Source organism: Vanellus vanellus (assembly GCF_965231255.1).
Source record: "Vanellus vanellus genome assembly, chromosome: 18".
Taxonomy (NCBI): domain Eukaryota; kingdom Metazoa; phylum Chordata; class Aves; order Charadriiformes; family Charadriidae; genus Vanellus; species Vanellus vanellus.
Window position 1 is genome coordinate 7467042 of NC_138923.1, and position 64327 is coordinate 7531368.

The 64327-nt window shown below is 45.3% G+C and overlaps 1 protein-coding gene across 1 annotated transcript; it reads left to right on the forward strand.

The window, feature by feature from the left end:
• Positions 1-25773: 25773 nt before the first annotated feature.
• On the forward strand, positions 25774-59393 carry ABL1 (ABL proto-oncogene 1, non-receptor tyrosine kinase). Its single transcript, XM_082492601.1, has 11 exons — positions 25774-26316; positions 35400-35573; positions 36317-36612; positions 42964-43236; positions 47149-47233; positions 47595-47772; positions 49972-50156; positions 52235-52387; positions 52966-53055; positions 53371-53535; positions 55967-59393. The coding sequence occupies exons 1-11, from the start codon at positions 26232-26234 to the stop codon at positions 57664-57666; spliced, it is 3384 nt and encodes a 1127-aa protein (XP_082348727.1). The 5' UTR covers positions 25774-26231; the 3' UTR covers positions 57667-59393.
• Positions 59394-64327: the final 4934 nt, after the last annotated feature.

Sequence of the window (64327 nt, forward strand, 5' to 3'; positions counted from 1 at the left end):
GATGTACGTGCTAGATCCCTGCCTGGGAGCAGCGATGTGACTGAAAAATCGAATGCAGTTTGGGCACGCTGGCTGATGCGCACGAGTACTTGCGAGTACGTGGCATCATTAGTACTTTAGGGTCCATCTGCTCCCCACTAGCCGGTAGCATGTAACAAGCAACTGAGGTTTTTATCCTAACCCAGTAAAATATTTGTGTTGTGGGTATGGAATTAATGCCTAGATTTATTGATTATCTAACAGCACGGTCTTCGGCTCTTTAACCTGTTGAAGGTTAATTAAAAAAAGGAGTAGTGAACATAGCGACCTTAGTGTTAATCTGACTATGACTGGGCAGAAGTAAGAAGTGCTTTGTGTGCTGAAATTGGTTTATAAGCCTTTTCTAGATTGCGTTCCCTCCGCCCCCTGCTCTGTGCCTGGCATTTTTTTCCCAGCTTGACATAAATATTTGGCTAAGGCTAAAAGGATGAACAGAATTACATACTATCAGCAGAATTAGAGGGGGAAAAAAAGTTCTTCTGCCAATCACATCATGCGCTGGGTAGAGCAAAGACTTGACTTAATACATCTTATTGTATTTGGCATATGCTAAGCAGGATGAAGATACAGTGGGTGCAGGTCATCGCCCACTGCTCGTTTCCCAGGCTTTGGGAGAGCCCTCCGTCCAGGAGTTTCAGCAAGCCGCGGGCTGGAACGAGCGGCATGTTTCGGTACCCGCTCTGCAATGTGACCTCTGCTGCATTCCCCAGGCTCATTCCTGGCATAACTTGGCCTCTCCATCCCCACCCCCTGTCCTGGCTGGTTCATGGTCAGGCTGGAGAACCACGGTAACCCCAGCAGCATGACTGCTTCATGGTAGAGCCAGAGCTGAGGCACACTGAACCGTTTGCTTGAAGCCTAGAGGTCAGCTCTGGGTCTGAGCCCACCAAGGCACAGCAGAAAGGCTGCGACAGGAGGGGCTGGTACGTAGAAAAGGCTCTCGTCCTGTGACTAGTGTGTTCCAGGTGTGCTCAACCTGACAGCCAGCATTGCTGTCCCAGCGACGTAGAGCTCACGGAGCAGGAAAAGTGCAGAACACCTGAAAACTGCCCGGCTGAAGTGATGACTGACATTAAATTTTATTTATGTGGAAGACAACAGCTAACTGTACCTTTGTTGGCTTGCCAAGCTTTAGACCTGTGCAACCTCACCATGGGAGGATGCTTATCTTTGTTAAGGGTAGGGTAACCTCCTCTGAAGTAATTTAAACCAAAAAAGAAAACCGTAATGCTGGAGTTGGTGTCAGATAATGGGTTATGCGTCTTTATGTTTGACCTTTGCATTACAGCAAAATGTCTAACAGGCAAGACCTTTTGCCTTGGGTTTTCTTCTAGGGCATGCTCATCAGCCAAGAACAGCTGTTAGTATGAGACATAATTAAGGTTTAATTGGAGCTGTCCATTAGGAGGATAGAGTGAGTGACACTGGGAGAAAAAAGAGAATAAACTGTGAAGGTTTAAAAGAAGAAGAAAGTTTAAAGAAGAATAAACTGAGAAACGGCAATATTGGTGCAGCAGAGGAGCAAAAAAAGGGGCTGAGGAGCCACACTGGAGCCAAAGGGCATTAGAAGAGCTGAGCTGGCGGATCAGATCTCAGAAGTACAATTGCCTGAATTATTCTGGGACGGAAGAGAAGAGGAGCTGAGGAACATCAGGGCATGAATTTGAAGAGCTTGGAAGTGAAAAAGAGTGGGTTTTGGATGACAGAAGTATAAATGGAGAAGGGCAGGAGGCCTGTTGGGGTGAAGTGACAAGTGGGAAAGTGGTTTGCTGGAGTGCCCTGCAGTTCTTGGAGGATGTATGGTAATGCTCATGCCCCGATGAATGCGAGTGGGTGGTGAATTACTAGCAAAAATGCCTTTTCTCCAAAATACCATTTTTAATATCTCTTCATGTCAGTGCTGTGTTTAAACAAAAGTTTACAGCCCTTGCTTTTGTCATGTCAGAGTTTCAAGAGGTTTTGTTGTCAAGAATATTTGCAGTGGCACAAGGGAGGTAAATTGCTCTTCAAGTGGTACATGTCCCTGGTGCTGCTCTGTGAAAACAAAACAAAACCCCACAAATCAAAAGCCCCACAACCAACCCAAAAGATATGCTCCCGAGCCCTGCTTAGCACAGCAGTTTGTCTTGGTGGAATTGTAGGGGTGGGAAAACCTGAGTGAACAGTCCTTTATCTTCCTTGTAGCTCTGCAGAAACTGAGGCATTGAGAAGTGCGATGGCTTGTCCTTGGCTGTGCAGGTAGCCCAGATTGGGATTAATTGAATCTGGTGGCCGTTGTGGATTGCCTAGGATGCTTTGCCCTATAAATTTTAGCCAAAATGAAAATAGTTCCCTTAAAATATTTAGGCAGACTCTATTTAAACATCCCCTGGAGTTTCCTTTCTTTTAAATTGCGTGACAAAATACATTTGAAAATTCTGCCGTTGAAAGTGGAAAGCTTAATGTTAGCAGTTTCTATTGAATTTTCTAATTGTGAGCTTGTGCATTTACTGCCTTCAGATTTTCATCGTGCCCTTTAGCAGAGTTGCTTCAAACTCTTTATGGAGGGAAATGCCTTTTCCTAAGAATCTGCGAATGTTTGAAATGTTGAGAACAGATTTAGTATCTTTTGATGAGAAGGTTAGCCTGGTGCTTAGAGCAAAGTCCTGGGAGCTGTAAAAGTGCAGGGCTATTATGCTAGCAGAGCCAACTGACTTTCCTCTCTGTATGACCTCCAGCAAGTCCTCAGACCTCTTTGCATATCATTCAACCCAGCTGGAAAACCTAAGTAAACAGCAGGAACCTTGCTGGAAGCCAGAAGCCTCGACTGACTGAGTTATTCCGGGGAAATGAAATAAGTCATGACTTAGAATCAGGTAAACAACATGTACACTGGATTGTTTTAAAGAGAAAATAATTCTGTAAATATCCAAAACAGCTTTAATTTGGCTTAGTTTGAATGGGTGAAGTGATTGCTCTGTCCTACTTTATAGCAAAGGAAAAAATATACTTGCAGTTTCCCTTTTCATCAGACTGTTTACAGAGTCTGTAGAAATAGAGTTAATCAATATTTCTATTAGACACATGTTTGGGCCCCATGCCACGAGCACTCATTTTTAAACCCTTCAATCTTGTATCATTTATGGAGATTGTATTGTCAGAAATAGCGCTGTAAATAATTTATTTTGCTGCCAGTGCTTTTCTAAAGGTCTCTAGGCGTGATGCAAGATTTCCTCCAGGAGCTGTAAAGCTTCCAGATCAGTTTGCTATGGCAAAGGGATTTTTTTTTTGAGAGAGAGAGAGACGAGTAGGATGGTGGAAATGATTGGTTATTTCAGGGAGTGGCTGGCAGCTGTTTCTTTTGCATCATTATTGTAGTCTAGAGTAGAGCAATTAGTAAGTGAAATTATTGCCGTCTCGTTGTTTCATGGGTTGTGTGGAATGAAGGTTCTCAGTGCACACAACCTCCTGTACCCGCAGATGTCCCTGTCGGAGCCGGTGCCCCTGAGCGTGGGTTCGGTGTGTACATGCACGGCCAGGACAGTGCGTACCCTGCGGTGGCACCGGCTGACTCGGGTGCTGCAGGCAACCCAGGGGCAGCATCTGCGGGGAGCTACGTCAGCCTGCTCTCGGCCCCGCTGGGCTGGGATGAAGGTATGTTGGTGCTGTAAGAGCAGCAGATTGAGTTTTTCAAATTGTGTTGCGCAGCTACAGCAGAAGCGTGGAGTCTCCGGTTTACATGTCTGATGTTTTCCTCTCTCTCAAGTGATGCCATTTCTAACTAGATTGGCAGTTGCAGAAGACATGTGGCCCCACCGTCGCTTTGTATTGCTTGCTGCAAATCCTTTGTGGGCTGCCTGCGTCCCCTCTCCCCAGGCAGCCTGTGAATGCTTATCCTCAGCCATCCCGACCAACTGCGGCTGGGTCTGCCAGCCTGCAACAGAGGATTGAAATCTGTCAAATTTCCGTAACTTCTCAGAGACTAGAAACTTTGCTGATTGATGAGGAAACCCTATAGTGGGCCTAAATAAACATCAGCTGTGTACTGGGAGGCTTGCAAGAAAGTCACTATTTCCAATTTACTCTTGAAAATCTTCCCAGGTCTTTAACGCTGTTATGGATTTCTGGGTAATGAGTAGAGAGTGCAAAGAAAGTTCCACGTAAACTAACTTGGTTTACTCCCCAAGCAAATTAGAAGGCGAGTATCTAATAGGGAAGCAGGCACAGGTAGCCTAAATTATCTCCACAATCTTCATTTGCTGAAATTTTAGACCCAGAGAGCTGATTTTGCTTTAGCTACGGTATATCAAACTCTTCCTAAAGCATTGACAGCCTGTTCTCCAGAGATTACGTGGGTATCACGTGCTCCATCAGTGTGCTCCGCTAGTCTGTATCCAGCGATGACCCGCACAGACTGGCTGTTGCTGATGTAAATCTTAGCGATTCCTGGAAAGGCCTTTGTCTGTCCTTACCTTCAGTGATGTGTAGAGAAATCAACAGCTTCTAATGAATTAAGACGATAGGCAATTTCAGAGAGAAACTCTGGCTTTTTGCTTGGCAGGGATAACGAAGAGCACAGCCTGGCTGCTGTTGTATTGCAGGTTGCGATTTACAGGTATTGGATGAAACAAACGGATCCTGTACTTCCTGCCTGGATTGTGATGCGCCTGATGCAGCCGAGGAGCCTCTGTCCCCGTGGGCACGATGTTAGTGCGGTTTGCTAACAGCTTACCCAGCCAGGCTCTGGTTTGATTAATAGATGAATCCTCAAATGCCTGTTTTGCATAGATGTATGTATTCTTAAAAATTGCCTTTTTTAGTGCTTTGGGAAAACACAAAGTATAATAGTTAAAAATAACATATCGCTTCATGTCAGGTGTAAAACATTGCATTTTTGACTCAATTTGTAGATTAAAGTGGGAGGCTGTGTCTTTCCTTCTTTCTGTTTTAAACAAGCCGCATCCTTTATTGGCCTCTCCTGTGTGCCTCTCTTTAGCCCCCAAGGTTGCTTTTTCATATGAAACAGTATCGTTAGACTTTGTTCTTGGTGATTTTCATGCTTCAAAGGAAGGGATCGGAAACTGAATTTATCAGTTTTTGTACTGGAAGAACAAACCTTACAGTATTTGAAGTTTCCTTCTGAGATAACTTTTTTCATGGCTTATTTTTGTTTTGTTGCATGATCTATCCCGACATTCCCATCAGTGTGCTTAGATGCACAGGACGGTGGGTTTTTTGGTTGTGTCACTTCAGCTGATGGTGTATTTGTGGCTCTGCTTTTCCAAACACTGGCCGCTGACCCCAGCGCAGCGGTTCGTAGCTCTGCCACTTGGTGACAGTCTTTCAAAATAAAACCATCACCGGTGAAATGAGGGTTTGAACTTACTGACTGGTGCTAGTCACAGCAAATCTCGGTATAAATAAGTACTGATGTATAATAATTTATTTGTATGAGAAGTAGAGATACAGATACGTAGCTCTCCGATCCAATTTGCTCTAAATGCCACGTTACCAGTTCCCGTTTAAATCACTCCCTGGAACATCGTGTGCTGGTAGGACTTTTTTGTGGAGTAATCAAACGCAGTAAATGACAGTTCTCCATCGCTGGAGCGTTGCTCAGAGGGGTTGTGACCAGGGGTGACACATACCGACATGTTTGCACCTTGTGAGCCGCCTCTTAAAGGCTGTTCAGGCCACCTTGCTCTATTTCTCCATAGATACATACACAGGCACAATCCAGGTGCCAGTGAGGTTTTTGCTAATTTCTTCTAGGCAGTGAATGTGTTAGCTGGCCTTTTTTCATGTGAAGAAAATATGTTTTAGGCAGGTTTCCTGGGTGGCGTCTTTCTCTCTGTGCGGTAGCACGTTCATACCTAATAATTTGCAGCCAAATTTAGCCCAAAAATAGAGAAGCAGGGAAAACTCAGCTGTCAGCCTTTCTGCCCCATAAGAGCTAGTCAGTCCAGCATCTATGTCATGCTGGATTAACGGCAGCATGTCTTCCTGAAGCGGAAGGCCAGAAAGCCACAGGTGTTGGGGGAAGCTCTACGGCTTGTGCTGTGGAGCGAAGAGCCTGTCAGGTTGCAGAGGGATAGATGCAAGGAGAGACTGACAGCAGTAGCTCTCCAATTTCTCCTGTCTTTTGTACGGCATGTCGCACAGCCCCAGACCGCTGCTTCTTCCATGTGGCAGACAGAGCTGGAGCTTTTTCTTTGCGGGGGTGAGTACAGGTATGTCTCTGCAGGGCAGGAGCGGGGCAGTGCCTGCTCTCCACCACTGCAAGCTTTCCTTCTTTCCAGTCCCCTTCCCAGCCCTGCGTCTCCCTTTCTCCCCTCTTCCAGTGGGCACGCAGATCCTTAATTAAACTGTGAAATCTTCTTTTCACAGCTTGGTTTGAATTTCTCTGTAGTGCTCAGCAGTTATAATCTCTGTATTCTCTACCTAAGGTTAAAGAATAAAAAAAATGAGTTTTTTTTTTTTTTAAATAATATTTGGCCATTATCTAGACTTCAAATATAGTTCCTAATAAAGGACAGGAGGTACAATTGCTGTGATGGAGATTGATTGCTGTCTGACTTGTGGAAGTGCTGAGGTTCCACTTCATAGGTCTTTTTTGCATTTATCTTCTCTGATCAAGAAAAGCTGGTGCAAATGTTCGAATTAACCGCTGTAAGCTCACAAAAGATGTGTCTTGAAATGAATGTATCCTTGGCTTTGGGGAGCTCGCATTTTGAGAAGAAACTGATCAGCATTGTGTGTGTTTGTGCTGGGATTTATTTTGGACACCAAAATTGCAGATGTGTATTTTTCCATCTTCCTTCTTTTTATCACATGTTTAACCCTTTCATTACACTGTATTTTATTTTCTCTTTCAATTCAACTCTGGTAAAATTCTCCCAGAATGCCAAAGCAGTACAAGAAAATAAAAAATTAGCAGTTTTGCTCTTTTTGTGCTTCTATATGACAACACTTTGGCTGTTGAAACATTCATGAACCCACCTAGTATTGAGCTATTTTAGTGGATTTCGTGCTGCTGGTGCCAGGAGAACCTTTTTAGCAGATACAGTCTTGAAGCAAATCAGTAATCTCAAGAATTCAGGATCAATTTACTGGGCTTCTGAAGTCTGGTGTGCTACAAAGTGAGATAATTTGTGTTGTATTCAATTCAGTGCAGAACTGTGCAGCCACACAGTAAAGTCAAAGCACTAGTGCTTTTAGGATTTTTTTCGTTTGTTTTATTTTTTATTTGCAGCTATATCCCATGATTATAAGACAGGAAGAATACTTGGTAAAGACTAGAGCTTTCTCTATAAAAAAACCCAGCTTAACAGGGTTGCTGAAGGCAACAGAGAGATTCTGATGTACGAGCTGCTTCTCGCCTAGTGCAAGCCTTTGATTAAAACGTGAACATAGCAGTGGCAGTTCCCTTGTTTGATTTTGCTTGTTTTTTAAATTCCCAGGGCGGGAACCTTGGTGTTCTAGGAAATGATTCTCCGTTTTCATGCATCGTGAGACCTCCATTTCTGAGCTGTGTGACCGGGGAGCGCAGGTGCCCGCACACTGCTGGCAGTTGTGCAAGATTTCTCACTTAGCTGAAGGCTGGACGGCAGGTGAGCAGGAGAAATCCAGGCTTCTGCAAACCACGAGAGCCATCCCCTTATGTTTCCGTCTTGCTCAATTCCAGGCAAAAGGTCATTCCCCACACCAGCTCTAAGGGATTCTTGGTTTTGTGCAATCTGAGATGCATCAGCCTCTCCGTGTGGCGTGCATGTCACTGGTCTCTGACACTGGAGGACAACAGTCTGTCTAAGCCGCCTTTATGTCTCTAGCAGCAGTATATCCTCTGTCTGGGTGAAGGATACTGTCTGCAGTGCTGCTTCAGCTGCTTCTTTCAGACAGCATCAGCTCTTGGCTTCTGATTCTTAATGGTTTGGAGAGGACAGATGGGGGAGGAGAGGCAGAAATCCTTCAAGTCCTGATTTTGACATGGCACCGGCGACATAGGTTGGTTTTCATGCTGTATGTTTCAGGTGGGGCACAGTTTCCTACTGTAAATTTTCTGTTGCAGAGAGTAATACTCAGAAAATAAATCTTTATTATTGAAGGTGTAGGATGCTACAGGGTTATCTTGGTGAGCTCTGAGTTCCCAACACAATAAAGTGTATTTCTGAGAGCCGTGGATTAGCACCACCAAAAGCACAGTATGGCCCTTTTATGGTAGGCTGGTCTCTGACTTTGGGTTGTGTACATAATTAGTTTGGGACACTTGGCACATGAGCACAGTCAGAGGACGATATATTGGATTTTTTAGATGGCTTCATGTGCCAGAGACTTGAATTTTGATTCCATTCCCTTCGGTCTCGCCCATGCTGGTATTCTGGAGGAGCTGGGGAACAGCTTCTGCAGCTCAAAGCTGGTCTGCTCCAGCTGACCTGAAAGAGCACTCAGTCGTATCAACGCTACAGACTCAACCCACTTGGAACCCAGGTTGTGAAGAATAACACAATGCCATTTTTTTCTGTGTTCTTCCTCTTTTCTGCATTTCCTGAAATATTAATAAGCTGTTTTGAAGTAATCAACATCGGTTTCTAATCAGTGGTGTCCATGAAGCAGCGCTCCATCGCTAGCCGTGATGACGTTGTTTGGCACGAGCGGCTGCCAGGTGAGTGAAAGTCGATCTGGAGTTGTGGAGTGAGTGGAAATAATGTGGCCTGGGACATGTGTATGTAATTTGTTCAGATGATTCAAGTGAGAGCCATGGCAACTGAGATAAACAGAGGAAAAGATACTGGAAAACCAGCAGCGGCTTCATTTTAATAGCACAGCCTTATTCCAGACAGTTCAGATGTTTACTATGAGAGCTCCATCTTCCTGCGTGTCTCTTCCTCCCCACCACCCCCATCGCTTCGTATGCACTTAGTCATGAGATCGGATGGCTTCTTGGGTAAAGCACCGCAGGCCAAATTCCACAGTTTCTACTGGAGCAAAATGCCATCGGCTGTCTTCAAATATGGGCTGCAGAATTTCTCTCCCTGTTTGCGCATCCGTGATTCAAAGGACCCTAATAAAAATGCATCTTAATTGAGTTTCCTGTGGATCAAAATACATTTTCTGAAGACGTTACGGATTATTTGGCTAAATGTGATGTCTGAGCTTGGGATGTGCTTTTGCTAGAGATAAAACTATTGGGCAAGCATAATGTCTGTGCTGTATAAAAGTAATGTCTGAAATGGAAAGAGTGGAGTAAAGCGCACCACCGCTGCTCTTCCCGTGTGAAGTTAGAAGTAAAGCTGGCTAATCTGTGGCTGTTAAATAACAAACAGCTCTTGAGAAGATCGAGTACGACTTCCATGCCAGGGCTGTATCACGTGCTTGGCAGCAGGGCCGTGCTGGTGTGTGGGCTTCTGGGCAACTGAAACCTCAAGCTGCAAGTGGAAACAACCCAGCAAGAGCAGCAGACGCCTTGTGTTGTGCCGTGGAGTGAGGACTGGGAAGGAGGACTTGAATTTTGTCTCCATGTAAACGATCTCGATGGCTGTGCTTGCTGATGGGGTTGTGTAATCTTGCAGCAGGGCTACAGTTGGGTATGCTTATCCCAAATCCCACCCCCCAGGGGAGCTGGTGGTGATTCACCTCTCTGAATCATAATTCCTGACACTTTTCTAATCGCTGTCCTTAGTGCGTCCTTGCTTCATGGGCTGCGAGTCCAGCCTGATTGGAAGAAACAAGCTTTCAAGCAGTCTAAAAGCTGGCCAGTTTCCTACACCAATACACTAATCCTGCATCAGAGCCCGCGAGCCAGCAGTCAGGAACCCTCTGCTAGCAAAAGGTTTTGCCTGGGTGTTGCATGCTGTAGAGTGAAGCATGAACAGGTTTATCTTAAACGTTTACCGTACTTAACTTGGCTTGAGGGGAATAAGCAGGCTCTCTAGCAAGGATGTGTATTATCTATGTTAGTGTGGATGATGAAACAAGACACCCTCATCTTTCTCTCTGAATTTTTTTCTCCACTTCATTATTCAGTTTTACATTTTTATGTCGCTTCCAGTTCTCTTGTCACAGTGAAATCTTTCAGAGTGGATAAAAGCTGAAAGCTACAAGCAGAAACAAAAAATTTTCAGCTACCTTTGCTACCAAGCAGCAAACATGTCAGAAGCCCAGTGCTTGTTTTGCTTTTGTTACCATTCCTGTATGAAAAAATGTACATAAAAGGTCTGTCTGCTGACTCACAGTGATTGGGGGAGCACAAAGAGCTGAGTGAAGGGATTCAGAAGGAAGAGATACAGAGTTCAGTCTTGAGTCATGGAAGATGCTTTCCCTGATCTGGTATTTTTGCGTGCTTCTGTCCCTGTGGTGGCTTCAGGTCTCTTCATGGAGTCCACCCTCTGGCAGAAGTGCTCAGCCTGTTTGAGTTCCCCCCTGGACCAGATTTTCTCTTTTTTTACCTGCCTGCCCTTGCTGGCAGGTAGAATTGCAAAACCAGGAACCAGCGTGGAGAACCTGAGAGGGATTTTATATTTGTGAGTGCTTTGAAAGCGTGCAGCTTGGGAGCAGAAGTTTGCATGGACTGGAACCACAAACCAACGGGGAGAAGGGGCTGAGCTGGATGGGTCAGAGGAGGTGGTGGGCCAGCGCTCGTAGGTGTTTAGCCAGAAGCAGACTATTTTCCACAGGAAACTTAGGCTTTCCTAGAAGTATTCCCAAGGAGCAGAAGTGCCAGTGATTAATACATTTCCAATAAGGATAGGAACTGAAGCTTGCTCCTTGCTTCACAGGGTGATACCTTCTTAGGAAGAACACCTGATTTATACGGTTCTTTGGTGGCCAGTTTGTGACTGGAAATGTTTGGAGCCTGTTTTGAAGCTGTGCAGAAGAGCGTGCTTGCGTCATCCAGAAAATGCAGTGAGTCAGTGGAGTCCTGAGGGAGCTGTAACGGCTCAAACAGAAACTTGGAAAACGAAATGGGGATGGATTTAAAGATACAGCATTTGTGGCTGCTGCTGTGTTTAGAGATGGTCTGCGTTCATTGAAGGCGTTGGTGAGGAAGGGGTTCAGTAAGGACTTGGCTGCTGTAAATACAAGTGGAGCTTTATAAGAGTGATCCACCCGGGGCAGGGTGTGGAACTGGAAGAGGGTGTTAAGCTAGTTTTGCTTGCCATTATACTCAGTATTTTGGTATTCAGGGAATCTCCATGAATTCTTCATTGATATGTGTGTTTTGGTATGTTAATGAATAACTTATTGGGAGGGACAGGAAGGAAGGTGGGGGGCAGCCTCTTGGTTTGGCACCCGCTTATCCTTTTCTTCAACGTTTTCAACCGCCTTCAGGTTTGGGCTGGTTTCTACAGCGTGACAAGCTATGCTGTTGCTGCAGTGCAGCTCGTTGGGATGCTCTGGGGCCGTTTCATCTGCCCTGGGAAGACGAGGTCCTGTTAAGGAACCGCTGTGTGGTCTGTAAACACATGCCTAGATCCTACCTGGGTCGCAGGGAGTGTTGGAAGCACTTGCTGGTGCCACCACCGTGGGGAGGTTTGCTGTTAATGGACCCTGCTCTTTCTCTTCATGGACACCCACAGCAAGGCCAAATAGATATGGGATACCTCCTTCCTTCAAACCAAATGTTGATTCATAGGAGGCCGTTTCAGGGGTTAGGTGTGCTCTTCTTAAAATGCTTTCAGGTCCTATCACAGGTGAAATAGCCGAAGTCTGTTGTAATACTGTTGGTGCATTGGTTGTGTTATTTGAAAACTTTCTGTGACACTAACCACTGTAGTATTTGGGCACCTCAAACCCACAGATGAATTAATCTTTATGATATATTCCCGGAGGGAAAAAGTATCCATATAGCGGCATAACAGTGAAATCAAAGATAATGTCTCATGCTTCATAAATTCCGTATTGAATGGCTGTTGGTTTTGCTTCAGAATTGAGAGCCCGTTTTCCTCATTTACAAGGCCAGCAGACTGAGGCTGTTCCTCCCAGCAGAGGTAGTAGAACATAGCAAAAAAACCCTGACGAATCTCCCCTCCGGGCAGGCTTTTCCCCTGCTGGGACAGAGCGTTTGTAATGGAACTTAAAGTGCTGAACTTTGTTGATTTTTATCTGAGCAGAACAAAGTAAGATGCATCAAAGCTAGCTGTCCCTAACAGGTAAGTTGATCCTCCAAAGTGACTTTTCCAAAAATAAAAGAACCAGTTTCTGAAGAGCCAAGAATGAAGAAAAACTGATCTATGTATTCTTCTATGTGTACAGGCTATCCTGACACTTCATTATCGGGAATATAAAAATCTCTTGTGACTGCAATGCATATGCACGTCAATGTTATAGTTTAGCTTTAACTCTCTTGCTGTAGCTATTATATTCAGACCATGAAAGCTTCATTAGTTCATTTTGATTTGAGTGATATGGTCCCCAGCAATGCTTATGCAAATTGATGACTCATTTATATCTTTGGAGTTGAATTTAAATATCTATAAAATTTTAGACTTAGGCAAGTAATTGCATTACAGTTTTGCAAGTTCTGTGAAAGATTTTTTTGGTCTTTTTTTTATACCTAGGGCCATATTTCAAACCTGTGACTTCATTCCCATAAAGCAAAGCTATTTCATTACATCATAGCTGTGCAATTTGACTTTTGATAGCTGACATTTGCATTTATGTTGGATGCATTAAATATTTGTCTGCTTAAAAAGCTGCCAGGCATTTACATGTTAGCATGTAAATGTTAGCAAAAAAAATAAAATATTTTTTTTAATTGGTATTCTTTTTCGCCTTCTTGCTGGCAGTTGTGTTGAAAACAAATGAATTGTAGTTTTCCCTTCCATTGTCACCCTCTGCTTGGATTCCAGAAAAAATGATGAATGATTTTTATTTTTTTTTCTTTTTGCCTTTGCAGCTGCAGTATTTGATTGCAGTCTGACTTCACTAGTGATACATACGGAAATATTTCCTCAGTTAATTGGACATTATCAAATCCACAGATGGAGAGTAAGACCGTATTCAGATGTAGCTGTTCTCCCTCTGTTGCAGTGAGCAGTATCTCTGAGGGGAGGTTCCCCTCCATAGCACTTTGCCCCTTTGGATAGTGATATTAGTTCACAATTTACATTGTCTAAATAAATACTCGAAGAGCTTAGTGTCCCAGATCTGCTGCCATTCACTTTGTTTTGGGGCACTGTGGATTCCATGCTGCTCCAATTAAAGTTAGATTTCGGGTAAGTTGGATGAGACTTGTATGAATCCTTTGAGATGGGAAAGGCTCAACATATATTTGAAACACTACAACGTGTCAGTCTCTTACAAGGTGCCTGTCTGCAGTCTTCGTATAAGTGTTGAATATTTTAGCTTAATATTTATTATCCTTAGCAGTGGCCAACCGTCTTTGAATCCTACTGAATTCCAGCACTAGCTTCCCCTGCTGAAATGGGTTAAAACACGTCTTTGATCACTCTGTAACTTTAAATTGCCTTTTTTCCTTCCCTGAACCTCTTCCGTCACCTGTCTTTTGCCAGCAAGTCTTGTGAAAGCAGCATCCCTTGTGATTCAGATCAACTGACTGTCTGGCACCGGGGAGTGATGCAGTGCTGGGGAGGACCCCTCCCGCGGGGAGCGAGCCAGGGACGGTTGCCTAACTCCCTGTGCTGGACCGCACTTTCCTCAGGAGGAGGATGCTCGGTGAATGGGATTAAGAAACCCTTCCTCTGAGAACGCCGGAGAGGGTAGCACCGAGATTAATAGTAATGTTTTCTTGGCACCGTAGGCTTTGGAGCTGCAGAGTTAAATTCCTTGCTCAAGCTTACCCACTTTGTAACACCGCCATGCCACTGATTATTTGTATTAAAAACAAAACCAACATAGGCGTAATTGCCCAAATTTTGTAAAATGGCTATTTTTGCACATTCAGCCTCAGATGGCGTTTGACCCTTAATACAGATGGTTTCACTTAATGCCTTTTGTTTAAACAATCCCTGTTCCTGGAAGTGGTTTCAGAATAGGCTGTTCCTCACTGCTGTCCATGTTTGCTTTTTCTTAAGATATTACAAGAAGCTTGAAGAGAGCAGATTCAGAAAAGGACCGTAATCAGTGTTAACAAGCATTTGCGAAAGCCTTTGTATTTTCCAATTAAGGTACTGCAACTTTGTTGACTCCTCACAGCTTTGGAGACTGAAGTGGTTTGGAGCACTTTTGTCGCTAGGCTGTAGAGCTCACTACCTTTCCGTTATCCCTCCCTCTGTGTTGCAGACCTCGGGGAGTCCCAGCATGTCTACATGCAACAGCCTGTCTTCCGAGATACCTGCTTTCCCCTGGTTTTCCCCGGTGGAGTAGGCTTCTTGGTGCTCCGACACATGAAAACCTTCTCTTTCTCCTGGATATAAACGAAGCGTTTCTGTGTGAGGGGGGAGAAAAAAAAAATTGTCTGTTATCCTTGGATCTAGCTCCTTTTCATGTCTGTTATAATTTCGGCATGTGCAGGCTTTTCGCAGATTGTGCAGGATGTGTTGTTGATACTGAACACACCCTGGGCGAGCTGTGAAAAGCCTGCATCAAGTTCAACGTCAGGAGTCTTTATATCCTGCCCTCTGCTGTGGCCATGCTGCCGTGAGGCAGCTCCACTTAATGGAAAGAATGCGAGTGCCCTCAAAGTACATGAGAAATTTGTTTTATAAACTGGAAGATGGTGTATTGGGTGTTACCAAACATTTCATGTTCATATAGTACCTTTTAGCAGTGGATCTCAAGGCTGGGACGTTATTTGTAGTTTGCTTGTCCAGAAGCCAGGTGGCATGAATATCTTTTACGTTTGGAATAAATGGAGGCACAAGTCAGGTAGTTGGCTTATCTACAATTACAGGAGAAATCTAATGAAGAATTGGAAATAAAACTGTAGCATGTCTATTCCTAGGGCATATGATTAAGCTGAATGGTTAATTTTCCCTTATTTTTTTTTCCCCTAAAATTATTTTTATCTTAAAATCCAGACCCCGTTTGAGGGGTTGACAGTTTAAGCAAAAGTGAACCAAGCTATTATCAGCTCTTTCCAAAACAATAACCTGCTAATCTCCCCAGTGATGCTGTGACAGCCTTTATATAGCACTTCAGGTACAATTAAAAAATGAGAGATCACATAGTCAGTGCGGTTTTTCCTCTGTGCTTTTTCTTGATCTTATAAATGGGATGTTATATGGCTTAAAATCCTTTTGCGTGACCTCTTCTGTATCTTCTATTACCCATGCCCCATGAAGTGATGCATTGGCTTCATCCCCCCTTGACTGCAGAGCTGCTGGAGATTTCTCGTCCTGTTTCTTTCTCCAAACCTCCCTCTGCTTTGAGGTTAATTTTAAAATAGGTTCTCCTGGCACCCTAACTGCAGTGTGTGTTGGAGGGGAGGGATTAGGGGAACACAGCAGTTCTTTCTCCCTGTGAAAATCCTCTGGCCACGTTTCAGGCGTGAGACTTGCAAAGACTGAGCTGAACCAAGAGGAGAGAGGAAATTGGGACGTGTGGCCTAACAAAAACCAGTTGGCTTTTGCTTTGGGTTTTCCCACCTCTTGTTGGTTCAAGCCAGAGCCTTCCTTCTCCTTTAGTGGTACGTGTTCTAGGCTGCTTTTGTTTGTTCACTTATTTTGTAGGCTATATTCTTGTAATAACTTGATATAACATACCTAACTCAGTTGGGCAGGCAGAGGAGCTTGCACGAGGGAGTCTTGAATACACCATGGACTAGTGAAGTTAAGTCTGGGCTTTTTGTACTACATTTCAGGTATTATCCAGGTAAACCAAATTTTTTATAACAGATGCTATCTGGTAAAGTCAAGCGAAGGAGTGTCAAATGAAGAGAGTATTCTACCTGGGTAATATGTGGTATTTTTTCCATTCTTCTTGCAACATGTTGTGAGAGAGGGATGCAATTTCAGAAAGTGTTGGATCTTGTTTATTTTTACTGGGAGCGTTGCATGACTTTTCCTTTATGGAGAAAGCAAGAACAAGATAATACAGTAAGAGCTTGTGCTAGAGGCTCACAATCTGCAGAAATAACATGGAGTGCACCTGAATTACATATCGCTGACATGAGACCTCGATATGGACTGGGACTTGATGAGAAATAAGAAAAGCTGTGAATTTAATGACAGGGTGGTAGTATCTTCTGCCTGGGATTTTGTGGAACACGTCAGAATCAGGAGAGGCTTACAGAGGAGCTACAGAGGAACTTCCTTCTCCAGAAGGGGTTTCTCACCAAGCTGTATTTTCAGAGCGCGTGGTCTCTATTGCAGCACCGTTGCATATCTGGGTATCTGTCAGCTCTCTAGGAATTTGAGGCATTGCCTTCCCTACCTCCAGACTGGAGCGTGGCCAATTACTCAAGGCTGGCTGAAATACTTCCGTTTCAGGTGGAAGCAGGTCTCCCAGCGCTGAATAAATCTGTGATCTATTTGGTGGGCTCTGAATGATTCATGAAATGCATCTATATCTGGTCCACTTCTACATTCACATTTTTTTTTCTTTTGGATTTATTTGTAGATCTTTCAGTGGGAAAGGTCAGTGAGGTTAAGCTGTCCATACAACTCGGTACTTGCCAGTACAGATGATTTTCTCCATATTTTGTATTAAGAAACAGCTCTCCTGGCCCCTTTATGATGCCAACACTATTATTTGTATGAACATGTAGTGAGGAGAGTCTTCACGTCGTTGAACTGGGTCGCCACACGGTTGTGTGAGCATCGGTGCCAACAAAAGAGAGAAGATGGAGAAGGTGGGACTGAGGCACTCTGGATTTAGAAGGGGTTAACTGGCTAAGGACTCTCACTCTGTGTCAGCATGATCTCTTCCCAACTAATCTTGATGTTTGCCTGTAGCACTCCTGCTTCCTGCCCTCGTGCTCCGTTGTGCAAATTTTCAGAATAGTGGCTGATATTTTACTTCTTGTTTGTTTGTTTAATCATTTGTGCAGGTCTTCAAAATCTACTTCTCTCCCTGTGAATGGTGAGGTGACTCAGCTGTGCCTGAAACGAAAGATGTGGCAGCTATAGGGTCAGTGTGGAGCAGGGTCGGATGGCTTATAGGGTGCTGACTGTTGCTATTCATTTATATTTCCGCACTTTTCTTTATTTTCTGTCTGGTATGCGGGCAGACAGAATCTACAATCTTTATTCACGCCAACAGCTGTAAACCCCAGACCACATGTAATATATCTGCTCTGTGAATGGCTCTGATTAATGATGGGCAGGTAGGGTAAAGAGGGAATTTTGGGTTTCTCAAAATACGTGGAGAAGCAGACTTTGGGGCTACTGGAAATCAGTAGCACTAATTTCTTTTTTTATACTTTCCTCCTTTCCCTTGCCTCTTTTGCATGGAAAGGCAGAAAACGTGGAGGTATTTCACAGTCTCATGCCATTTTCTAAATCTAAATGCAAATATGACAAGCATTAGAGTCTACGTGTACTAAGGAAACTGATCCCAAAAGGATTTAATTTAAGAAACTTTGCCCCGATGAATTCAGCATCAGGCTTTTGTTTTGTCTTAATGGTGCAACCTAGAGGGAATGTTACTTAGCATTAAAAAAATATTCAAACTAAAATGCTTCTTTCAATGTGTTTTTATGTTTGGTAATTGAAAAGCAGTGCATTAAACCCTTGTGAAAGTTTAGTACTAGGTCTAGTACTTGAACTGCATCTGTCTACACTCAGCAGTGTGTGAGTAAAATGGATACCTCCTCCTGCATCCTTGCTCCAGTTGGACTGGGACAGAGGTGTATATATACGTCTTTACATTTGCCTTGATTCACAGTGGAATAGCTTATTTCTGTCTGAAGTTTCTGCCTGTTGGCCCCAGTCTTCACGAGAGAAAATACTGGTCCTGCCTTTACGTCATGGTCCCAGCAGGACTCTTAAAACTTCTTATATTGTGTCTTGACAACAAAATAAAATGCTGAACTGTTTGGAGGGAACCATTGCTGCAGGCAGTTCTAATTAACTGGAAGCTTTTCCTTTCTGGGAGTGTATATTTAATTTCTTACCCTGGGAATAATAAGCAATTAGTGCCATGGGGCACCAGGCACTTCACCTGCATATCTGAGGGAGGCTGAGAGTAGATACTGAGGGAGGATAAATACTGTAATTCAAATCAAGTGATTGTAGATGTTTTTGTATAGCATCTTTTACGCTTATATAGATGGGTTTTTATTTCTGTAGTTACAAAGGGTTTCTACTTTCTCAAAATAATATGTACTCCCCTGTGGATGAATTAGCGAAGTCTTGAATTCCTGGGTGGAAGGCGCTGGTTTTTGGCTTTTTTTGGTTTTGTTGTTTGTTTGATTTGGTTTTGGTTGTTACTTTTTTTTTTTTAATTTAAAAAAAAAAAAAATTTGCTCATTACAGTGTCAGGAAGTGTGTGCTGTGATCCTGTAAAGGTTTCTGCCCATTGATACTGTTCAAAAGCGTAACTGTTTAGGATTAGATCCCTAGAGAAAAATTGTCTCTGCAGTTGAATTTATCCTAATCTGCTGTTGCTGTCTACGTTACTTGAAAATGTCTGCATTTCAGAAAATGATCGTAATCTTTGCTGAATTCAGTGCTGAAACCGTTTAGGTGAGCGAGGACGGGAGGAGCGGTGTGTGGCTGGGTAGGGAGCCCTCGCTTGCCCTGAAATAGCTGTGAGAATGTTCCTGCTGCTGTGAGACCTCCTTTGCCCAGTCAACTTGAAGGCAAAGGGGCTGAATTGCTCCTAGGTTTGATGGATTGTTTATTGATGGATTATTATTTGTGTCTGTTATGCATGATTTTTGTTTTCCCCTTTGCTTTTCAAGTATTTCAGTGATTCCTACACCTGTGGCAGCAGCAAGTGTGCCGGGCGCATTCACAGAGCTGTGTCCCAAGTTATACTCTCCACTGGGGAGAGAAAAAGCAACCCAACTGCCTGGGCTGGGTGGAGAGAGCAAGTGGAAGAGCGACATTTCAGCTGTTCAGTAATATTAATTCAATAGCTGATGCCCAAAAGGTTTGGCATATTGGCCAGAGTTACGGTGCTCAGTAGATGTGGACATTCCCGACGTGGGGATGACAAGATGTGGGTGACTACCAAGCGTGTGTCTACGGGCGCTTCAGCTGCGGTGGGATGGTGCTGGAGAAACCTCTCTCCTCCTGATCCCTGCTGTGTCTAAGGCTGCAGTGGCTCAGTAATACTTGTTTTCTTTTCTTCCTCTCCCCTTCCACCCCCTCCTCATGTGTAATTTGATCTCTTAGGCCTGGTCTTCTGCTTTGGCAGATTTTTCAGCTCTTGAATGGAAGAAATTAACCACTTAGTTACTGTCGGGACTACACCACATTTTACTGGTCCTCCTGGCTCTTCCTGCGGACGTGCTCAGAATTACACGAGGTAGCCCATCAAGTCATCAGCTTTGAGCTCCCCGTTTTAACCTCTTGTTTTAACTTTACTTTTTCCTCTGCCTTTCCTTACCTTTTCATTTGAAAGAAATACGGAAATGCTCCCACTCAAGATCTGAGTCAGTATTTGGCAAAGAAACTTCTCTAAAATTTATTTTCTGAGACTTTCCAAGTATGTATCTTTTCGGATTACATCCTGGCTGTCTGTAAGCCTTCTCTGCTCTGGTCTGGCAGAAAATACTGAACTTCAGTAGGATCCCTAAACTGATGTGACTCTACATATCTCACAAAAACTTTCAGTCCCTGCTCCCTCTTTCGCAACCTTAATAAACTGCCCAGACAATGGAAGTTAAGTAATTACAGTAAGTAGGAGTTTGTGTGATTTTTGTGCCTTTAAGGTAAGCTGCTTTTTTTTTTTTTTTTCAGATCTTAAAAGTGCAAGATGCTTCTTTCTTTTTCTTTGCCTGCAAATGTTTCAAAAAGCATTTAATGGAAGACACCCAGAACTTTTTCAGTGATTTGTGAAGAGTCCCTTTGGACTTGAATTTAACCTTGCAGGCTTCAAACGCTAATTCCCCAGGCAATTCCCTGTGGAACTCACAACCCATCTTGCTTTTTTTTACATGAGTATGATGAAGACAGACCACCATTGCAGGAATTTAGTAGTACCCTCTGTCTTGTTACCACCTTAAAAAGAAGGATTCTGCCCTGTTGCTTGAAAGGAATTTCAAATAGTTGAACATTCCCTCTCTGAAATCCCACCACTTCTCAGCTGCCCTCTTTCACTCGTGAAAACTGCAAATAACAAACATCTGTTAAATCATGGAGAAAAAAACAACAAATGCACATACTTTATTGCAAAATCCTTTGTTTTTCTGTTGATGTGTACAGTGGACTTTTTGTAACCTGGCTTTTTTTTTTAAAAAAACAGTTTCTTCCTGTGAGGGTGGGACTTGCTAAGTCCAAGTGCCAGAAGTGTTAATATTTCATTGTATGTGCAGATACCTATCTGTGCTCTTGCAGGGCCATTCACGCTGTGCTAGGTGGTTTCTGAAGGAAGGAAAACACTCTTTGCCTTCGGGTGTTAACTAGCCTTTGTTCAAATTCATGTGTGGGCTTTTTTTTTTATTTACAATAATGCCTATTGTAGAGAGGTCAGATTAGTAGCAAGAGGCTTTTGTTTTTAACATGCTATTTTAACTGGCTATTGTAAACACGTCAGCTGAATTTTGAGAAGCGCTTCAATGGAAAGGTAGAATACTAGTCTCTATAAAAATGTTTTATACGTGAATTGGAAAAGGAAAGGCAGAGATACCTACATAAAAAGCTGGGAGAAAACAGACGATGGTAGCACTGGTGGAGCGGTTCTGAGGTAGGGCAGTGCGGGAGAAACTCGGGGTGGCATCACACAGATCACTGAAGGTTCACCTGAGCAAGGAATCTGGACAGAGCAGTAAAACTGTTTAAGCCCTGTTTGTCTGGTTATACATTACTAATGCCAGTGGTGTTACTGATCCCCAGGGATCACCAAATAAGCGGTAGTCAGAGATCCTTCAGCATCTTCGTCACTTGGGCTTTCTTCTTAGGTGCATGAACAAACTTGGAAAGTTTTGCTGGGCTGATGTAGTCATTCTATGTGCAAACGTCAACAAGGACTTTTCTCACCCTCTACCTGTTACATGGCAGGTACTAGTAATAAATCATGAACGTAATTGCCTTTTTGTGTAACGCTGTCATTGCCAGGTAAACGGAGAATGTGGTCATGTGGTCGGTCTATCTGGAAGACTTGTTTTCACTTGTCCTTTGGAGTAGTTACAAGCTGTCAATGAACAATTATTGAGACTAAAAGGTGATTGACTCAAGAGACAGTCTGAGGTGGCTTCTAAGGGGCTGGGTGTGGGATGTGGGCTCAGCTCTAACCCTGCCAACCTTGGACTCGCATTCTGCCGTGCTTTCTTTGGCATACCATAGTAAAGCTCTCATCGCAACATGCGTGACCCACTGAAGTTGTATTTATTGCAAACAGTTTTGTAGACAGTGTTTTGTGTGTACATGCCAAGAAGGTAGAGTTTAGTAGCCAGGATTTTAAAGCTACTAGTCCGCTCAATCTAATACGCACTGGTATCTTCCAAAAAAGTTTGGCACATTGTATCACAGAAGGGTAGGGGATGGAAGGGACCTTCAGAGATCGTCTAGTCCAACACCCCCTAACCAAAGCATGTTCACCTAGGGCAGGTATCTAAGAGTGGATGGAGGCATTTTATGGTGGAGGATCTAAAACCCAAAGGAAAACTGGAATCTGTCAGACAAAGCTGGAGCAGCCCCCAGGAAAACAGGCAATACTGCATTTGCTGTCAGATCAAAGCCCAGCTTTGTTACAGCTGTGTCTATAGCACATGCTGTGGTCGTTCATGGATTTCAACATATAGGCTTCTTTGATCATTTTCATATACACATATTTTTAATCAGGTAATGGTGTTAGAATGTGTTATTTCACTATGTGAAAGATGTCATCGGAAGAGAGCTGCATAGTGTGGTGGTGCTCTGTGGCATGGACCTATTTTTAAGCATAAAGACAGTGACCTGTGAATGCCCAAAATCCCATGTAACCTTATCACTATGAAGAAAAACGCATCTTACAAATGATGTTATTCTACTTTTCATTGCTTCATACATCCAAAGACAGCAAAGTGCTTTACAACCTGCATTGGGTTAGTCTTTATAACACCTGTGGGGAAATTCTCAGCTGCATTTGCAGAAGAGCAAGATAAGGCACAGGTAACTTATAACTGTAAGCAAGAATCTGCTCTTTTTCTTACTCCTTTGTTTTAACCGCTAGTTTGTGCTGCTTCTGTTTTCAAGTGATGTTTTCCACCCCAAAACAGCTGAACATGCCTATCAAAAAATGCCCAGTGTTTGGGGCTTCAAACTCTGTTATCTTCTCATGTTTTGAAGAGGATTTTAAAAATTAAGCTCTTCTTTTAGATGTGTAACGAGCACTCAAGCTGTTTTTAATGGTATCGCAACAAAATTAATTCCAGCTGCTAACGTCGTGGGATCATGCCAAAACTCACTTTCTGCTCATGGAGTCCAGTCCTTTCGCTGCCACTGTCATGCGTGTGTATGATCATTCTCTTTTGGAAAAATCTGTCCTCAAATTTTGGGTAGCTTTACGAAAGTAAAGAATAGAGAGCTGTCTGCTAGAAGACGCTCAAACATGAAGGCAGTTGGCTAAATAGGTTTATGCTCTTGTATGAGCATGAACAATAAAGGCTAATGGATACTGGATTGCATTAGCAAGAGCAGAGCCAGCAGGTCGAAGGAAGTGATTATTTCCCTCTTCTTGGCGCTTGTGAAGCCACATCTGGAGTACGGCGTCCAGCTCCCTCCTTCCCCCAGAACAGACACTGACACACTGGAGGGAGTCTGGTGGGGGGCTGGAGCAGGCGGTGCCCCCTGGGGCCGAGGAAGTTGCCTTCGCCCGGTCTGGAGAGGGTACTCAAGGGGTCCCAGCACACTTGTAACCACCCAACTGGTGACCAGAGAGACTCTTCTCAGAGGTGCACAGCAAAAGGAGGAGAAGCAACACTTAAAACTTGCAGCAGGGCAAATCTGGATAGATATAAGAGGATAAAAGGTGTTTCATGCTGCCCAACAGACTCAGTTAAAGTTTAGCTGCAAAAAGCCTGGAACAACCCGATCTAGATAGCTGCCCTCTGAGCAGGAGGTTGAACTGGAGACCTTCCCAGTCTGCTCCCAACCAAATTTGTTTTGCTGTTCTGCAACAGAGAGCCTGAGTTGAAGGTTGCATCAGTCACTCTGTAGTCCAAAAGTCTGCACGCTTTTCATGACTGATTTTATTCAATGATGTGTACATGACAAACAAACATGAAAGGGATTAATAGATGTCAGCCGTAAGAGTAGCAGGGTTTGTGTGACACTGCCAATATGGCTTTTATTTCTGTATCGCCAGTTAATTTCATGGCATGCAGGAAAGGCAGAGGATATTTGCTCTGAAGCATTTACAGTTTGCCATGACACAAGAGAGGAAACGGTGAAGGATGAAGTTTGTAGCAGAGGGACCTCACAGGCTTGTCTGTGTGGAAACATAATGGGAATAATTTGTTTGTCTACAGAGGAAGTTATGCCGGGATAGCTCTTTGTGCTGAACTCCCCAAGTGGATGTCTTTCGCCTACAGTGAGGTTCTTCTGCAAGTGGGTTAATTTAATTTGAGATGAGGCATTCTTCTTCAGGAATAAGAACCCCAGGAGTTCATCAGGAATGTAATCCGCGTTAATTCTGCTGGCGCTCATTGCATTAACTGGAATTGTAATGGCTGGGTGGTGTTCATGGGGGGCAGCCTTTGTACTGCTGGGGAATGCTACGGGGATTCTGCATTCCTACAGCTGCAGTTGGAGCAGCAGCATAGGGATGCTCCTCACATGGAAAAGAAGTTGCGTGCAAGATGCTTGGTCTGCTCTCACAGTGTTACTTCATCCCAGTTCCCTAAACATGACACTGGGCCTAAACACGTGGTGATGGAGCTCCTCCTGTGATTTATATAATCTTTCTCCTCCAAATCTGCTTTTAAATCTCTTTTTTGTCTTTTTTTTCTTTTTTCTTTTTATCTTTCTTTTTTTTTTCTCCAGTGCAGTTCTGCACAAATTCTCTGTTGCAGTCTCATCTGAAGTTAAGTGGACAGGGAACAAATAGATAGGCGTTGCTTTCTCTTGAAACTTTTGTGCTTCTATAAAATAGAACTCTTCCTCCAGAAGTGGAGGGAGGAAGGGAAAGCATTGGGAGAACTTCATCATTATCTTTCTAATGCGCGTACAGGCTGCCAGAGGTGGGGGATCGGGTCTGTAGCTTCGTCTGGACTGTCTAAGTTGACAAAATGTTTTAAGTTCTCTTGCTGTTTCCTTGTTTATTAGATGGGGATATGCATGTTCATCCTCTCTGAGAAAAAGTGTGAAACCACTTTGAACAGCACGCTGTCCTTACTGGGATTATTTCTCTGCTAGAAATAATGTGGCTTGTGGTCATTCAAAAAATGCAGATGCTATTATTGCAGTTCAGTATGGATTGAGAGACCAAGGATTTCTTTCCGACCTGTCGTTCAGGCATACACCCCATGGATCAGAAGTCTGAGGCAAAGTAATGCTGTAAAATAATGTTTAAAGAGCCTGAGCAATGTTTGCTGTTTCGGAGGCATGGTCCTCAGATGCTGGAAGCATGTGGAGTTTCCCCTAAAGTATTAAATGTTTGAAAACGTTGGAGGGCAAAAGAGTGCTAGCTAGTCAGTAACCTTGCCAAAATAAACTGTCAGATCTGGAGGGAAGCTTTCAGGGACAAAAATGAAGATTTGCTCCTTTGTTGATCCTGTGTGTGAGACACCAAGCGCTCCACACGTTCCAGCGGAGTTTGTGATAGGGATGGCTTCCCAGGCCGGTTTCCCCGGCCTCGCTATGTTGCACCCCTGATGAACTCTGCACCCTTGAGCACCTCTTGCTCCGAGTAGCAAAAGCACCTACAGATTTGGGAAATAAAATGGGATTTTTGAGTAGAAAAAAAAAAGCAATTGTATACACCCCCCCCCTCATTTTCTATCTCCTTTATAAAGATATATAGAGAGAATGTATATACACATAAAATGTAAGTATATGTAACAAAAGTGATGGTTGTTTTAGAAAGGAGAGACACAGTAATGCTTGAAAGTAAAGTGCCAAAACCGTATCAAAACTGGAGAGCCGTAATTAACATGTAGCCTTGAGAAACCTGCAAGGGAAATGCACTTTTTGTGGGGGAAAAGAATACTTAGGCAGTGGGAGAGTGAAAACTTTTGGCCCCGTGTGCAAGAGGAGTGGTATCCTGTGAGTGTAATTGCATGAGCTGAGATGTGAATCCGTTTGCCTGTAATTCTCACAGAGATGCTACGACCGCATCTTCGGGGAAGGACCTCCAGCTCCCCTGCAGTTTTTACACTGGTTTACGAATGGGCATAGCTCTCAGTTTGCTTCTCCCTGTTACACGGGCGCAGTATTTAAACAGTTCCCTTAATAAGCTGTGAAACGACATGCTTTTAAGATTTTGACTATTTGCTACGATTCGCTTGGTTTAACAGAGCGGTGCAGAAAGCACCAAAGCAGCAGCGTTATTCCGTAATCCTGCCTTTCCCCCCATCCCCAAACCCAGGAGGGCTCTCCTGGGTGGGGGAAAACTTGTTGATTTTCGCCCCGGCGGCGCTGGGAGAGGCGGCAGGCAGGGTGCAGGCAGGAGGAGGGTTAAGGAGCGAGGGCGTTTCTCGCTTGCCTGATGTCATGGAGGCAGGCAGCGGCTGAAGGGGGCCCTTTGTTGGCAGCGGAGCCCCAGCAGCCCTGCCTGCACCCAGCGCCCGGCGGCAGGCGGGCAGCTGCCGCTAACTGCGGGCAGCGGCCACTCTGCCCAACTTGGTTGGCTTTGCTTTCTTCCATCTTTTTCTTTTATTTCTCCCCCCCCCTTTTTTTTTCTCCCCTCCTCTCTCCCGCCAAAAGAGTTGGGAAGGAGGGAAGATGGCTGGAGTTAACTCCCCGGGAGAAGAGATGCAGGGCCCCAGGATTTTCCGCCTCTCGGGCTCGCCCTTGTAATGGTTTTCAGAGCGCTGGATTTCTTAGACTTTCCCTGGATACTTTGTTTTAGACTTTCCCTGGATTTTTTTTTTTTTTTTTAGACTCTTACGGGATTTTTTTTAAAGACTTTTTTTAAGACTTTTACCGGATAATTCGACAGTGCAAGAAGAAGAAGCTGAAAAGGGAAGGGGGAGGGGAAACCAGACAGCCAAAGCCAAACTCTAACAAATGAAAATGTTGGAGATTTGCTTGAAGTTGGTGGGTTGCAAATCGAAGAAAGGGCTTTCCTCCTCCTCCAGCTGCTACCTGGAAGGTGAGTACTCAAAGGGACTGGGGTCGGGCCGTGTCCCCCCTGGGGGACAGCAGCTCCCGAGGGGACACAGCCCAACCCCACCGTCATCCCAGACACAAGTTTTATCCCTTGCTTGCAAGTTGGGGCCAGGCTTGGGGAGAAGTTTGGTCCTGGCCAGCTTTAGGCTAGGCTTTTGCATGTGGGGGCGAGAGAACCGAGTGGTGTACGCGGCATCCAGACCCCAGGTGACTTTCATTAACTGCAGTATACAAAGGGAGCGCGGCTCTACCATTTATGGTTGTAAAATGTCAAGTGATCTTATTGCCGAGCCCATAAACAAAGCCGTATCTTCAGGCCTCGGCTTTATTTTTTTTTTTTTGCCTGGAGAAGGATTTCCCTTATTTTGGACACAAGAGGAGGATGGTAAAACCAACTCCAGGCTCAGGAAGAAAATTTAGATGAGTCCATCAGTAAAATATTTTCAGTATGCATTAATACATAATCTCTTAGTTCATTTCAGTTATCCCCTTGTAAGTTTGCTGTCCACACGCACTCGTTTAACTGAATTTTCTTGCGTGATTGCTTTTAAAAGGTGATTTTTTGAGTCACACCCCTGGTTATTTGTAGGTGTTGAGATGTTAAACATATGGACCCGACGAGTTCAGATTGAAAGCCTGGGCGCCAGAGGCACCGTGCTGGGCTGGGGGACTTTGGGCTGAGGTCTTGCTTGGGGTGACCTCAAGCAAGTTCTCCACCCCAGCGTGGCTTCACACCCCATCTGTGGAGCATCATTATGGGTCCCCCGAGCAGTGCCGGCCCCTTCGCTGCGCTCGCAGGGCTGTGTCCATCCCGCCAGGGCAGTCTGGGCTTCTTCAACTTCTTTTGTGTTGCTAAATGTTGCTTCAGTAAAAATAATCCTCATGCCAGGACGACCGTGCTAACTCGTCAAATCAGAGGCATGAAAGGCAGCAGCTGATTTGCTGGGGCCTATCGCAAGTCGCTGTTGCTCAACTCTCGAATATTCAGTGGAGAAATGATCCTCGGAAATTCATAGGTTAGGAATCTCAAAATCTACAAATGGGTTCTCGTGGCAAACCCATTTGAAGAAATTTTGGATCAAGAGTCTGTACTTATCAGATGCATTTAGTGGCTCTAAAGCATTTTCTGTTGTCTAAAATCAAAGAGCAGTTTCCACAGGACACTTTTTATTTATTTAAAGTTTCAGAAACTTAATGGTGGGCAGACACGTACAAGTAGTTCTGATCTTTCCTATGCGACTGAATTCTTCTGTGATCTTTTAGGTCTGTAAAACCTCTGTGTCCCCAGCCGCTGGCGTTGCTCGGGCACGGCCGGGCTGCGTGGTGAGGAGGAGCTCCGAGCTGTGCCGTTGGATCTTTCAACACAGCCCTGGGAGAGCAGGCAGAGCATCTGGGGCCTCTCTTCCCTGCAGACGTGAATGCTAAAGGATGATGTTACAAGGGTGTTACCCTGACTGTTTTTGCAAGTTTTCTCTTTTGTGTGTGTGTTACAACCGCTCCCCCCCCCCCAATTTGCAATCCAATTGCTTAATGGGATTAGAGCATAGTTTGACTTGCGCCATATAGGCAGTATTGAGTTAAGAATGTGATCGTTGACACAATAAATACTGTAGTCTTTCTGCCTTCTGCTTCCCTGACACTGTGGTTGCATAGTTATTTTTTATGATGGGATGGGAAACGGGCATTGAAACAACTTTTAAACAACCTTCTATCAAAGTAGCTCAGTCTTATTTCTCAGCTCAGCATGGGGCAAAACCAAAGTCAGCATCCAAGCGGCATGTTCAAAGTGAACAGATGTGGCAACTGCAACCTTAATGACAGTTGGTTAGGATGTAGGCAGCCCAGGACCCACCGGAATCAACTGTATGTCTCTGGGAAAGCAGGGTGAGAAGTGAGGATCTGTACGTGTCTGGACGGGGGAGGAAGTGGAAGGGGAAAAAAAAAAAAATAGGCTTTTGTATTATTCTTTTCTCAAGGTGAAGGTCCCCGTGTGGTATTCCTAGGCAGCTTTCTTATGAAAATTATTGTGATGTTGAAAGGCCTGTTGAGGACTCTTCAAGAAGAGTAGTGGTGGCTTGTCCCAAACCCCTGTACTCCAAGGGCACAAGTGAAAGTATTAACCTGGAGAAGATAACAGGTTTTTACATACGGATTTGTTAATTTTGATAGCAACCGCTTAGGCTTGCAGTCCTACGAAGGCCAGACTGACAGATCGTGAGAAGGGGACAGGCTTGTGGCAAGGGCCACAAACTAGTGACCGTTGCTCCTGGATCCCTAGGAGCAGCATGTGACAGCCAGCCCGCCATTCCCACGCGCGTCCCACGGCCTCGCTGAAGCTTCTGAAAAGATGAAGGAGATGATGGTGATATCATTGGAGGATTTAACTCTGCTCTTGTTACCTTAGTTGTATGGGAAGCTGTTGAGGACGTGGTGGGGAAGCTGAAAGTTTCTTTACTATATAGTAGACTATAAAACCTTAAACATAACTGCTTTTATGCTCTGTTAATTTGCAGGAAGGAGGATTGATTGTAGAATCCTCTTTGGTGGTGTGGGGGGATGGCAGGTGCTGCATCCCATTGCTGTGGGCTTTGCCTGCTCGCTGAAGTTGAGACATTTTCTTAACTTGATCAAAAATAAGTTTAAACTGGTTCTAATGATTACTAAGTTTTCATATTGATGTTTGGGCTGGCTATTTTTTGCCTTCGTTTCTATTCCCAATAGTAAATATTATTTTAAAACGTGAGATCTGAATTTCTGTCATCTGCTTTCTCCTTTCTGCCTGTGCCAAATTGAATAATTCCTCACCCACTTCACACCAAGAAAGGGTAAAGAGTAGAAGGGAAGAGGCACAGCACGTACTGCTGCCAATCTGATCTGGAAAACAGAACGTGTCCATGTCCCAAATAGGGGCTAAAATAGTCTTGCTGCCTTTTTGGGCTTGCTGTGCCACTGAAAGGCAGAAGTCTTGTTTAAAACCTGTCAGCGTTCTCTGTAAAGCTTGAAAACTGTTTCTGTAAAGTTTAAAAACTGTTTTGGGGACACTAGGAAAGTCCTTTGTTTTCCAACTGAAATGATTTCTGTCCTGCCAGCTGTCAGATTGTCTCTATCTTTTTTTTTCCTTTTTTTTTTTTTTTAAGCGTGTCTTGTTACAGTTAGAGTAGACGAGCCTGGGGAGGAGCAGCAGCCTGTAGCTATTGCCCCATTCCTGGAGAGGTTTTTTTTATGCGTTTGGGCACGTATTGAGCCAGACCCAAAGCTGCAACGCCAGTGACTCACCCTGCCCCGGTGTCGCCGGGATCAGCAGGCAGGTCCTGGGTCAATCTGTTGGGAAGAGCGAGTATATTAAGATGGCGTTGCTGCCTCCCAGGGAAGAGCCTTCTGTTTGTTTCCTCTCTTCCTTGGCCATCTTCTGCTCCTCACCTCTTGGCCTCTCATCTACCATCACTCAGCAGAGTTCTTGCTTTTAAATATGTTTCTGGCTTTGTAATGGCTTGCTAGGTATGTGCTTGTTCCAGCAGTTCTTGCCTGTCTCATCCTTATTAAGAAATCTGGCTGATGGTCCTCACTGCCATTTCCCGTCGGTCGTGGTGAGGAAAGGATTATAATTTCGTAGGAAAAGCTGTAACTGTCTTCAGACCTAGCACTGATCATCCACAGGAGTGTTAGTCCTTCCCTGAGCAGCCTGGGGCTGCTTAGTAAAAGAGGGAAATGTAACAGTTGAAGCTCAACGATTCTTGCTTGGTGCTTTCTCTCCCCTGGGCTCAGAGATGAGCGAACTTCACTACTTTTGCTCCCTTAGTAAGGAAACCGAAACAAAAATTGTAAAAGTGAAGTTTTCAGAAATATGCAAGCGGCATTGAAGTTCACTTGGATGTAGTTACTCTTTCCCCTTCCTCTCCCAGAGGTTATAATCTAAGGTCAGGCAGCACCTTAGTAATGAATTTGGAATAAAATCCAAATTTCTGCCATATTTAGCATATTTCTGCATATCCCACTATTCCACTCCATACATCTACAACTGTGATTAGCTGGTTGGAGAAAGATGGTATTTACCACGTCACTAAGGGGTTATAAATGGAATAAACTCAGAGAATGAACTGGAGTGGAACCTGCAGGCTAATGTAAGAGTGAACTTTCAAAAAAAAACCAAAAAACAAACAACCCCACTACCAAACCAACCAACCAAAAAACAACAACGACAAAAGCCACAAGATGACAGAGTCATCTCTTGGAGGAGTGGGAGAAGCCACATCACCAGGGGAGCTTCATGTTAGACAAGAGAAAACACTGCAGTTGACAGTGAGAGCCTGTTTGCGCGTGGGCGATGGAGCAGGAGCCAGGGGTGGCCTTGTTCTCTCGTGTTTGCATTCAGCAGGATGGTTTTCAGTATTTCGAGTGCCAGAGGACCCTGGTGGCCGTGCGAGAAGGGGTGCAGCCTGCCTGTGGGATGAAGGCGCCTTACTGGGGGTGGAATTAGGGTAGCACAGCTGGAGAGACTGGCCCAGCACCGGGGGAGGGGGTCTGGCTGAGAGGGGCTGGATCTATTTTTTGCAATTCTTCATCTCTGTATAGAAATGCACAATATTTAAAAGGGGATCATTTGTTCTCATGCTGGCTGTAAGAACGTGGACTTTCCAAATACCAGCCAAGAGTAGAAGCGACAGCGATAGCCTTTGTTGCAGGAGGTTGTATGGCCTGTGCTATGGAGTGGGTGACAGGAGAGGCTGAGAATGTTTTCACTAAAGGGATAAGTCTGAAATAAAGCATGAAATCGCCCTTCTTTTGGGAAAGATCTGGTTTACAGATTTTTTTATTTTTTTTTATTTTTAAATCTGTATGCCATCAGGCAGAGGGAATCTGTGAGGGCCACTAAGGAAATACTGGGACAGAGAGGCAGCTGCTCCATCATATGTGCTCAGAGTCGAGAACATTTGGATGTACTAAAACTGCATAGCTATTCTGCCATTTATCATAATTTCTTCCAGGGGAAAAGGAGAGTAGAGGGAATGTAGGGAAAGCAGAAGCTTTACACAGCGTGTGCTTTACCTCCAATGAGATTGCTAGATGCGTTCTGTGCTCCCTTGCTCCAGAAACCTCGTGGAAAAAAATGCCAGCACAGTTTGTAAGACCACAGGATGTTTGTTTTCTAGGGAGACAGGAGGTCTCTTCCTTCCCTCAGGACTGCCCGGCAGTCAGCTGTGGAGAAGCCGAGTGTAATTCTGTGCTTCTGCCTGTTTTCCAACCCTTCCCTTAAATTACTAAGGAAGTTTGCTTGCGTTGGTCGAGACCAGAATTGTTCCTATCTGAGAACTTCTTACAGTCCCTAACAATGATTCATGACTTCATATAAACGGTAATTAGCAGGAGATAGTTAATGCTTATGAAACCTTCTAGTGTGCAAATATAAATATCTCCTGGTAAAAACTTAATTTAAGGGGGAAATGAAGACATTCTTATGGCTAATGCCTCAAAATAAAAGCTGCTCTTGTCTTTATTTCAAAGTCTGCTCTGCTTTAAGAGTCATCATTTAAGTTGGTGTTAGTGGAGAACTGAATTGCAGCATTGCTGTGGGACTCCTCCCAGGAATCCAGGTGTCATCTGGAGCACGCTATCATCAAAGTAATAAATTACAGGCTTGCTAGGACGCAGCAGAAGACAAAGTGGATGTGTGGAAGGAATCACAGCGCAGAGATAACAGATTGAGTTACGCTCACTTCCTGCCCCCATCGCCGTGCCAGGATACCCTCCTGTAGCAGCCAGGCTGATTTACTGGGAGGAATCTGGCCCATGGAAATGCTCAGCAGTGCTGTAAAATTGTAGTTAAAACCAGCAGTAGGAGGTGAAGAAGCTGTAGTGTGTTGAAAAAAGCCCTCAATACGTATGAACAGCAATGTCTAATTCCTGCTCTGAAGGACTGTAATGTCTGGGCAAATTTACTAGAGAGTACCTCAGAGGGATGAATGCTGCTGACAGCCGGCTCTACACGGCTCCCAGATGGACATGTCCTGTCTGCTTCTCTCGCTTCATGGTTTTGTGTCCTGAGTCTGCTGACAGCCCCCTCTTGGGGCCCAGACCTTTAAAAGTGTGTTTTGTCACGGTCTATCAAGCTTCTGCTACACTCGGGTCACCACAACTCTGCTCTTTCCTTCATGCTCTTCTTCGTGTTGACTCAGGGCCTCATCCTCCCTTTCTTGCTGCCCTTCGAGCTTCATTCAGTCACCACCTTCCCCACCCCAGTTCTTAACTCGGGGTTCCTACCTGCTGGAAACACCAGCCCTAACCCAACGCAGGCGTTGGGTCTTGCATCTCCCCGTCGTGCCGTCCTGCCCGGCAGCGTTCACACGCGGTGTGCCCCTCCGGCGGGGCGGCAGGGCTGAGCTGGGGGCAGTCGTCTTGGAGGACACGAGCCCATCTGTGCGTAGCATCCTATGTATTCACTGCAGGACTGGTGTAGTTTTCCAGCTTAGCAAATTCTCATACATTTATTTAACAGCCCTTGCCTTGGGTTTGCAGACAGTTATCACTGAGTCAGTGTTCGTAGGAATGCCACATCGAGCACAACCAGCCTTCCTTGACTTTCACACCGCAGCTTGTCAGTGTTTTTGGTGTTTGACACAGTGTTGTCTCATAGTTTGAATCGAAGCGCATACCTTGGCGTCTGTGTGCAATGAGTCAGTCCCAGCATCGCCACGGCCTGGGCATGAGGGAGGGATTCTTGCAGAGTGCTTGGCTTTTCTCCAGCATCCCCATCCGTGGCTGTGCATGAGCCGTCCTTTGCTGGGCTGCGATCGCGCTGGAGTTGGAGGGGAGCCTGCCTTGGATTTCCTGCCTTCCTGTTGAATCAGTCCCCCGTGGGGGAGGCATTTTCCTTCCTAACAGAGGTTATGGTCCGTCCCACTGTGCAGCATGTACTGGTTTGTACCATATTTGGGGGAGAGCATCGCTCCGCGCTGAGGTTGTGTATCTGCTACTTGCAGCTCTCTGCTGTCTGTCTGTTCCAGGTGTTTACTGATGGTGTAACTCCTTGGAGTCTCTCCAGTCACTGCAGCGCCCTGTGTTTGATAAGGGAACTTAATGGGCTTGACAGGATCAAAGCGTTTTCATGGTAAAATGATTATAGCTTAATTTTCTGAAAATAGATTTTCTGTTTCTCTTCTCATTGTCCCTCTTGAAGCAAACCCAGGTTGTTAAAATGTATTCTTCTGCAGGAAACAGGAGGGGGAAACAAGGATGTCAAGGTGCTTTAAAAAATCACCCAACACACCGCCACCTTTTCTGACTGTGGTATGGCCAGTGGAATCGTTTAGAAAGCAGAATTATTTGACTTCTATGGTTCACTATAAAAATATATCTCCCTGCAGATATGGTTTTCCTAGGAAAACAGGCCTAACAGCGTGTCTGTTTGCTGTTCTGCGTTCTGCCCACATACATGATCTTACCTCTTCCAAAGAATACAGTAGGACTGGTATTCATAAATAACCACCCAGAGAGCCTTTACCAGTGGTGATCTGACCAACACATTGAGGACGCCAGATTGTCTGTGGGTGAATAGTGGCACTTTCACCACCAAAGCTTAGAAAATAAATGGTATTTGTTATTGTTTGTAGGGTTGGGGATTTGGGGTTTTTCTTAAGCATTTCCCCACTGGGAAATGTATTTTGGACCTGTCCCAATCCACACTTGACTTCCGTACATTTTCTGGTGTCAATCATATCAATTCTTCACTGGTTTACTGGCACAGGTTCTACTGGATTTCCAGACCAAACAAGCAATAGGGTTAAAAGCGTATTTTGGTGTGATTGCATCTATGGCAGCCCCTTGCTAGTGAGTATTACTGTGCTCCCAGGTGACTTGATAATGTAGAAAACATTTGGCCTGGGATTTCTCCCTCCAAATCCCCGCTGCGTTCGCCTGCGCAGAAGAGGGATTCAGCAGTGAGTGGGGGGAGCAGGCGGGGGCTGATGCTGAGTAACGAAGAGTAGTTTCGTGGCACAAGGGACTGGATGCGATAGTGCCGTGTTTCCTGTCCCCATAGAATCACTGACGCAATGGTTCGTGTGCGGTGCTGTGACCTCGGTCAACAAACTCGCTAGATGGAAAATAACCCTTCAAAAACCAAAATTCTCACAACTTATTGTCCTGGGTTTGTGCCAGCACAGTTACCCGTGGGGCTGCCAGCACAGACAGGGGGTGGCATGTTGGAGGGAGGGGGCACAGCTACCTGGAGCATCGCTGCCCCAGGCTCTTGATTCATGGTCTGGAGGGGAGGGTTTGCAGGAGCTATTGCAATAAAATGCCCTGATGTACTTGGACTTGCCTGATACTTCCTGAGTATTACACATCTAATGCGCTGCAATGTATAGAAAACTTTGGCAGTTGGTTTTTACTCACCTGTGAAGCTCAGATTTTAGGAATTTCTTTTTCTGGAGGTGTCTCAGGGTTCCTAAAAATGTAGAAAGCTCATTGTGTGAAGTACGCTTGCCGCTGTGCTCTCGTTTAAAGAGCGACAGGCAGGAGAGGGGGTAACAAAAAGGCACAGCCTCGTACTCAGATAAGAAGAGAATGATTAAAAATACTGTGAACGGAAGTGCGTGTCTCATTCTTAAATACCATGTCTTATAAATCTCACCCTGCCTGGCTCTCTGTGCTGCACATTCTGGTGATTTCATTTATAGGATAATTAAGGGATTTACCTTTTAAAAGTCTTGGGTCTGTTTTCAAATCTAACCATTCCAGCAGTTAGGCGTGAGCCAAAGGATTTACAAGCAGCAAACAGCCTACGTGAGCAGCATTTGCTGGAGGGAGGGAGAGGGGGATGTGTGCCATGGCAGGCAGGAGCTGGGGGCTCGGGGCAGGCTGGGGGACGGCTCTGGGATGAGGGTGTCCTGCCTATGTGGCAGAAGATCTGCATTAAAGAGCTGTCCATATCTGTCCTCTGACGCATGAGGAGCGCACATGTCAAGAAACAATGCAAATTAGAAAATCAGAGTGCGTGGGTTAACCAGATGGCTTTTATCAGCAAAAATGAACCTGATTTCCCCCCCTCTATCTCTCTTCCTCCTCCAGAAGCCCTTCAGAGGCCAGTAGTGTCGGACTTTGAGCCCCAGGGTCTGAGTGAAGCAGCTCGCTGGAACTCCAAGGAAAACCTTCTGTCCTGTCCTAGTGAAAATGACCCCCATCTCTTTGTTGCACTGTATGATTTTGTGGCGAGTGGGGACAACACTCTCAGCATAACTAAAGGTAAGGCAGCTGGGCAGAGCGGTGCTGGGAGTGTGTGAGAAGGCGTAGAGAGAAAAGTCACTGTGGAATAACTGAGTTATACACTAAACCCTATGGAATATTTTTACTGTGGGAATTCTTCTTAAATAAATACAAATATTTCATGACATCATAACCTTTTAAAAGGTTAAAACTGTCTGAAGTTTTTACGTTGGGCAAGAAACTGCCAAAACTAAGGTCTCCATTAGAAGCAAAAATTTGAACTGAGAAATTAAACTAAACTGATTTTAGAGGCTGGCCTCTATTGTTTTCATAATTCTCCGAAACACAGTGCCTGTACAACAAATGACTGTACAGATACACTGTTTTCTTACTCTGCCCTTCTGTTTGTGTACTCCAAGTCACATCTGCTTACCTTACTAATTGAAATTATTTTTTTAATTGTTTATCCGTTCCTGTTCTCTTTTAGCCCCATTGAGCCAACTCGGTTCAAATAAAATTTGTTGGATTCCTTTTTTAAGCTCAAGCAGTGTCGGAGGTGGTGCAGAACTGCACGAGAGCCTAACAAGCTCCTGAAGCGTGCATGTGACTTCATTTGGCTTTGAGGGGTCCACTCAAGCTTAAAGAAACACACATGCTCCCTGCTCAGTCAGATACCTATTCTTACAGGAGATTATTTAATGATCTGTTAGCCAGAAAGAACCACTCTTTGTCCTCAGCTCCCAGGTTTGCCATGTCTAAATATATTTTCTTCTTGTGCTAAGGTGAAAAGCTCCGTGTCCTGGGCTACAATCATAATGGGGAATGGTGTGAAGCCCAAACGAAGAATGGACAAGGCTGGGTACCCAGCAATTACATCACCCCAGTGAACAGTTTGGAGAAGCATTCCTGGTATCACGGACCAGTGTCACGTAATGCTGCAGAGTACCTTCTGAGCAGCGGTATCAATGGCAGCTTTCTTGTGCGAGAGAGTGAGAGCAGTCCAGGACAGAGATCTATTTCACTGCGATACGAAGGAAGGGTGTACCACTACAGAATAAACACTGCATCCGACGGAAAGGTAGGCAGCAGGCTATCCAAACCATGAAAGAAAACCTTAGCAGTGTACTTTGTCCACTGACTGTACAAGGTCAAGTAGTAGCGATTGAATCGAGCAGTTCTGAACCCTGATCACAATGTTCATCATCTGTGGTTACAATGGACTGTGACTGTCACGTCTGTGACAAAACAGGTTTACTCCTTTAGCAAATTTCTGGCGAGATGTAATACAGCTCAATAGTGAAACACTTTAAGGTAGGAGATGCTAGAGTTATGTTGGAGCTGCGTGTACTAGGTATTGGTAATAAGATATTCTGAGGATGAATTCTTGTCCCATATGTTCAAAAGATACTCTCTTCGGCTGCCAAATCAGAAAAGTCAGTGCCTGTTGCTAATAATCCTGTAAATATTAGGGACAGAATGCTTTTTGAGCTCTTCTGCAGTATTTTTAACTACTGTTTTAATTTCTCTACAGTATTTCAGCGTGATCATTGGAGACGGGTAGGCACTTTCACTTTTATATGGGCCCAGTCTCTAGTTTCTTCGTTATTTTTTTCCCTAGATCGTTATGTGCTGTAGTGGTGTTGCAATGCCGTGCTTTGTGGATGCTGCAGAGAAATGTTCGCATTAAAGTGTAGTTTTCCACAGATTTTTGTTTGAATTTCATGGAAACATTTCTACTGGCATTGGATTTTGGAAAATCTTGTTTTTGACGAATCTATTTTAAGCAGTGTCTCTTTAGATCCTGTGCAGAAGTTGAAGTGTGGATCTGGAGCACGGTTGCTCAGGCTCTTCTTGCCAGCATCTAGTAGATGACAGATTCTGTGCCATTAAAATACTTCAAAAGGAAAAAATAGAAAAAAATCAAGTATACTAGTGGCCTAGCATGGCCAATTTTCCTTTTTCCTGCAAGAACTTTATTCTTCTTACAGCAATATTGACAGCAAAATCTTTAATATGAAAACATAGGGAACCAGTACATAGTGTTTGCTATTTATCAGACTCATCACTCTAAAACCTTTAATAAAATAAACGTACTTTATTCAGTAATGAAGTACGTTTTGTCTGCTTTAACAAACAGATCATAATTGAGACAATTCTGGCCATGTTGTTTAAGGCAACATATTTCCAAGTTACAGTATTTTGATTCTTCCTTTCTCCTCCTGCATAGACACACTCGTGGTCAAAATCGGCACTGGGAAATGCTGACGTGCAGCATACTTGGAGGACTACATGGCAATCTGGAATATTATTCCTCCTCCTGTCTCTGTAGTTGATATTCCTTCAATTCACATTGATGCTGGCAGATGAGCAATGTTCACATGTGAACATTTTGAACCCGGGCCTCCTTCAGTTGGTGTAAATAAGCATGTGTCCATGATGCGATAGCACATGTTCTCCATTTTAGCTGTAAAAGGGTTTGGCATATGAAGGCTTTCATCCCAGCAGAGCTGTTTTCATCCCCAAAACAGTTCTGCAGAGCTACAATAATCTGTCCAGGTCTGTATTAGCCAGGTTAACTGTTCGTTTTCCACTAAGTTGCTTGAATTGGTGTCTTTGAGAAAGTTGCAGGTCAGCACAACCCACTAAAGCAGATCTGCAGCTGATGGTGGTTGGAAATAAAAAAATCAAGAAGCGGCGTTGACCGAGAGCTGTGGCTCCCGGGCTTTGGCTCTTCATGCAGTGCTGAGCAAAGAGGTAGCCACAGTCCTCCCAGTTGCCGTGCCGAGGGCCAGCATTCCTGCAGGAGGGGAGGTTTGCCACGTCCATGCATCAGGTGCCGCAGTTTGCAGCCTGGCGTGTTAAACCCCATCGGTTTCAATTTGCATTAATGAAGCGGGCAGTGAATTGCGACAGCTCAGCGGGAGACGTGCTGCCCGCTCTGCTGCCGGGCTGGGGGATGCTGCGCTCTTCCAGCACCCTGTCCCTGCCTGTCAAAGCAGAGGAGCTGGGAAGAGAAACAGCTGATATCCCGGCTTTTCTCTCTGCGAAATGGAGACTGCTGGAGCAGGTCCCCCGCTCTGAGCTGCTCGTGTCGCACTCTATTACCCGTTTCGCAGCAGAGCGTGGCTCTGCTGAAGGAAAGCTCTTACCTTCAACTCCCTGAGCACCTGGGGCCTTCCCAGCCTGCTGTATCATCAGTCAGCCTGTCCGGGGAGTTTAATATCTGCAAGTGCTGTAGTAAGGATGAATGGCTTTGGTGGGATCATATCCTGCAACTGAAAGAACACACTATCGGGAGAAAGAGGTATTGGAGAAACGTGTGGAACAACCGCTGGCCGGTGCGGAGGTGTGCTGTGCGTCGCGCAGCCTTACCCAGGCTTTTTCTCGGGGGAATACTGAAAGGAATGTGAAGAGATCGGAGGTGTATATGTCTTAATTTTAGCATCAATCTTACTGGATGCATCGGGGTTCAACAGCTTTAAAAAAAATAAAATCCTCAGGGAATTTTTTCTTGATTTCCGAGTTTAATGGGTCATATTCTTCTGGATGACCTTTTAATGCTTTGGTTTAGGGAAGGCATTAAAAGTGACCTTTCTAGATTTGGCTGGCACAATGCAGCTAGTCATCTGGTAAACCACTTCCGTGGTCCAGAGGACTTGGTTTTCCTGACTTGATAGTACTTGAGGCAAAGCCTCCTGTTGAGTAACCCAATTGAACAGGCAGCGTTGTCCATCCAGTTCTTCAAATACTCCGAGCCTCAACATTAAGGACACAGGAGACATGTCCTGTTTCAGTCTCTTGGAGCCTCCAGTGGCTCAACTGGATGCAGACTTGCTCCCTTATCATGGACCTTCATGGATTTTTTTGTGTGGATGTTCAGTTTTATCTGCTGACTGCGGAGGGGGAACCCTGTCAGGTTAAGGATGCGTTGGAGGTTAGTGTGAGCCAGTTTAACCACCCTTATAAAATATACTAGTGAGGAAAAAGAGTTGTGGTATCTTTTGGCCACACAAGTTGCAGATGTGTGGCTGACTTGTACAAGCAGACCCCCCTTGGAACAAAACCGGTGTTACAGTTTGACCGATGATACACAAAAATTGCCCAAATAATGCATCAACAACGTAGCTGGGAAGCAAACTCTGAGTCCCTGTGCAGCCTCGTACGCTGCAGAAACGCTGAGCCCGTTACCTCTGTACCAGTACAGTTAGCAGCAGCAGCCGGCCGTTTTCTTGGGGGAAATTATCCAGCAAGCAGCTTGAGCGAGGGCTTGGTAACTGGGGTCAGCGGAGAAGGGAGGTTGCAGTGAATAATCAGAGCGTGTATGAGACTCGCTGGGCTGCATCGGCAGCATGCCGTTCATAGCTGCTCCTTGCTTCATCTTGTGATACATGCTTCAAATTCCAGATGAAGATTTAAACACAGCATAACTGATTTCCAGTAGTGCTGATGGGAAGTAAGGCCTTCAGAAGTCAGTGTTGAAATGTAATCACTGAGAGGTTAGAAAAACACTGCCTACAGAATGAGCACATTTAGTGGGCGGAGGTGGTTTTTTTTTAATATTTACATGTGTGTTAAGGCATGGAGTGTTGTCCTGTAGCCTGGACAGGGTGATCCTGAGTTCTGTTCCCCATCCTGCTACAGGTTTGCTATGAAACCTTTGGCCATTTATTGAACTTCCTTCTCCATCTGTAACAAGATCAAATGATCTGTCACACAAAATACAGATATCTCTTAATTTCCATGAGATTTGAGATCATGAGATACAAGCGATCATAAAAGCACGGGCAGCTTCCTTCTCCATACTTCTGTAATGCTTCCAAGTGATCCTGGAGTTCAGCATAATTTTTTACATCCATACTTTTATATTTGAGTCCTCAGTGTAACATGTGAACTGCTCGTACCACTGCTAGCACGACAAGTTGTTCCCAAACGGGTATGGCTTGTTTTAAATCGTGGTTGTGTTGGCATATGCTTGGTGGTCCAAGCCACGCAACTGTAAAAGCTGCTCTTATGTTGTCACTTTTCTGTTCTCAGAACATCTGTTTTTAAGGTGATTTTACCTCTTTGACTGTAAAAAGTGGGTATTTTGTTTGTTTGGGTTTTTTTTTTGGTTTTGGTTTGGGTTTTGTCTTTATTTGAATCATAGTGTTGAAATGAGATTGGGTCGAGTTACTTTACCAAAAGAATATCTGACTCATTTTGGTAGAGGATTGAGAACATGCTCTCCAGGAGGATGCCCTTATTTTCTGGAGATAAAAGTTTCCATAGGAGTTTTTTTTATCAGCAATTATAGCAAAAGAAAAACAAGAGTGAAGGGAAAGTAGATTTCTCCAGCCCAGGGTGTAAACCCCTCTGCTCTGAATGCCCTTGCGCATCGAAAAGTGTATGTGTTGTCACCAGAGTAGTTAATGGCATGGTTGTAGCTCATGTGGCTTACAGACAGGTTGGCCACTGTGCATCTTCTGCCGCTCCCCCAAGCCCAGGTGCTATTGCCACCAGAGGAAATGCCATTTCAACCAGGGGTTGTGATTTTCCCAACACTGGAAAGGGAGGTTTCTACAATATAAGTTGCATCTTTTGGATGCCAAATGCTATATAACATTAGTTTCCCAGAAACCTTACAGGTAACATCATTCTGTTACAAAGGCCATAGCTTGAAAGCCAACAGCCACCCTGGACCTTGCAGTAGTCTGACCTGCCTGTGACTGATCTGTGGGGTCATTCACGTCTGTGTGTGTTTTCCCTTTTCTGGGTTACACACTGAGCTGAGCATTTTGCCTTTCTGCAGCTCTTTCAAATAAGTCCATGCCGTATATAGAGTGGCAGGTTTTGCCGGTTCTGACCGTAATAGTTATCACACATACATAAGCATGTGGCTCATCCTCATAAACTTAAGTGGGGATTTAGACAGGCAGGGTGCTGAGGAGGTGAGGTGCTTTCATCCGTCACTCTGACTTCCGTAGGTGATATGGCTGCTCTTTTCACTTGCCTTTTCTTATATGTAGTATGTGTGCTCTCATATGCTCAGAATATTTGATCTTCTCCAATGCCTCTCGTTCTCATTTTGGGTTTATACAGTAAACGGATACGTGCAAAGGAGGAAGCATCCCTTACGGGAATTGCTGGTCTCCAGTCCAAAGGCTTTACTCAAGTTTGAGGGTGGTTTTGTCCCTCCCTGCAAACATGTTTTGGTTTTCTCTTGCAAATGCGTCTCCCTGCTCTGTGGGACATACTCGCTCATTGCTGGAGCTTCACAGATGCATTTTCTTTTTCCATCCAAAAATTCTGTTTAGGTGGAAGAAGCAGAATTTGACGCTAAGTCTGGGATTTTTGGATGCCTGGCAGCCCCATCAACTTCCCGGCCTCCTGAAATCCCAGACAGATGGCCACTGCCCATGCACAAACTGTTGAGAGCATATCCAGTGAGGCAGAAGTATTTGGGAAGTTTGTTCATAGGTATCGGCATGTAATGTGCGCAGTAGGACCAGTGCATCGCACTCATTTCACGGTGCGTGGACTGGACAGAAATCCGGGTGTCTAACATGGTTCTGCTCTTCCTGCAAGGTTGTCCCTTGCCAGACCTTGGTGTGAGAAATGGAGCTCCATCATCTGTGTGCTGCATCCAGCATAGGCTGTTGCACTTCAATATAAAGATTCCTCCCTCTCCTTCAGGTGTTATCAGCATCACTTTTTTTAAAATTGAATTTCTATCTTTTGTCACCTTGCCCAGCACAAGACTGGACTTGAGTGTCAACACTGAAGATAGAAAGCTCTGGTGGTAGGGAGTCACTCGTCTGTTATCTTTAGTGGGCTTTTAGGCTTAAAATGGATCTTCTGGATAAATGTTAAAAAAGGTAACAAATATGGGTTATTGTGCCTCACAGCAGGTTTGCTTTCAGTGGTAATGATTTTACTTCTATGTTATTGATTGGTGCCCATCACAGGAACGCAGATCAGCTGCCTAACTTCATGCAAAGTACTCTGCAGAAGCTTGGGCCAAAAGCAGGGAAGCCACTGGTTTCCTAGTGACACTTCAGGGAGAATTTAGGCAGGTGAAAATGTCATAAACCAAATAGTGATAATGGAATCAACAACCTCCTACTCCCCAAGCAGTGTCCCACAATCTTTACTGACCAGCCTTTTGGAAAAAGACATTTCAAGCAACAGCATGCCACGCTAATGCTATTTGCAGTCGTTCCTTCCATATTGGTTCAGCACAGCACGTGTATTTTCTCCTGAAACCATGCATTTCCCATGTAAGCGTTGTTTGTTCTCAGCTGAGAGCTAGTTACAGCGCTTGTGGAGCTCATAGTACTGCAGCTCGGGTAGAGCAATGCGACACTTTCTCAGTTTTATAATGTAGTTTCTATGTATGAATGCTCTGGTGTGCGTAGTGCGAATGAGCTTTCTCTTTCTCTTTGCTCCCTAGCTGTATGTCTCTTCAGAGAGCCGCTTCAACACCTTAGCAGAGTTGGTCCATCATCATTCAACTGTCGCAGATGGGCTCATCACCACTTTGCACTACCCGGCGCCCAAACGCAATAAGCCCACTATTTATGGCGTGTCTCCGAACTACGACAAATGGGAGATAGAGCGAACTGACATCACGATGAAGCACAAGCTTGGTGGAGGGCAGTATGGAGAGGTGTACGAAGGAGTCTGGAAGAAGTACAACCTTACAGTGGCTGTGAAGACTCTAAAGGTAGGACTCGGATCTCTGAGCGTTCCCATTAATCTCCTTTCAGCAGGAAGCGAGTTCACGCTGGCTGCCTGCCCTCAGCCCTAGTTTAGACAGTTTGGGTCAGCGACGGCCCTTCCTTTGTGTGCTGCAGGCTTGGAATAGAGTATTTTTGAAAGAGCTTGATCCTGTTACGGTTTTATGTGATACCTGAAACACTTGTATCTAAACAAAGGAGGTTGTTAACAGCGCAGTTTTTACTTTAGAAGGGGTGAAACCTCAGAAAAGTAAATAGTGCCGTGATGTCTCGCATTCAGGGTGTAGCAAAGGTGAGCTGTTAACGGATGAACACACTAATACAAGCTGGTGTATTAAGGAAAATTGTGGATTGTGAGTCAGTCAACAAAATTCAAAGGCTTTGCTTCAGGGAAGCTTTACATGTTTTGATTTTCTGTCTTATGTGGCGTCTCTCCCCAAAGACAAGCTCCCTGTGTACCTGGAAGTCTTAAGCAATTGTTCACAGCTGCTTTTTATCAAAAGATACAAGAGAAGGAAAAAGTGTATCCAAGCTAAAATATATTAAAATTCGTAAGTGGCTTTAATGAGGAACTGGATAATCAGTTCTGTTTCTGGCGCGGCTCCCTGATTTCTGTGTCTTGGTTTCCTTGTCTCTTGAAATGCAAATAATGCTCTGTGAGTTCATAAGGTCATTGCTTAATTCATTTATGTTTATAAAAATGTCTTGAGATTTTCTGGCACCATCCACGCACATTGCATTTGATTGCTTAATAGGAGTTTATGCTAACTTGACACCATGTTCTCTCTCCTCCAATGGGGATGTGGTTTGGTCTTGCAGAAACAAACAGAACGGGGTTTTTTGTTTGTTTCTTTTCGTTTTTTGCAATGGAAATTTTGAAGTAGAGAGAACTGAGTAGATGCTTTAGTGTCAGGGGAAGAACGTTTACTTGATTTGGGGAAAATATTTCTGCCTTACTCTCTGAGCCGTGGCTACCTCAGTATTTCTGGGTTGCTATGGTTGCAGAAAGTATTTTCATTTTGGCCTTTTTTGTACTCTGGAGAGTCCTGTTGCGGCTCCCCAGCGGAGCAGAGTCCAAGTGCCTGCTTGCACAGGGAGCGAGTGACACCTAGTGTTATCCCTGCTCAGATCCAGCGCGCTGGGGACCGCAGGGCTTACTCCGGAGCATTGAGATGCTGGTGGAGCTGGGACATGACCAGGTTGAACAAAATGCCTGGTTATCGTGAACAGGAGAGACCGGTTGTTTCTAGGAGCATCGATTGCTGTAACATCTCCTTTCCCGCTTCTGGTTGCGGTGCGAGGATACCCAGCGTCTTCAGGTCTCTCATTCTGCTCCAAACTGTAGTAGTTGCTTTCATTCTCTCCTCTTTCAAACCCATCAACAAAGGCAAATTGCATCTTATCCCATAAAATCTGTTTGTGCATAAAGAGAAACCTTAATACGGACCATGGCTGTTTCAAATATATCAAATAAATATTTAACGAAACATGACTAAAAGCGGTTCATAATGTAGCATGAAGCAGCATGTTCCACTAGGGAATGTAAGAATAACCAAGAATAGAGTTGAGAAACACTTCAACCTGCAATTATGCATGCTAAACCCATCCTTAAAAGCAAATTTATAATCCACTTTCCTTAAATCCATCAGTCTACCACCTGACAGGTGGGATTATAGCTTTCTTCAAAGTTTTGGGAAATGTTTTTAAATCACATTTATATCCCAGTTCTACTGGGGAAAACAAGCCCTCCGCAGCTTCTGCACAAACGTCCAAATGACTCACGTTATTTTCCTCTGAGAGAATATTTTTCAAAACTTTATATGGCTCTTCTTGTTCCTTCCCCGACTACTCCAGGTTTCTCTATAAGAAAGATAAAGGGGAAGGAAAACTAAAAGAGGAAAAACAAAATTGTTCCAACTTCTTTTTGAACAGTGATGCTTACAAACAACTATTTGTTGTTCATTTTTCTGTCAAGTGTCTAAGTGTAGCTCATAGCTGGCACACAACACTGGATCATGCAAGAAGGCAATCAAAGCAGCACACAGTGTTCCTCAGTTGCATTTAACTGGGAAGTGCTAGACAATGTTTTGGTGCTTAGGTGTTTCCCATTACAATATATCATTGGAAGCTCAGCAAGTTGCATGGGACACATCAGTATTTATAAGGGTCTGTTATCATAATGCGACACGCTCTGAATTTGTGTTTTTCCACCTGATGGAGAGGAGCATAAGGTAGGCAGTAGCTGCAGTAAGTGGGAGTGGAGCTTTGTGACCTGCATGTCGTTGGTCCGAATGCAGCCTGCTGTGACTGCGGCCAAAGCTTGGTCCCTGTGAGGGCCATTTAATGGCTGAACTGTTGTGAGCTGGTCATCTCAGCACATTTCTTACTGCACACCTTCAGCCTACATCCATTAGGGCTGCCTCTTCTTTTTTTTCTTTTTTTTTTTTTTTCTTTTTTTTTTTTTTTGTTTTTCCCCAGCAGAGACAGCTGTGTTTTAAATTAGCAATGTGTAACCCTGGTGTCCCTTAATTCCGTGGCATGGTCCTGTGCTCTGCTAGGAAAATATTGTGTAGCCAGAACTGGTTTATTTCTTCCATATTTTTGTACAGTGGAAGATGGAAGCTGGCTAAGCTTAGTCCTTTGCATGAGATCAGATTTTCAGAGAAATCACTGTTACAGCAGTTCTCTGTATGTGTCCTTCCTATTAATTTGGTCACTGAGAGGTAAGAGATTTAAAGCGGTGGAACAGCTATGCAGAAGAGCAACCTTTCAGAGTTTGTATAGCATGCCTATGTGTATTTAGGGTAATTTTGCAACCTGGATTATTAACCCAGTTTCCTTTGCCAAAGAAAACAGTTTAAGGTTCTGCTCACAAGGACCTTTGGGCTATTAGTTTTGACAGAGTGTGTTCAGCAAATCACAGCTGCCAGTCAAGCTAATTGGCAACGAATAGTAAATGATTGAATGAAACTGTTTGAAAAAGGTTCTCGCTCCTAGCTGCAAAGCAGAGAGCTGGCTGGATCTTACAGCCGCGGCCCACTGTTATCATTCTCACCAGCAGCAGTAAATCCTTTCCAATCCTTCCTTAAAACACTTCGTCCATGTAGCCTGTCAACATTAATCCACCAATGAAAAAAAAATATGGATATAGAAAGAAACATTGCTTTAGGAATAGATCTGTATTTTTGCACCACTTTGAAATGCCCTTCTGGCCATTTGGGGTGTATTTGCTTCAGAAAATATGTCTTTTGAGCAAGATTGTATCTTCCTCGGTTTTGTGTTGTGCCAAGCAACTTTATGGCGTTCAACAAATAGGTAGTGACACATCTGCCCAGAACGGTTACGTCATGAGTCAGGCTCTAAATGCCAGAAACAAAATCGGTGAAACCTCGGGCTTTCGGTGATGGAGTGGCTGCCATCGGCCATGGCCCCCCATCTGAAAGGGAGGATTTCTTGCTCCTACCCAGTTAAACTGTGGGCCCGCATTTCAGCAGCTTCTCAAACATTTGATTGTGGCTTATCCTTCCTTTTATGTTCATTCTTGTTTCTTTTCTGTACTTTTTATTTCTTGTTACCTTTTTTCCTGTTAGGAACAAGCACATTTTTCCTTTTCAACTCCTGAGAGATCCTGTGAGAGGCCCTTCACAAAAGGGATATGGATTTTCTCGCCCCAAAAAGCTACATTAGAATAAGAATGATAAAAATATGTTTTTCAAAAATCCTACAGAAAACCCAACATTCCTAACGCCCTGGCATTGTGATTTGGCTACAGGGAAAAATTACCTTGAAAGCACTGTGGCTTATGTTGTCAGTTTTCAGTTCTTTTTGTGTCCTCGCACAAAAATCTGTTCCTGCTTTGCGCGTGCTGTCCTTGCCAAAGCTTTACCATTGTTCTGCAGGAGGATACCATGGAGGTGGAGGAGTTCTTGAAAGAAGCTGCAGTAATGAAGGAGATCAAGCATCCGAACTTGGTGCAATTATTAGGTAAGTGATAAATACCAAGCAGAGGGATTTGAACTAAACCCTTGTGCAGTGATATGGATGTTAAGGAGCCGATAAGCTGCTTACCATACCAAGGCTTTAAATACAGACACTTATTGTCTGGCAAAATTCACAATTTGTACCACTAATACATGATTTTTAATGATCTCGTCTCCCTAATGTTTAAGTTGCCAGAGCCTGAAGCGTGAAATTAAAACCCTCTATTAACCAATTCCAAGCAGAACTCATTCTTGTGTGATCCCAAATTTCAGCCTTCTAGAAGTAGAAATTGCCCTAGAGGACAAAACCTGATGATTCACTGATATCCTCAAACATTCACTGTTAACTTTATATTGGTCCCTAGGGGTGTGCACACGGGAACCTCCTTTCTACATCATTACGGAGTTCATGACATATGGGAATCTGTTGGATTATCTGCGCGAATGTAACCGGCAGGAGGTGAATGCTGTGGTGCTACTGTACATGGCAACTCAGATCTCCTCAGCCATGGAGTACCTGGAGAAGAAAAACTTCATTCACAGGTAGGAAGGACAATGATCACCCTGAATCTCGAGGACAAAATACCCCTCGATTTATTTTTCGTGCCTTTCAGATTATCACGGCACTGACTTCAGATGCCGTTGGTGCCCTGTATTTAACACATCAGTGCATTGTATCCTGATACAGGACATTAACCTGTCTATAGGATGGTCTCCTAATTGTTTTTCTCTCAGGGTTTTTCTCTTACCTTTGAAGTAGATGCAGGTGAAAGACATCCCAGTGCTTTTATATTTTGGACAAGGACCTTAAATGTAAATGCTTCGCAAAGTAATGGGCTCTTAATGGACCGGACAAGCTACTGCTCTTCCTTGGTTCTAACAGCCGTTAAAAACTGCTGCAGTCGATGTTGCTGGATGCGTGCAGGTGCTCACAGCAAAGACACCCTCTTAGTGCCTTCTTATCCCATGTTCTTCCTTGTTTGCTTCACTTTTTTCTTCCATCCTCTGTAGGGATTGTTTCCCACTGTAGTCCAGATTGTGTATCCACTTTAATAAGCATCTCTGCAATCTTAAAAGTCTCGGAGACTCTGACCTTTAAGTGTGCTGCAATTATAGCTAGAGCTTTGCGTTCTTCATCTGTAGAAATGGCCTCCTAGCAATATAATGACACATCCTGTGCGAAGGTTTGAGAGTCGCTGAGCTTTATACAAGATGTTCTCTGTGCCACGGCGTGACCTTTCCTGCCCAATTAACTGCAATATGAAATTAGCACATGTTTTTTCATAGAGACAAATATGAAGATTGTGTGTAAAGTTCTAGGTGCTCCTCTAAGTCATGTGTTGCTTTTGCTGCCTGAAAGACCTGTTTAAATGCTTCTGTCAGTCAATAAAGTGAACGATGATGCTGCAAATTAAAATTTCCAGCCTTTGATTTGCTCTGTTGAAAGTATTTTCATCCCTTCAGCCTGTAGGAAGTGAACTTTAAAAACTGCTTTGTGTGAATCCCATTTGTCTGCTCTCCCGTTCATTTCATTTCCTCTTATTTCTGATGACCCATTTATCTAAAATAAATAGTAGAGTTTTTCCTTATCAGCCACCCCCATACCCACCTACCCAATTATTTTAAGAGTGTTGTCACAATTCACATCCATGGATTCAAATGCTGGGCTGTGACCTCATTTAATGAATCAGGAAGGAGGAGGAATTTGATTATGAAGGGGAGCTTTTATTTAGACACACATTGTAGTAATCAGCATTGATAAGAAGGTATATTCAAAAACACTGCGAAAATTGAATGGGCATCTAGTAAGAAGTACTTTTTTAAAAAAATTATTCTGATTGAGCAGAACAAGCAAAAGAAACAGCAGTGTCTGCTCATATCTGAAGATCTCACTCGAGCTTTCTGGTAGAATCAATTTTTGGTTCAACGTGACATAATCTGGAAAAGTGTTTTTAACGAAACCTAATATTAGGAGAAACGTACTTTTGTGCTTTACAATTTTTATACTTATGAAGCATTTCCGAGGGTGCTAACAGCACGTATGAGCCAGGGAAGTAGCAAACGCAGTGTGCACATCTCTGACCTGCCAAGGTGGAGGCAGGTGAAAAATGCGGAGGAAAAGCTTAATTGCTTATTGCCCAGTCCTTTACAAAATATAAGTACTGATGGCAGAGACTACAACGGTTTTGAAAAGGCCAAAACATGAAATGAAAAAGTTGTATTGTCAAATGTGGTACACTTGGGAGGAAGAAGAGCATAGCTGGGAGCTAAACCTGGTGCTTGAGCGAGGACTGGAAAAGGAGTTCTGGAGAGCGACTGGTGTTGGCTGGGGTGAGTGAAGTGCTAGAGAGGTGGGCAAGAAGTGAGGCATTGAGGCTTCGTTTATTCAGTGCTCATGCTCAGCTATTGACAACTTGAGCACTGACATTTCTTTAAATTATTTTTATCCTGAGGGTGGCAGCTTTTATTGAAAGTGAGGGGGCTTCTTGAAGCTTTCACTTCAAATTAAAAAAAAAAAAAAAAAACAAACAAAGTTTGGATGACAGTCTTACAAAGCCGGAATGGAAAATAACTTTCCCTCTTACATGTATGCTGCGTATAACTACATAATTTCTGTGTGATGCTCTGATCAAAATAATCACGTGCAGGCCCAGGTTTCTTTGGGATCGGCAGGTTTCCTTGCTATTGCTAACAGTGAGATGGTAAAGACTCCTCATTGCCTATTGCTGTTCTTGTTTTTAGGGACCTTGCGGCCAGAAACTGCCTTGTAGGGGAGAACCACTTGGTGAAGGTGGCAGACTTTGGCCTGAGCAGGCTAATGACAGGCGACACGTACACTGCCCACGCCGGAGCAAAATTCCCCATCAAGTGGACCGCACCAGAAAGCCTGGCCTACAACAAGTTCTCCATTAAATCTGACGTCTGGGGTAAGAATTTGCATGTATGAATTAATGCAGATTATAGTCTTTTTTTCCAGGGCTGTGAAATGAGGACATTGTGAAACGTTTCAGGAGGGAGCGCATCCCCTGGTCTGAGCCATATTGTTCTACGAGCTTGTCAGAGTGCAGGAACTAATCTCTGCTAAGTCAGACTTTGAGTGGAGCACTGGGGATGCCAACCTGACTATATATGTTTGAATCGTTGGCAAGTATGAAAATAAAGGATACGGTAGTGTTTATAGAAATGTACGAAATGGGGCTGGAGGGCACCTATACTACTGCCTTGATAGAGTTCTGGCACAGGACTATGAAGCGATATATTGTTATATAGCCAGGAACTTTCTAACTGCTTCAAGGAGGAAAGTGAGAATCTGGTTCATTTTATGTTAAAAAAAAATAATTATGTGTGTATCTGTCTAGTGATAGCTTGAAGCTCGTCTTTCTGCATTTTAAAAGAATAATCTTTGGAATGAGATGAGAAGAAACAGAGGGAAAATTTGATGACAAATGGTTATTGAAGAGCCCTGAGGTGCTAGTGATAAGAGCAGGCTTAGCTAAATGGAGCTACATTCTATCAAATCTGACCGCAGAAAATCTCATTGTACTTTTTTATCAGCCTTTCTTTGGGTTTTATATCTCTGCCGTAGCTGTTGGTCAAATTCTCAAAAGTGCCCGGTGACATGAGATAGAAGTTGGTGGGATGTGGTCCCAAAGGCACTTCGAAAATGTTATCCAGAGCATCTTCTATATATAAAATAACAGATAGTAGTGAAGCAGCGATGAAGTTTTCTGCAGTTCTGGGGAAACTGTGCAGAGAAATGCTTTATTTTGAAGAAACTTTTAGGTAGGTGGCTGATGCAAAATGTTTAATAGATGGGGAGCAAAACCCAAAACAGCCTCCCAAGGAGTTGATCAAGGTGTTTCTTCTGCTTTGGACTTGCACGTGGTGGTGTTGGCTGCTGTCGGGTATCTGCCACAGGCTCAAGGATGCTGCTGTATCGCTGTGGTGGCTGCAGGATCCCTGTTGCATTTAAATAGAAGAGTACTCGGGGAAGAAAGATCCAAAAGGAGTATTTGGTGTCTTTAATTAGGGTTAGTGTAACCTTGTGTAGTGAGGGTTGAGGCGGTGGCCTTTGGGATGTGATTAGAGCAAACCGGCCGTCCCCGCAGGCCATGGCTGCTGCTGGGCACGCCAGAGTTTAGACTCTTTCACCTCGCTGCCTCAAGACAGCAATCAAAGAAAATTGTGCACAGAAATGTCTAATGTAAATTGCCCTTGGTGGTGTTACCATGTAATGTGATGTGATTTCCTTACTTATGCAGAATTGTAATCGCTTTCTCTTCAGGTTAAGAATAGAATAGAGTGACTGAACTAATTACATGCAGGTTGCTGAACTGGTGTTGAGTCTATTTTGTGTGCCCGACTCCTGGGTTAGCTGCCTGACCCTGGTGCTGACCTGCATCCCACCGACTTCTGGGACTTGAATGCCTCGCTTTTTTCAAGACCTTTTTTTTTTGTTTTTCCCTGTGACCAAATGTCTCGTCCTCACCCTGTCTTGTTGGTAGCAACTGCTGCAGCTTGCCTCTCGCTACTCCCAGGTCTCTAGCCCACGCTGCAGCTAAGCAAGGGCACCCCAAAACCACTGAGCTATTAAAATGTGCGAGTCCCCTGGGGAGAGGTTGCAGATGAGAGGAGCTGTCAAACTGAGGGAGAGACTGCAGTGCAGCAGTGAAATGGTTTCAGCTAATCCACTGTGAAGTCTCTTAATTGTGCCTTTAATAGGACTTGAAGGATCTCAAGGCGTTCAGGTTTGAGACAACTGATACATTGAAAATTAGTCTAATTCTACCCTGTCATATCGCAGGAGACTTGTCTGTGCTGACGAAGAGGCTTGTTACGCTTCTTTAACATTTAAGCTGCTGCTGAGCATGGGATCTGAGCCACCCAGAGCTGGTTTAAGCGTGCAGCACTGTTTAGTGACTACTCCCACTAAACATCCTCTCACATTTAAGATGAAAACAAAGCTTATTGATTTCTTTCTTTTTTTTTTTTCCCTCCACTGCAGCCTTTGGAGTTCTGCTATGGGAAATTGCGACCTACGGCATGTCCCCTTACCCTGGGATCGACCTGTCTCAAGTCTATGAGCTGTTGGAGAAAGACTACCGTATGGAGCGCCCCGAAGGCTGTCCTGAGAAAGTTTATGAGCTCATGAGAGCATGTAAGTGTTCCTCAGCCCTGCAAATGCTGCTTTTTAGTTCTGCAGAGGTGCAGCAGAAGTGCCAGGATCTGGCCACATGGAGCAAGGCACGAGAAACCCCCAGCCGGTTCCAGTGAAGGTGCAATGCTGTGTAGAAGTGCTTGGTTAAAACTGCTTTCCCCAGAGGATGAACACGCTATGAAACCAGCCGTTCTTCTCTACTAGGAGCACATAGGCCTGGGGGAGAGATTTGTTGTTCAGCTCAATGTTTTCTTTGTCTCCTTTTTCCTGATAATTTAAAGAAAAGCTTGTGCTCTAAGGATGAAGCAGGAGCTTCATTAGGCTTCTTAAGGGACTGACTATTGCTCTTCCACTGTGGGCTTTTGCTGTGTGACTTAGAGTGTGATATATTTTTTTTCCAGCATTACTTTGGCTCAGTGGTGGTTGCAGATACCCAGCACCCTTCAAATGAGGGTTCCATGTCGTTATTTTATTTTGCCCATTTTATAAAAAAGGAACTGCCGTAGCTAGCTCCTCCTGGTGTAGTGTACTGAATGTCTAATGCTGGCGGGAAGTTTTGAGTGGTGTTGTTTTTTCAGGCTGGCAGTGGAACCCTTCCGATAGACCCTCCTTTGCTGAGATCCATCAGGCCTTTGAAACCATGTTTCAGGAATCCAGCATATCGGATGGTAGGTCCGGGTCCCTCTTGGAGTGGCAATTCCAGGGATGGGGAAAGGGCCAACTCCATCCTTAGCTCTGCATGTTTTTCATAGGCTGCTTTGCAGCGAAACTCAGTCCTAAGCTATACTGGTGTAAACGATGTAGAAAGCAGAGATGCGTTTACACGTGGGCTTTTTCGGTGTATGGGCCAGCACCGGATTTTAAAGGGCCAAATGGCTGAACAACATCAAGGAACCTCTGCTTTTTGTTGTTTGCTTTTCTTTGAACAGCACAATAGTTTTTATCTTCCGTTGATTGTAGTAATTTTCTTCTGTGCATTGCAGAGGTGGAGAAGGAATTGGGAAAGAAGGGCATGAGGAGTGTAGTGAGCAATTTCCTCCAGGCCCCAGAGTTACCAACCAAAACACGAACATCGAGGAGAGCTGCTGAAAGCAAGGATGCCAACGAGGGCTTGGAGACTGCACATGCTCGAGGCCTGGGGGAATGTGGTAGGTTTTAATTAAAGTCATTATTCCTTCAGGAGATACAGAGGAAAACAAAATGCGTGTCCAGCTCCAGGTCTTCACGTAGGAAAAGCTGTGTCTAATAACAAGTGCCATCTTTCTGTACCAGTATTGTGTTTCTGGGTGACAGGCTGCTGAGTTTGCTTTCCTGGGTTCAGAACTCCTTTTATTATTTTTTGCAACGGTAGGTTGTTAATCGTGGGACCAGACACAGACACACACACACACACAGAGCAGCTGGGAGTGTGAATCCTTAACTGGCCGAAGGATTTGCGCTATACCTGCTGTTTCTTAGAGAAGCCCTAGGAGTACTTTTAACTTAACGGCTGTTGCCTGCAGCTCCCTATAGACCAAAGCCTGAGCACAGAGCACTCTGATCATACCCTCTTCCCATTTCCTGGTAGGAGCTATCAGTGGGATCTGCCACTGCATCTGAGTGCCGGGTAATCTGCTGTGTTCAAGCCACTTTACACTACCACACTGCATAATTTAAAGCAGGACGATTGCTCGGGTATAGCAAGCCCCATCAGGGAGGTTTCTTCACTGTTCCATCCTACCAGATTTGTGCTTGGAGCACCGAAGAGTATTACTCTTGGCGGGTACCAAATATAATTTCAGCAAGGGACAAAGAGGTATTTACAGAATCTTCCATGAAATTAAACTCTCTTTCAATCAGTTTCTTCAAGAACTTACCTTCCATTCTGAGGTAATAAAAGCAGTGGTAAAATGCTGAATGTATACAGTAGTTTTGTGACTAGCTCATTTGAAAAATAATAAGGTAAAACAAAATACAGTATTTTTTTCCAGCTCCTGTTGAGGCTGCCTTCTCTAATCATTCATGTGACTGACCTTTTTTGGGTAATGTCAAATTCACCTAGTAGTCCATGTTTCAGTAGCAGATGTACATCTAGACAAAGAGGGGGAAGAAAGAAGGGATGTAAAATGTTGGAAAAAGGAAGTATCAGTGACTTAGAAGGGAAGGTTATTTACCATATATAGGAAATATAATTGCCTAGCATTACAAGCTTTGGAGTAAAATAACTTCATTTAAATACTTAAGGGCTTTGAGAGATTCAAGTGCAGCAGGAATAATATGATTTTAACGTTATGCTGGGAATCATTTCACTCTTTATTGTGAAAGAAAATATTTCACATTAAAGTTTTATTGCAGTTTCCCCTTCAATTGTCTGTGCTTCCATAGCAAGTCCAGCAGCTGGAAGCTGATCCTCAGTGCAAGCTGCTAGTTTTCTCTGGATCTCCACAGCTCCACTGTGTCTAGACAGAGTAAAGCCATGGCCTCCCAAAGTGCTGTGAGAGCTCTTCTGGTTGTCCAGGTCTCCATAAGTCGTTGTGTGGGAATGGTTTAACTGCACGTCGTCCTGTGGAAGCCTGCTGTCTTCTCAGAGTACACAACTATTTTTCTTCAAATTCTCACTCCTCAACCAAAATCCCTTCCACGACCAAAATCCTACCCATAGCGTGATGATCACCAATACATGACTAAGAAGCATCTTCCTTTTCCCCTATGACTTTGCTTCATCTCCCTTCCTACTGCCTAGTCGAGTGAGCTGTAAATGTATATGCTGCCCTGAAGGCATTCCTCCTTTGAATTACAATGCTGAGTGCCTGGCCCCCCCCCGCCCTCCGTCAGTCAAATCCAGAGACATTCAGGACTCTGTATAAATTTATTATAAACCACTATTCATTTTTAAATACCTCTTGTAAGTGGAGAAAGGGTCACCCCATCGTTTCCTTCTGGGGCATTGCTGCTGAAGGAGGCTGTTACTACCGCTTTCCTCCATTATTGTACAAAGCTGGCCATCTTCACCGTGGTGTGACCTGAAGTGTTCAGCTGTCACAGGGCATCTTGATTTCTGCTTGTGAAAAAGTTATTTCCATTCCCCACAAAGGATGACATCAGGAAAGGAGGTTAGGAGTATCAGAATCTAAATGAACAAGGAGACTGGGGATGGAGACGGGTTACAGAGATGTCTTATTAATTCAGAGGGTCAGCTATTCAACAGGCAGCAACAGCTCAGGGACTAAAGCAAAGGCCTCTTAATATTTATCTTCTTCACAATGTGAAGTTTAGACAAGTCACTGGATGTGAGGGCAGGAATCTGAACATAAACATTTTGTGTTTGCATGTCGCTGTTTAAATCGGAAGCCTACAGGGGAAATAGTTTGGCAGCCGAGTCCTATGGAGGCCACCTCAGAAATGAATGTGTGCGGGAATAGGGACCATGTTCAGGCCAGGCTTGAGCATGGCTGTACTTGCTTTGCTTCTGGTCTGAAGTTGTCTCTCTTTACAGAACCTGCACCTTTTGGAGGTGCTGCAGTGGTTTGATCCTGGAAGAAAACCGGTTACTCTGGCTATTGAAGCAACGCTCAGTAGACTCTTTTCTTTCCCTTGCAGACCCTCTGGATCATGAACCTGCTATTTCTCCCTTGCTCCCACGGAAGGAGAGGGTGGCCCTGGAGAGCAGTTTGAATGAAGATGAAAGGCTGCTTCCGAAAGACAAAAAGCACAACCTCTTCAGTGCCCTTATCAAGAAGAAGAAGAAGACTGCCCCTACCCCTCCGAAACGGAGCAGTTCCTTCAGAGAGATGGACGGTCACTCGGACCGCAGGGCGGGTGGGGAGGAGGAGTGCAGGGATGCTGGCAACGGAGCTTTCATTGCACCCCCTGCAGATGCAGCTGACCCCTCCAAGTTTCAGAGCCCAAGCAACGGGGCTGGTGTCACCAACGGGGTTGTTGCTGGGAACTCTGGATTTTTATCTCCCCACCTACGGAAGAAGTCCAGCACGATGAGCAGCAGTCGAGGGGTGACTGGTGAAGAGGACAGTAGTTCCAACTCCAGCAAGCGTTTCTTAAGGTCCTGCTCAGCCTCCTGTGTGCCCCACGGAGCAAAGGACACGGAGTGGAAATCTGTGACTCTGCCTCGGGATTTGCAGTCCACAGGACGCCAGTTTGATTCCTCTACTTTTGGGGGACACAAAAGTGAAAAGCCAGCACTGCCTCGGAAGCGGGCAAACGAGGCCAAGACTGACATTGCTGTTAGGGGAACAGTGACCCCTCCTCCACGACTGCTTAAGAAAAATGAAGAGACCACTGACGATGTGTTCAAAGATGCAGAGTCGAGCCCTGGCTCCAGCCCTCCCACTCTCACGCCAAAACTTGGCCGTAGGCAACCTGCTGCCCCTCCTTCTTCCAGCGTGCTCCACAAGGACGACGGAGTCAAATCCAGTGCCTTAGGTACCACTGTGACGATGGACCAAGGTTCTGCTGCCAAACCCAACCCTGCTGGGTTTGTGGGTGCCAGCAAGGCTTCCTCCGAAGAGCCACGACTGAGGAGGCTCAAGCAGACCTCGGAGTCGGCAGGGAAGGACAAAGGGAAGTTATCAAAGCTGAAACCAGCCCCTCCGCTTCCACTCTCTTCATCTTCCATTAGCAAGCCTGGGAAGGTTTCTCACAGTCCCAGCCATGAAGCAGCAGCAGATGTGGTGTCTGGGCCGAAATCCAAACAGTTGACTCAGGTTGGAGAGGCTGCAAGCAGTGATGCTGTCAAGCCAAACCAGTCAGGGGAAGGTGTGAAAAAGCTGGGGATCCCCTCTGTACCAAAGCCACAGTCCTCTACAAAGCTGCTGATGAGCACAGCAACCCCAGCTGCCTCTTCCTCATCTGTACCCTCTGCCCCAGGCGGGGACCAGCCATCATCTACAGCCTTCATCCCTCTCATATCCACCAGGGTCTCACTGCGGAAGACCCGGCAGCCCCCAGAGAGGATTGCCAGTGGCACCATCACTAAAGGGGTGGTGTTGGAAAGCACTGAGGCTCTACGAATCGCTATCAGCAAGAACTCTGAACAAATGGCAAGCCACAGTGCTGTCTTGGAGGCTGGCAAGAACCTCTACACCTTCTGTGTGAGCTATGTGGACTCCATTCAGCAGATGAGGAATAAATTTGCCTTTCGGGAAGCCATCAATAAGCTGGAGAATAACCTACGGGAGCTTCAGATCTGCCCGGCAACAGCTGGTAGCGGTCCTGCAGCCACCCAGGACTTTAGCAAACTTCTCAGTTCAGTGAAAGAAATCAGCGACATTGTTCAGAGGTAGCAGAAGCCAGGTTAAAAATAATAAAAAAAAATCACAATGGGCCAAAGCCAGTTGTGGAGAGAGTAGCGTGTGTGGACTGACAAAGGACCGGGGCGTTCAGGTTAGGGCTGTGCTAAAGACACAGGCTGGGAACAGATGCCCCAGCTCCAAAGGGCAGGGCTGTGTTCAAGAGGCATTTCCACCCTCTTAACTCAGATTCCCTGTGTTTCATATACTTGTAATCGTCTTATCTGTGGAGTTCTTGCCTTGTGGACTACAAGTCTAAATGCTGATGTCACACCATGCCTTTTTATTAATATTTTATTGTTCTGGACAGACCATTAAGACTGAAGCCAGACTGATGGACACTGAGATGCCGTCCTCCTCAGGAGGACTTGCTACTGCATTTTCGTCCCCTGCCCCTGCCCCACTGTACACAAGGATGAGTGTTTGAATAGCAATATACCCACTGCGTTTCTTGGGAGAGTTGCAGCACATGTCCCTGGCCCGAGTCTGACATTTACCTGACATGAATGCAACAGACTTGGCGCTTGGGAGGGAAGGGGGGAAAAATTGTTAGTGTAAGGGGTTTTTTTAATGACAGAATGCTACAAATGATGTTTGCCCAAATTCTTCCTATGATTCTACCTGCTGCCCCTTGTTTCTGTGTTTTTTAGTAATTTCTTAATGTTGTTGAGCCCAAATGAATTGCTTGGGCTCAAAATGTTGCAGATGGCACCCGCTGATGTAGTGGCACAGGAGCTTGTTTGCGGATCTCCCCTGGTAGCGATAAAGGACTGGAGAAGGTCTGAAGAAGGATGTGCTGCTGCACTCTTGTGATATCTAACGTTCATCGGGCTGGCGTTTGGGGTGGAGGGCTGCAGAGGTCAGGGAGCGGTAGGCTGGTGCTGAGCAAGGCATTGCTCCCTGAAAGACAGGAGGGCTGTGCAGGGGGAGGTAGCTTAGGATGAGTTCAGAGATACCCCTGTGCCTCCAGCAGTTGTTTCAGCTGAGCTTGCACATCGCGGATGGGTGAGAACTGCTGTTTCTCTAGTTGAATTTCCAGCTTTTTGTTCGATGAACGGAGATGGGAGCTGGCTTCTGCCCTCCCGTAGAGACCTGTGCTTTGAGGGGCTGTGGTGCCTCCTTTTCCGTGCCAGTGCTAACTCCCCATGAAAAGCTCAGATGCCAGTACTTTGGGGTTAAAACCATCACTACCTTCATGCCGGTGTGGTTCCATCCAGCATTAAACAAGGATCTGTGAAGACTGCAGACACTTCTCTTGGGTGCATCTCCCGAGGAGAGTACCACAAAACGCTGACAGCAGGACTCCTGGGCTTCCTTTCCGAGGTCCTGTGACCTTGCCACTAATGCAACATGACTGGGAACTAACTGTGACTTGTGACAATAGTGAAAGAACAAGGTTTAGGGCTATTAACAGTGCAATTTAACTCCTTTTAACAGTTCCAAACAAGAGAAAAAAAGCATTTTCCATGTCCTGTTCCCCTGTAACTCGTGATCCCTCTTGTGTATCTTAAATACTAATTGCCTTCAATTGTATTTTATTCTGTTCTTTTTGGAACTGTTTCTTTTGTATATGATTTCTAGTAGTTCACTCATGTGTGTTCACGCCACTTTTCGCCCTCACAAACAGCTGTGACTTAACACATGACAAATGTTCAAAAGGAAATACATACTTCTGCCACAGGCTGCCTTTAAAAATGTAAGGAAAAAAAAAAAGCAACAAACCAACCCTTGGACTGTCTCTTTCCTGGAGGTACTGTTTTCACTTTGATAACATATTGTGCCACTATATTATACATTTGTATCTCGTTATTACACACTTTTGTAGACTTGTCTTTTTTACAGTGTGTAAATAGCTCTGTCCTTCATCTCTGTGATACTTAAGGGGGTTGTTTCCCCTTTAATTTGGTCCAGTACGGATTGTTTCTGTACACGACTTTCAATTCTTCCTCCTCTCTTTCTCTGTTGTTCATTTTTTTGATTTATTTTTTATTCCAGTCTCTCTTGCGTAGTATATTTAAAAATAAATCAATGTTGAGGAAAACTCGTGTTTGTCTGTTAGCAGGGCTTTTCAAGCCCAGTTACCTCCCCTTTAGACTCCGCGTCCGAAAAGAGGGGTTCCCTGTTTGGGTGGTTCACCAGGGCCCTTCGGCACAGCGGGCTGGGCAGAGCCAGGCAGCGGCACCTTTTCCACATCCTTTTGATCTAGCTCTGAAAAGTCAGGAGAGAAAACAGATGCACAGAATAAAGACTGTGTCATCACCTCTTTTGAAGCGAAGACTTTGCTGTTGTCTTCAATGAGATTTATATCAGATATTTGACTTCAACCTTTTCTTCCTGTTAATTGTTTGTATTCTGTAATTCAGCTGCTGTTGTTTTTTCCTCCTCCTCTGCTATGAAAAGCCCTGGGAGTTTCTCTCCTCAGACGGTTCTGGCTGCTCCCTCCCTCGTTTCTAGTTGTGCACTGGTTGAGGTGTGCTGGGCGTGATGCTCTGAGTGCAGACCCGAAGCGAAGAGCTTCCCATTCGTCTCCCTCGAGACGCTGGCACGCCGTGCGGCCGCGGTGCTTCGCTTCACAGGTTTTCTGTCTGAAAATTGGAAATAACGTTCTTTCCAAACATCCAACCTTATTTTCTGTTTTCAGACTACCTTCAGCCTTTCCAGCAAATCTTGAGGGAGGGCCATATCCAGGTAGTAAGCTGCCTCTAAAATGAGACACCACCTTGATTAATGAAGATGCTGAAGAACAGAAAAGGATGAGAAGCAAACAAGGGCAGCTGAAAGCGAGTGGTGTGCCCGAGGCTGTGCCGTTGCCCAGTGATGTTGTGGGGTTATAACCCAGCTCCTCCAATTTCTAATCCCCTTGACAAGTCCCTGGTGAAATCTGCCAGTCCTGGCACGGGGAATGGCTCGCTCGTGGGCTGTGGGAACAAGGCTCATCAGAAACCTTGTCGTGCTGTGACAGCGATCGCATTGGGCCGCTTCTAAATGAGCGTGAAGAAGGGGAGAGGGGAGGATGCTGTTGGCGAGTATAAATGTAATTAATGGCCTGCACTTGGCAAGGCTCAGGCTGCTTTTCAGCAGAGTGTTGTTGGTGTCAGGTGAATGGACACGTAAAGATACAAGGGGTTCCTGGTGGTTTTGTGATGGTGACCCTTGGCAAAAATCAATGTCCGGGCTGCTCTTCATGTACGTCTCTAGCATAAAGACTTGCATACAGTGAACAGCTGTGGGTCGAGGGTATGAATATATGGAGAAGCTTAACCTGCCCCTAAACACAATCACTCCCGGTCATCTCCATCCCTGCTCGCTTAGGGACCAGTCCGTGGTGTTGTGGGAAGGCAGAGACCGGTTGACCTGGCTGGGGAAAGACCTGGGATCTGCGGTGTTGGGAGTGAGAGAGAGGGGATTAAAGGCTAAATTTAGCTGAGTACAGTAGGAGTTGATTTAACAGATCGATGCATTTAACAGTTTGATTGCTCCAATTTTCAAGGCTATTGAGCTTGAAAGTGAGAGTGCTCTGGGGGAAAAATAGCTGTGTTTGTGTTTTTTGTTTTGGTTTTCGTGTCTTTGAAATTACAATGTTCACTCTTTTAAGTTTTCCTTTAATGTCATCCTGCCTTTTGTTGAGAAGTTGCTTGTCACAAGATGTAAAAGGTGGTCAGTGTTTTACGCTCGCTCCTTTTCTCAAAAAAAAAAACCCAAAACCCAAATGTTATTAAAGCTGGTGTGGCAGCCTGTCTTGTAGAGATGCTGCTGGACCAGCGGCACTCTCAGGTGTGCGGGAGCGCTGCCTGCCCCCGGGGATGATCAGCGGCCAACCGACAGCCTCTTCCTTGTTTGACATTAATCCTTTCATGATTGAAAAGAGAGGAAAATATACTTAAGAGCTGTGTCACCTCTGAAGAGAGGGTTCCTGGTGTCACGCGTGCATCTAAAAGCGGGCTGGCAGCAGAGCAGGAGGAGGGTGAGCCCTGGCCGGGGTGGGTCACTGGGAGTGATGGTCCCAGATCAACCTGCTTCTCCAGTCAGTGCTGATGCCGTGGCAGTGCCGTTGGTGCCCCCTAAAGCTGTGGGTTAGGGACAGCCCTGCGAGTCATTTGACTGTTTAGGCTGGGTGGAGTGCTGCTCGGAGGTTTTTCTGTGGTAGATCCAGCTCAGCAGGCAATTTACCTGCAAACCAGGCTACGCTGAAGTGTTTTCCCAGCAATCGCCCCCCTGTTGAAGGTTATGTATTTGTCCTAACATTCAGTCTGCTGATAAAGGTCCTACCTGTGCTTCCGAAGCCACAGTGCTAATGACCCAGTTATGATGCATTAGCCCCTTCATAAGTCCCTTGGACACGATTAAATCGAGCTCTTTCTGTACAGAGGATCCACTTGGGTTTCCGAGATTTGCTGTGCCCGTTGTGTGTCTTTGTAGCGCTGCAGGTCTGCTGGGGACGGAGGAAGGACGAGGAGCCTACGGGAATGGAGCGGATGAGCAGCAGTGGGGCCGGGGCAGGGATGAGGGTTGTACCCTGGTCAGGGAAGGATAAGGGTGGTTTATAGAGGGTCCCAGCAGTGGTGACGTTGGCAGCTACTGTGTCTGCATCGGTCCTTACTGGCTGGGTCCACTGGCTGTGTGTAGAAGGATCTAATGCCTATTTGATGCCGTCCCTTCGGGGCCAGCTCACACAACGGGCTGTGGTGCCGGTGCTCCAGGCAGGTCGTCCTGCCTTGTCTGCGTGACCAGGCTGAAACGAATCCGGCTCGTTACAGTTCAGAGTGCGGGTGGGCCCTGAGCTCTCTGGCTCTCAGACCTCTTGATGACCCCTGGGAGCTGCCCCACAAAGGGAACTGGGAGGGGAGGAATTGGGAGGGGGTGTAGGTTCCCACAGGAGCTGGACGGTAGACACCATGTCCGACATCCAGGGATGGGCTTTCCAGCCTCCTGGGGGTTGCTCCTGGTGTGCTTCCCCCTCCTTCCCCCCAGACAACACCCCCAGACTCCAGGCAGTTATTTTCCATTCACTTTTATCTCCTCCTTCCCCCACCCCCCACCCCCCCCAGCCTCAATCACCAAGGAGCAATAACAAAGACCCCGGAGCACTGCCTTTCCCAAGCACATCAACCGTCTTCATGCCTGCGGAGGGGTGCTGCGGGGGGTGCCGTGGCCCCTCGCCTGCCCCACGCCGCAGCCTGCCGGGAGCCCCTTTCCTCCCTGTGGGCGAGGAGGGTGATGGGATCACCCCCATGGCACCGAGCTGCCCATCAAGGAGCCCCCCAGGCACGCAGGCTGAGCCCGGCTCTGTCCCTCCCGCCAGGTAAGCGCAGTGGGAAGCACTGGCTTTTACTTTTAAATAAATTATACAGAAGCTTATCGCGCTTCAATCAAAGCCTCGTTATACGTGGGGTTTTATCATGCTGCTTTGACCCTGTTCTCCTGGACTTGAGAGCAGGAGCCCAGGCATCCCCCCCGGCCCCACCATCGCTCAGCGGGTTTCCTTTACCTTCCCGCAGCACAGTGCCACTTTTCCCTGCAACAATCCATCATGGCAAAGGCAGGGATTTGCCAGCCCTCACCGACCCCGTGCTGCTCCAGAACTCTTTCCCCTTCCTCCCTCCCATCTCTCCCTCCGAGTCCAGCGCAGGGTAAAATTGATCAGTGCATATTTATTGATGGTTTGTACACTCAAAAGAAAGGAGGGGGGGTGGGGGTGTGGAGAAGAGACGTTGCCATAGAAACATCGATAAAGCTCCCGTGTCTGCTGCGTGATGTGAGCGCTGCGCCTGCGTCCCCGGAACCGGCGGCCTTCGGTGGGGTGGGAGTGGAGAGGGATCGAAGGTGGGTCTGGGGGTGCCCGGGGCGGGGGGGGTGCTGCGCGGCGGGCTCAGCCCCCCCGAGTGCCGCCGGGTTTGTTTCGCTGGTGTGGTCCCCACGGTGCCAAGTGGTTACCGCAGCAGAGCCGCAGGGGAAGGAAAATGCCCTTCCTCGCCTTCGCCCTCGCAGCTGGCGCTGTCCTTGTGCACCAGATCCTGGTGGCATCTGTGTCCCTGCAAATCTGGAGTCCCTCCCGTTCTGCGCCTGTGGGGCTGTGACCCACGTGTAGCTCTCCGGAGGAGTGTGTCTCCATCGCTCCTCCCCAGACCTGGCTGCTCCACGGCCGGCGTTTGCCCGCGGGTTCCAGCTCGCCCTCATTCAACCTTCGCTTACACACCGCTCCTGCTGCGAGAACAGCTCGCACCAGCCCTGGCAGCGCTGTATTAAGTGGTCTGTCTGCTTGATGGATATTTCAGCGCACCTCTTGGAGCCTGATTTTTTTTTTTTTTTTTTTTTTTTCCCCCCCCAACCAAGTCCTGCCACGGTCTTTGATTTTGAGGGTGCAATTTAGCGCTTGCAAATAATTGCCCTGCTTCATTTTTGTGCCTGCAATGAAATATTAGCAGTCGTTAGGTGTCTAACTTGCCGGTAGTGCCTGCAAGCCAGGTCGTTAGATCTCTGATTACTAATATCTCTGCCTGCAGCAGTAGGCACAAAAGCAAACGTTGTTGTTGGCATTGGCAGAGCTAAATCTGCCCGAAGGAGGAGAAGGCAGTCACCGGAGAGTGGGGCTCGTCCTTCACAGCCGTGGCTGTGCTGGCTTTTGGGGCTTGCCATTCCCCAAGCTGCACCCTTG

Coding starts and splice junctions, on each gene's coding strand:
- ABL1 (XM_082492601.1), top strand. CDS start 26,232: ATGAAAATGTTGGAGATTTGCTTGAAGTTGGTGGGTTGCAAATCGAAG. Junction 47,234..47,594: donor GAACTTGGTGCAATTATTAG/GTAAGTGATAAA, acceptor ATTGGTCCCTAG/GGGTGTGCACACGGGAACCT. Junction 53,056..53,370: donor GGAATCCAGCATATCGGATG/GTAGGTCCGGGT, acceptor TGTGCATTGCAG/AGGTGGAGAAGGAATTGGGA.